This window comes from Anolis sagrei, chromosome 4 (genome assembly GCF_037176765.1).
Source record: "Anolis sagrei isolate rAnoSag1 chromosome 4, rAnoSag1.mat, whole genome shotgun sequence".
NCBI classification, from domain to species: domain Eukaryota; kingdom Metazoa; phylum Chordata; class Lepidosauria; order Squamata; family Dactyloidae; genus Anolis; species Anolis sagrei.
In genome coordinates, this window is record NC_090024.1 from 22108910 (window position 1) to 22179763 (window position 70854).

Consider the following 70854-nt stretch of genomic DNA (forward strand, 5'->3'; position numbering starts at 1 on the left):
CGATCCCCACTTTCTAGATACTTGGTTTTCTGGGGGAAAGAACAAAATGGCACCACTCCTGTTATGTGTACAAAAGTTGAATGACGAGTCCAGATTCAAGGATTCTCCAACAGCATTGACAATGGCACACAGCATATTCCACCACATCTGAAGGCACTAGGTTGGCATGGGGGGGATGGGGACGATGGCACACAAGTCTGTCCTCCAACATACTGATGCTGCTGACCACCATTTGATACCTAAGGCGATTACCTTTTGTTACTTAAATGTTGTAGCAGACTTTGTATCTTGTTGCTGTTCCATCCCAACACCTACCTTCAGTATCATCCTCATGTCCCCATCTATGACTTGTATGTTGCCAACCACACAAAGAAGAGGGGCCATAGACTAGATGAGCAGCTGTGGAGGTCCACAGGTTGTTTGACAGTCCCATTATTTTCTGCTATTGGCTATTCTGGTTAGAGCCTATGGATAGTTTTGCACTACAACAACACTGAAGAACCACACTTTGCCTGATGGGACCAGTAAGAAAGCATTGAAGGATCAGATGCATTTGTTTTTAGTGTTTTATCCAATTAGCCAGTCCCCTCCATCATGTTGCCCATTTTCTATCAATGTCTCAACATAGCCATTATGGTGCAGTGGCCTGAGCATTGAACTATGACTCTGAAAACCAAAATCTGAATATCCTGCTCAGCTATGAAAGCCACTGGATGCCCTTGGGCAAGTCATACTTTCCAGCCTCAGAGAACTACAAAGGAAAACCTCTTCTGAATAAATCTTGCCTAGACAACCCTATGATAGATTTTCCTTAGGGTTACCATAGACCAGAAATAACTTGAAGGCACTCAACATTAACAACAGCATTAATCTTTTCCACAACTATCAGTATTCTCTAACCACAACCTCCTTGTCACAGGAACAAGATCTCTTATACTCTATAAAGGACTGTTACTGTTGCTATACCAAGTGAAAAAGAGGTGGTGATGTTGGTGGTGATATTAAGGATGTTGTAACTTATGAAACTGTTTTGCACCAGTAGCAGAAACTATATCTTTACACAATGAAGGTACAATTGATTTATTTAGCACTGCTTAGTAAAATCAGGTTATGGATATGTGGTTGTATTCTGCTATTGGTAAGTGGAGTAATTGCTGGGCATACCTGTCCTGCTTTGTTATTTATTGTGATAAGTGTTTTTTTCTGGGACAACCCACCACCAAACAGTCCATATAATACTGTGAAGATCATTAAATGCATTTCCCCAATCAGATTGCTCCTTCTTTTGTTGACAAGGTTCCCTTCCCTTTGGTTCTACTGACGGAAATAATTTACTACTTTCAGCTATTGTACTCCTAAATATTTGGGATTCTATGTCAATAAATGAAAGCACATCAGGTTCTCCAGGGAAAACACCCTTTGGCCACATTACAAAACTGCCGCGATAACTAGAAACTATTTTAAACAAACGGTGCTCCAATCTAAGCACTTAGAGGCCATTTTCATTTGGAAGAGGATGTAATTTGAGGAGACATAATCTGGTGGTTGAAGAAAAGGAAAAGAAATGTGGGTTTCTTTTGATTGTTGGCAGCTCATGAAGAATAACATCAGCTATGCGACTTCTACGCAGGCCTGCTCCAGATCCACCTCACATATTGACTCTATTTCCCTTTTCAAGGAAAGAGTGATGGCAAATTTAAGGACACACAAGCTGGAATGTTAAATAGCCTCTGTGCGTCTATCTATATGTGTTGTGAGTCTATGGCATTGCTGATGGTCCTGTTGCCACCATCAGCACATTGGTTGCACATTGGTTGCACGTTTCTAAACATTTTGCAGCCCTAGTCAAAGAACAAGATAATATCCTTCCCATTCCATGTACAAGGGCTGGCTGAACTGACTTATTTCAACACTGATGATGAGACAGAACCTTCTAATCCCACTTATGGCAACATGGCAAATCATAGTTGTGTTGAGTAGGTACAGGGCAAATTATATGATATACCTTTATCTCTTTCATCACCTCAGTTTCACTTCCCAATTTCTGCTGCCTGTGATAATTATCCCACTTTACCTAATGACAGGACTGTTTCTGGTGGGAACAGACTATAACCATGTACCAACACTGATGTATAGAAATTTTCCATGAAAGGAAAAATTTTGGTCCAACAATGCCTACTTTTTCATGGAATGTCTAGCTAGAATCCTGTTGGTAACATAAATGAGCATATGTAATCTTTATGGTGGGCCCTTGATGTCTGCTAGAGTTTGGTCCAAGACCAAATTGTGTAACTTGCTGTTGACCTTTGCAGCCCAAAAGACAATTGCATCTGTCAAGTAGGAAATTTAGGTACCGCTTATGTGGGGAGGCTAATTTACGATGCCATAAAAATTTCCAGCAAGCATGCAAAGAATGAGGAAGTACCTGGTGATGACTGAAAATTCAGTAAACTGTCATTTGAAGTGCCACTCTGTTTAATAGTCTGCATCCAGAAGAGGCACTTGGAAAAGGAATGTGATGTGGCAATATGCAAAAGAGTTCATGATGGGCTTAATGGGTTAGTTCTGGTGGGCACAATAGGGTGAGTCCAGTGTACACAATGGGTCTTGCAGTGCCACCGTTATCATTTCACATAATTTTGTATTATTCATAATTTTTAGGTCTGATTTCCTGATAACAAAGTAGTTCATAACAGTTATAAAAGCAGTTGCATTTTCAAAGATTTGTGTTAGTAGATTCCTGGCCAAACTTTGATAGTAAGCTTATTGACACTGTGCAGTGATGTGGATTTGGCAGGAATAAATGTGTGGTCAGTTATGGCAATCTCAACATGATATGTATGCTGTGCATTGTATTAACAGGGTCACTGCAGCTTGAATACCAACTGGGAAAATGTGGGGGCAAACAGAATTAGTTCCCCATGGTTTAGTCAAAATCAGTAGTAAAAGGGAAACAAAACCATCTGTCCAAAACAGTATTGGTTTAAGAGTCATTTATCAAGGACTTTGCTAAACTCATGCTGCCCCTGACTGAACTGTTGAAAACGAAGGGGAAAGACAAAATGGCCAGGGTAAGGTTCCCAGGGGCCAAGCTGACATGGATGCCAGAGTGCCAAAAGGCTTTCAAAGTTTTAAAAGAGAGGTTCACGGAGGAACCCTACAACATCCTGATACGTCAAAGCCCTTTGTAGTACATTGTGATGCATTGGACTGTGCATATGGGGTGGTATTGTTGTAGAAAGACCAAGAAGGGGACCTTAAGCCATGTGGGTATTTATCAAGGAAATTTAGTGAGGTAGAGAGGCGTTGGCCAATTTGAGAGAGAGAAGCTCTAGCGATTTTGAAAGCTCTAGAATGCTGGAGACACTTCTTGGAGGGAAGTGAGGTTCCTTTTGAGGTGTAGACAGACCATAAGAACTTACAATACCCCAAGTCCCCATGCAAACTGTTTGCGAAGCAAGTGAGATGGGCACAATACTTCAGCCGCTTTAACTTCAAACTAATTTTTTTCCCAAGGGAAACATAATGTGCTGGCTGATGTCTTATCCCGCATGCCTTAGCATGGGGGAAGTCCCCAGGAATCCAATGGGAACATTTTCACAGAACAACAGTGGGGCCTAGCGGTGCAAACCAGAGCCCAGGCAGAGAGAGACAGCAAGCGTATCGCGATAGTAACTGGGGGGGGGGGGAAGTTTGGGAAAATGACCTGAAGCAAGCATACGAGAAAGAAGCTTGGTTGCAATCCAATAAAGAAAGAGGGGAATGGCAAGGGGGATTGATATTTCTAAATTAGAAGTTGTGCATTCCAAAAAATTGAGATTGGAAATGCTGAAAAGGTGCCATGATAGTAGGGGTGCGGGCCATTTGGGGATGGCCAAAACAATGAAACTGTTGTCAAGACAATGCGGGTGGCCCGGGATGAGGGGGTATGCCAAATCATATATCACCCAGTGTGAGCTTTGTGCTGAGAATAAGACACCCCCAGGAAAACCACAAGGGCTTTTGCAAAGTGTAGTTGAACCAACAAAACCCTGGAAGTGCGTAGCAATGGACTTTGTAGGTGAGCTGCCTCCCAGCAAAGAATATAGATACATTTGGACAATCTTAGATCTGTTCTCCAAACAAGCCCACTTTGTAGCGCTACAAAAGCTCCCTTTGGCAGAGAAGCTAGCAGAGTTATATATCAAACATGTCTACCGTTTGCACGGATGTCCTGTTAAGGTTATTAGCGATCATGGGGCACCTCATTACATAGGCCCATTTAGAGTTTCAAAAAGGATAAATGAAGTCACATATCAAATAAAACTGCCCAAGGATTTGGGGAAAGTGCACCCCGTTTTCCAATGTAGCCTACTAAAGAAGTACAAGGGGACTCTAGACAATGGAGGACAATAGCTGTACTTAATCTTTTCCTTCCAGGAAGAAGAGGAGGAGGACGTCATGTCAGGACCCAGTTTTCAGGGCCTGGATTCTGGTGCCCGAAATCAGGGCCACTGACAATAACACTGATAAGACACCTGCAATGTCTGACCCTGAGAGGAAACAGCTGATGAATTTGATGGGTGGATTTGGCGGGGTTTCATACTTGGTGGGAATTGTTCCTTTGAATGTGGGGGAGGGTATAAAAGGGAGTGCGAGCTGCCGCCTGGCACTCTCAGCTTTTTGTACGTCAATTATTCCTGTAGTAAAGTTTCCAGTGATACCAGAAAGCGTCCTGTGTCTTCATTTGGGAGCAGCTGCAGTGAGCTGACAAGTATCAACCAACCAAAGTTTCCATGGTGAAGTGTTCCACAAACTAGGAGCATATGGGCTTTTTTTTTACCTAAAGGCAAATCATAGCCAGCAAATCTATGGTAACAGATGAGGGGAACAGTGAAACTACTGTTAAAAGTTTAGTCAAGTTTCAGCTAACCTGAAATTAGTTGAAGTCAGCAACCTGTTGGCTAAATATACAGCTGTACCGGATATATTTACATCTTGATAAACCTCTGCAGCCATGTTAGTTTAGCCCTGTAGAACTGCACCTGAAAAATGTGAAGTCACACATTGGCCTTTGGCCAACCAGCCAACGTGCATTTCCAGGAGCAATGGGCATTTCCTCCTGGCTGAGCTGGCATATAGCAAAACCACATGAAATAGGTGTAAAACTGACACAGGTGTTAATTCAAAGAATTACTCTTTCCTCAAGGCACAAAAGTAATAACTTCTTGCCAACCCCTCTGAGGAGAATTGTGTTATATCTCTTTCTTACAATTGCTAATCAAATCATATTTAAATTAATTTTTCATTCTCCTAGCTACTAATTATTTGAGGATGCGGGAAACTTTCCCTGGGAAATTGCATTCACTCATCAATCTTTTCTCAGAATTACTCATGTTTAAGGAGAAACTTTGAGATTGACCTCAAAAGCTCATTTAAGTTGAAATTCCTAAGTTAAGTCTGGTTCCAGTTTTCCCCAAGGGATAGAGAACTTCCTTCCTGCAAATATTACTTTGTTTCCGCATAGGATCAAAGACTTTGAGTACCTTGTAAGCCACCCTGAGTCCCATTTGGGAGATGGTGGTGGGATATAAAGAAATATGATGATTATGATTATGATTATTTTTTTTTTACTTGGAAGGGGTCTCATAGGCCATCAGGCCCAAGCCTCTGCTCCATGCAGATCTCCAGCAACAGCATCCCCAGCAGGTAGCTGTTCAGTCACTTTTTGAAGAGACCAAGAAAAGGTGACCTTATCACCTCTTGGGACAGTTGGTTCCATTGCTGATCTTCTCTTACAATCAAGATGTTCCTATAGTTCATGGTGGAACCTGTAGCTGCAATGTGTTGACCTTTCCCCCCCAAGACAGCCATCACTTTGCACTTGCTGGAAGTGCAGCCAGTTAAGTTTTCTGGTAAGAAGACAAACATCAGATGCAGATTTTAACAGTGTGTCCACCCCCAGAATTAGTTTTTTAACTCTTTTAAACTGATAATCTGGCCCTCAGAGAGTGAGCTTCAAAAACTGAGGCAGGAGTCAATGACTCAGTGGAAGCCCCACGTTTTAGAATGCATGCTTATAGAGAATACTTGGTTACAACTGAATAAAACCCCTAAAAGAACATAAAGAATCAAATTTGAACCCCCCCCCCCCCAAGACACAGGTCACATTCTGCATTCTCCTCAGAGACTCAAAAGATTGTGATGTGGAGGTGATCCTTGTTCTACAGTGTAATTGATTACACCCTAAGTCTATCTTTTCAAATTGTAATTCCATTCAACTTGTTCGTAGCTTTCAAAGAGACCAGCTGTTTGGAGTTTTTGTATGTTTTTTTCTCTTCCTTCCATCTCTTTGCCAAAGTTTATTACACTACAGGCAACTCATCAAAGGAAAGAGTTGGAGAGATGCTGTGGAGAAAACCACAAGGGTCACACTATAACATTTAAGCCTTTGGAACAGTCAATATTTTTTCAGATCTTAGCAATGGGAAATATTTTAATTCTTGCTTTTTGACTTCCCTGGATTTGTTTCTTCATAACACCCCGCCCTTCTCTCATTTGCTAATGGTTGCCAGCTAGCTACGGCAGCAATTATAATTAAGTCCGACTCATAAGAAGAAACTATTCATCTGCACTCAAAGCTATGGTGACTGGGAGAAGCTGGCTGGACAGTTGCATCTATCTGAAGCATTGATATCATTGAGAGAGCATTATTTGTCTACCTGCAGCCTGTGAGCATCGCAGTGGCTAGCTGATGAGTGCAATGGTGTATAATGGCAAAAGTCAAAATGTTGCAACAAGATAACCCCTAATTCCTGACCAAGACAAGGCAATACCTATGTTTGGTGCTGTAAAGGACAGCACAACACTCGTATCCATGGCGGATACTCAAACAATGATGGATTTGGACCAAACTTGGCACAAATACTCAACACGTTTAGATGTGAACACTGGTGGAGTTTGGGGAAAATAGACCTTGACATTTGGGAGTTGTAGTTGCTGGGATTTATAGTTCACCTACAATCAAAGAGCATTCTGAACCCCACAAACAATAAAATTGTGCCAAAGTTCCCACACAGAATCCCCATGACCAACAGAAGATACTGTTTTCTGATGGTCTTTGGTGACCCCTCTGACACCCCCTCATGATGTCCCCTGCAGGGGTCCCGATCCCCATGTTGAGAAATGCTGGTCTATAGTTATCTGCTATCTGTGCTCTAGTCATCATTTTTCTCATTTCATTTCCCTGAGGGTCTCTGTATACCAATTGGGATAGAGCCATGAAGTCCCAAGCTGCACCTGACAAAATGGCCTCCAGTGGTATGTTGAAGTCACCCAGAAGCAAAAATCTAGGTAACATCAACAACACATCCAAGGCCAGTTCTATGAACTTGGCGAGGGAGGAAGAAGCGTGGACAGTACACTAACAGAATCTTCCGTCTATCCCTGGTTTCAGAGTCAGGCACACACACTCAATGTGATTCAGCTCCCTAATAGGTAATCTGGTCAGGTAAAGATGGTCTTTATAGATCACAGCTACCTCATCCACCCACCCACCCTGCCCATTTCCCCTTAAATGTGCCTTTCATGTGGGGCAAGAAACTTCCTTATGAGAGACTGCTTTAGAATCCCTCAAATAGTAGTAGCCACTGGCTTCCATGTAGTATGATGAATTCACTTTAGATGGTGGTGTCACTAGAGGTGTGTGAGAGGTGTGAACCACACTGGATGACACCATCAGACAAAGAGACACCAAAAAGATTGTTTAATTTTTAATGCAGTATTTCAGTAGAACTTTAGCATTTTATACAAAAAATATCCCAGTAGACACAACCACAAAAACGTTTTTCATAAGCCCAGCTTACATCTTTGTTGTTGTTGTTGTTGTTGTTGTTGTTGTCGTTGTCTACCTTGAGTTTTTCTGGGGCTAATTTCACCTGGGGATTATAATGTATCAATATATAAGCATAAAACTCTCTACTAATTTACTTCTTAACTTTATAAAGTATATATACTCTGGTAAGATCTGTCATGATTACCGAATTACGACACTTTGAATCTTACGGTTTAGTGTGCATGCACTGCAAGCACAGACTATTTGTTTTGTTTCTGATGGTTTTATAGTGATTATTATGATGTCATCAATGTACATGGTATTTACAACAAAAACAGTGGGTCTTGCAAAAGATATGTAATTTCAAATGTATGTGTACATATATACACAGATAAAAAAGGAATAATAAGCATAACACTATGCTATATGTTTGTAAAACTAAATATTGAGATAAAATAAAAAGAATGCATGCTGTAATCTGAATACTAGTGTTAGTGCAAAGCAAGAGTAAACCCATTAGGTTAATGGAGTTAGTCTTGAATGATCAAATTATCATTGATTCAATGGGTGTTCCCAAGGTGGGGCAAGGTGGGAAGTGTGCAGTCTACCAGATATTATTGATGCAGTTCCCAGTATTCCTCATCATGGGCTGTAGAATAATAGAAACATCGTGTTGGAGGAGACCATAAGGAGTCCAGTCTAACTCATGCAGGAATGTGCAATCAAAGCCCTCCTGACAGATAACCATCTAGCCTATGTTTAACACATCCAAAGAAGGGGATTCCAGTTTGAACATCTCTGACTGTGAGGAAGCTCTTCTTAATGTTTTTCTTGTAGTTTTAATCCATTGTTCCATGTCCTAATATCTGGAAAAACAGAAATAGAGCTTGCTCTATCTTCCATATGACCAGGGGCGGCTCAACTCATTAAGCATTTGCAGTATAGTTGATTTTGCCCAGGGGCGCTCTTGAGGCGCTCTTGGGGGAAAATAGACCTTGACATATGCGAGTTGTAGTTACTGGGATGTATAGTTCACCTACAATCAAAGAGCATTCTGAACTCCACCAATGATGGAATTGAACCAAATATGGCACACAGAACTCCCACGACGAACAGAAAATATATATCAGTGATTGGTTGGGGAGGGGGGTGGATACTGTTTGCTTACCGTTGAAAATTACCTAGGGCCGCCTCTGCATATGACATATGTTTGAATATTTAAACATTCAAACATATGTCATATGCAGAGGCGGCCCTATCATGTCACCTCTTAACCTACTATACGTAGGTATCTCCCTAGGCCTCTCCTCATAGGCAAGAGCTTCTAGATCTTTGACTATTTTGGTCTCCCTTCTCTGGACATATTCCAGCTTGTAAATATGTTTCTTCAATTATGATGCTCTGAACTGGACAACCAAAGCAGTATCGTATGAGATTTGTTGTTCAGCAACATCTGAAGGGTTGCTAATTTCCATCTCTAGTGAGATTTAGAGTTGTAAGAAATATTTCCATATTGCTAGGGTTGAATGAGCATTCTTGAACACCTTCCAAAAAGATTTTGGATCTGTTCTAAGTGTTCTAAGAACATGTTTGGAAACAATATATAAAAGATAAAAGATACATAAGATACAAAACATATGAAAGATATAAAAACAAGTCTGTGTGAGTATGCCCTGTATGTGTGCTTGAGAAATGCTTGCCAATAGGGCTGGGCGGTTTCGTTCGTTAATTTCGTAATTCGTTAATAATTCGTTATTTTTTGGGTAAACGAACCGATAACAAACCATTCAGGAGCAGCTAAATAACGAAACGAATTTTTAAAGCTATTTCGTAATTGTTTTGTTATTGTTTTGTTATTATTTCCGTATGTGTCTGGTGCAAGTTTTATAGTTGTTTCCCTCCCCTCTCCCTGGTTGCAAGCGGTCGGCATTTACCCCACTTCCGGGTCCCTGGCCTCGGCTTAAGTGGATCAAATTCTCCTCTCCTCCTGTCGTCACCTCACCTCGTTCCTCGCTCTGGCCTGCGTGCATTGGGCAAAGAGACACAGCAGTGCAGCACTCAGAGACCTGCCTGTTGCCTGCCTAACCTCTTTCCTTCTCCAGGTTAAAACGATTATATTAATTATATTTATTATTATTATTATTATTATTATTATTGAGAAGAAGCATTGTCAAACCAGAGTACAGATCTCACCCACCCTCCTCTCTCTCTCCTTCCCCCCCCCTTTCCTTCTCCAGGTTAAAACTATTATATTAATTATATTTTTTATTATTATTATTATTATTATTATTATTATTATTATTATTAAGAATGGATGGCCATCTTTCAGTACTGCTTTCACTGTCCCTTACATTCACGAAGGCAGAAAGTGGTTTGTTATTATTATTATTATTATTATTATTATTATTATTGAGAAGAAGCATTGTCAAACCAGAATAGAGATCTCACCCACCCTCCTCTCTCTCTCCTTCCCCCCCTTTCCTTCTCCAGGTTAAAACTATTATATTAATTATATTTATTATTATTATTATTATTATTATTATTATTATTATTATTACGAATGGATGGCCATCTTTCAGTACTGCTTTCACTGTCCCTTACATTCACGAAGGCAGAAAGTGGTTTGTTTCACCCCTCCTCTCTCTCTCTTTCCCCCCTCTTTCCTTCTCCGAGGTTAAAACTATTATTTAAAACTATTATTTTCACGTTGCGCAACCGCGTCCGCTATTTTAACGAATTGATTCGTTAATATTAATGAAATTTCGTAAATACCGAACTTTTTTAAGGGAAAATTTTGTAATTATTTTAAATATCGAAACAAAAAAACCCCCCAAATACAAATCGATTTTAGAAACACATTTTTCCGTTGTTACCCAGGCCTACTTGCCAACCACTACATTTTCTTCTACTATTTCCCCAAATCCTATCTAAGACAGGTGAGGAAGAGATGAGGATGGAGTTTTGATCTGCCAATGTGTCTTTTCTGAACAAAGAGTGACCAGACTGAGACCACAGGTGTCAACATCTCTGGTGAGAACATCATGCTATTGTGGTGGAGGCTCCTTCTTTGGAGGCTTTTAACCAGAGGTTGGATGGTCATCTGTTAGGGGTTTTTTTGAATGCAATTTTCCTGCTTCTTGGCAGGGGGTTGGGCTGGATGGCCCACGAAGTCTCTTCCAATTCTAGGATTCTCTGATTCTATTAGCATCTATGACTACTGGAAAATGTGACCTCCAACTACATGGCCACTTAATTCACAGCCTTTTAAAGCTAAATCCTTGCTTTAAAGAATGCGAAACGAAGATTTATTCAAGACCGGTTTCTGCATGAGTGTCTTGGGATAAAGAAACAGAAGAATACTATATAGAAAATGTTGTTTAGAGTTACAAGGTGGCAGCCATGGCTTTCCTTTGTGAAACACTTGCAAGAATGAAAACTCCAGGTTGACTTTGGGAGAGAGACAAATATCACAGGAGTCCCCCATCAGCAACCTGCTCAATGATCTTTCTAGAAACAGCCACTGTGCATTGCACGCAGTTTTCTATGTTTAATATCTCCATGGAAAACTTCCATATACTCCCAGGGCACATAAAAAGAAGTTATATCACAAGGAACTCTAATTGTGTAGGCAGATATTGGTCGTGATCCAATTCTCATTCTGCTTTGAGCTATGAAACTACCCCTGGTTGCACAGATGGGGATTTACCCACTGACTTCCCAGAAGTTTCAAGGAATTTAGTGGTGACTATATTAGAATCACAAATGAGAAATATGGTGTTTCCCTATATGGGGTTTTGGAATCTTCTGGGGCAAGTTTTGTCTTGTTCCTACGACTATATCAGGTCTACTTGGTATGGTAGGAGAGAAGATCCTTCTCTTTGCACCCACAACACCTTCCACAGATCCAGATTTTGGTTCTTAGGGTGGGCTGAAATGGCATTTACATAGTTTTACCATAAGGCTACTTCATCCATAGCTGCAATATCAAAATTGTATAAAACTTTGAATGCAGCCCAAGTTTTTATATGAATGAACAGACCTTGGCCTGATGCAATGAGTACAGGGAGAAAATAAAATAATTTGGAAGATTCAAAGGGCCCAACTAAAGTTGCTGTGAGCTTTCAAATAATTTCCAATGTATTTTGACACTATAGTGAACCTATTTTATTGACTTTATTCCCTGCTTTTCTCTCAAAGCTCGATGCAAGGCTGCTTGCCAAGAAAACCCATCTCTGGGGTTTCTTGACAAGATTTATTTAGAGGGGGTTTGCCTTTGTGTCTCTGAAACTGAGAATGTGTGACGTATCTGCGGTCATCCAGTGGTTCTGAACGTTGGTCTCCAGGATTGTAATCCAATCCCAAACTACTTCATCACACTGGAGTGCACTAGTGGAAGTAAAAGTTGAAGGCTATTTTGAAAACTCTAGTTTTCAGTGTGTACACATGCACGCTATTATTCCATACATGCAACCTTAGGACAATTTAATAAAATTTAATTTAGAAAAAGAAGGAAAAACTCATCTGTTTTATGCTCTCTCTTACAAATGCACACATGCATGAAGAGAATGCTACTCTAACAGAGCAAAGGGTTTTGGCTGAAGAATTTTGCTTTCAGAATTCATTAGGAAGTTCTGCTCTATTGCCATAGCTCTGAATCATGAAAGAGAACTGTTTGTGTATCTCATGATGCTCATTACAAGTTTTACTTTGTATCCAGAATGTTTGCATTATATCAGCAGTTTGGGGAATGGCCAGTGTAAATAGCACAATGGTCATTATTGATACTTTCGCCTCTGAACTCAAAACAAACGGTGGGCCAAAAAAGACACGATTCCACCCATGTGGTTACCAGTTGTGTTGAGTAGCCATTAAAAATTATTTGAAATACTTTATTCCCCCACATGACCCTGCCCTTTCTGTCTTTTGAGATCCTTAGTAAAGGGCCATCTCCTTGTCCCACCATCTCAGAGATACATCTGTTGGGACAATGGGAGACTGCCTTTTTGGTAGCTGCTCCCAGGCTGTGTAATTCCCTTCCGAGAGAGGTTAAACTGGCATAATAATAATAATAATAATAATAATAATAATAATACTTTATTTATACCCTGCCACCATCTCCCCAAGGGACTCGGAGCAGCTTACATGAGGCCAAGCCCAACAACACATCAATAAAACAGAAAAGCAATAAACAAAACAATACAATGCAATACAAATTGTGTTTAAGTGCAGGCCAAGGCCTTTAGGCACTGCACCCAGTGTGCCGATCACCACTGGGACCACCTTTACTGGCTTGTACCAGAGTCTTTGCAGTTTGATCTTTAAATCCTCATATCATGTCAGCTTTTCCAGTTGTTTCTCTTCAAATCTGTTTTTGCCTAGGATTGCAGCATTGACGATCCATACTTTGTTTTTTAACACAATCGTGAGATCAGGAGTATTGTGCTCCAGAACTCTGTCTGTCTGAATCCAGAAGTCCCGGCGGAGGAGTTTGACGTGTTCATTCTCTAACTTTTTCTGGCTTGCGATCCCAACAGTTCTTTGTCGCAGGCAGATGGTATTTGTGGCACAAGTTCCAATTAATCATCTGAGCAATGGTGTTATGCCTCTGCTTGTAGTCTGTTTGCACGATCTTCTTGCAGCAGCTGAGGATGTGATCTATTGTTTCATCTGATTATTATTATTATTAAATATATTCAGTAATGAGTCTTTAATAGATGAAATCATTAGGTGAACATTGTGCATATGAAGAAGGCATTGCAAGCACACTAGAGGTAGAAGATTCACAACACAATAGCACAGCTCCTCAAACAATGCTCTCCGGGTGATGATGATGATAATGTCAAGAAGTAAGTTTCTGAAAATGCAGATCATATTTTAAAGAATGCCTGCTTTATGTCTCTTTCTATCTGTTTAATATTCTCTTTCAACTCTTTGTTGCATCTACCCTCCTCCTCCTCCTCCTCCTCCAGGATAGGGCTCCAATAAACTACAGAGATTATGTATTGTGAAATGTCAGTTAGGGTTAGGGCGCCATCTACTGTTGCTAAATGGGAAGAACACACACATATTTTAATACTATTCAGGTTTCATCCCAATGCCTGGCAAGGTACTTTCAAATGGGACTTTATTATATTCCCAGCTCCTAGAGGAATCAATTATAGTTGTTACAATTCTAAAAGTATTTCTTTGCTTTCTTGCTCTTCAAAATGATGTCCAGAATCTTGTATCAATTATTTAGTTAAGTATAGTGTATTGTCAAAGGCGTTCACGGCTGGAATCACTGGGTTGTTGTATATTTTTCGGGTTGTATGGTCATGTTCTAGAAGCACTTTCTCCTAACATTTTGCCTGGATCTATGGCAGGCATCCCATTGTGCCACCGGAGGCTCCTAACACAACGAGGTGATACATGACAAGAAACCAGATCCATTTATATGTGCTTGAATGGACTTGTACCGGAAAAATGAACAAATGTAACACCAGATTAATAAGCACTTGATTCAAGAACCTGGAGCCTCAAATATAAAATAGTGCAATTTTTTATGATTACAGGAAGCAAATCCGCACAACAGTCAGCCATAAATGCACATTTCCATACTCAAAACACAAGTGCATCAGATGTGTTTTGTATTATAAATATATTTGCTATAATGAAATAGGATAACATAAAAAGCAATAGGATTTTAAATATCTAAAGCTGTTTTGGAGAAAAGCAGTTGTCTGTATTATAAACTGGAAATCACAAGTTAAGATTAAAAGGCATTGGCACAGATTGAAAAAAACGCACCTGCAAAACTTTACCTACAAAACTTGGGGTGGGACTTCAGATTGTTGCAGCAAGACGTGCACAGCACACATCAAAGTAAGACATATATGTTAATTCAGCACATGGGTTCATTTTGTGGACTGATAACCATATGGTATCTTAGCAGTATGGAAATAAGAACAGATATTAGATACATCAAGCAGGCAAACCATTTAAAATGGGGGTTTAAATATGTTGGCTCAGTCTATAAGTGTAAAAAATAAAAAAGGTCTAACAACATTTTGAACCCAGAGCACATTTTTTTCAGGTTAGTGCCTCAATAAAAACCAAACTGTTAAAACTTGTGCTTTGAGAGAGTTTTGAGACTTGTGAACTAGGTAGTTCCCATATTCAAATGGTTTCACTTTGAATAGAGATACTCCTATTCGTTTCCAAGCAAGAAATCAAAAATAATTTAGAAAGGGACACTTCTGTTCTCTGCCAGTAATACACACTTTTTATAATCATTCACCAAATTCATTATGATCTCTTCCTTAAAGTGCTGCGAGCTTTACAGGTGAAACACCACACTCTACTAACTCCAAGTAGACCCCTGTATGTAGTGGATGATTATTAAGTACTCTGGTCTCTTCCCAGAAATGGCCATTTAAAAAAGGAAAGCTAGTTTCCTAAGATATTACATTTTAATTACTAATACAAAACCCCATGAACCTAGCAATATAGACATCAAGCACAAAAGTGTTAGGAAATGGAGAAATCTACCAACTGATACTTTTTGTGTGTGTCAGGAGCAACTTGAGAAGCTACAAGTCGCTTCTGATGTGAGAGAACTGGCCGTCTGCAAGGACGTTGCCCAGGAGAGGCCCAGATGTTTTGATGTTTTGCCATCCCTTGTGGGAGGCTTCTCTCATGTCCCCGCATTGGGAGCTGGAGCTGACAGAGGGAGCTCATCTGCACTCTCCCCAGATTCGGACCTCCAACCTGTCAGTCCAGTACTGCCAGCACAAGGGTTTAACCCATGGCATCACTGGGGGCTCCTACACCAATTGATACTGAGTAATTGCTAGTCATTTCAACAAGTTCACTTGGTTGGGCTGTCAGGATTTTAGATTTCCAAAGCCTCAGGCTCATAGCAATATCAATCAAACAGAAAAGAAATATTATATCTAAACAGGATTTGGAAACGTAAAATGTTTGTAAATGTGTGACAAGAATTGTGACCACAGACCTAGCAAACCATGACCATAGACCTAGCCATACTCTCTCCCTGAAATAAGTTTGCAGTTGAGCATTTTATAGCTGCCTCCCTGTGTTTGCATGTGTGCAATGCACAGCACATCTATATGGATTTCTTAAAATGTCCTGCAAGCATTAGTTTAGCACCAAAAATTTTCTATTACTGATTATTCCCACTCAGCTTTATTATAATACTATCCATTAGCAGAGGATAATGCTCCTAGTAGGTTCAATCAAAATAAGGAGCTGAAAACCAGAGAAATAAATAAACCAAAGCTGAGCAGAAATATCCTGCACGGCACTTTTTTCTTCACTTTCAAATTATTTGGATTTTGTTTAAAATGGAGAGAGTATAGGGAGAAAGGGAAGAAGGGAGAGGGAAAATGCTGAAAACAGTAATGTTTCATATATGTGTTTCCTCTTTAACAAATTGTTCTGCTTATTCATCAGGTAACAAAACTGGGGTCATGATGAGTTGCCACCATGTTCCCCATATGGAATGAGGCTTTGGATGTAACATTATGTGGGTTGGGATGGGAGAGGATGGCAGCTGCAAATGGCAATGAGCAAGTTGGCATTTTTTAAAAGAAAAACTTGCACACAAAGGTCCTTGCTGCTCCCACCATGTTTGTCCACAGTCCAAAAATGCCAAGGATTTCTCCTGATTTTTTTTTAAAATGGCCCCGAAATGCTGTTCCTCCACTTTTGCAACCTGCAAATGAGGCCATTAAAGTAGAATGGCACATCTGAAACAATTTTACAATAAACATGTTTTTCCCCTGTCAAAAAAAGGTATTAATTATGCATGGAGTTTATTTCTTTGCATATCAACATTTTTAGAAAAATATAAATGGACTCCTAATATCCTTTGGAATGTCACTCTTATTTGATAAGTGGGCCGAATCCTGTTTGATCATCCGAACAAACACACAAAGCAGATGGGATGCTTTCCAGCTGTCTTTTTCTCTTGTGGTGCTATAGCTTCCATCTTCTTAAAGCAAGGGCTGTGCTGCATCCATAACAAACTGTTGTTGCAAAAGCAAAAATCTGCAAGAGGGAGGAGAAAGCAAAGTGAATTTCACATCCAATTGAGCTGCCTACATGCTTTTCCTATCCTATGGTTCTCATAGAATTCTCATCATCTGCATAAATAAGAGGATAGTGTGTAGATCCAGGGAAGTCATGCTACCCCTCTATTCTGCCTTGGTTAGACCACACCTGGAATATTGTGTCCTATTCTGGGCACCACAATTGAAGAGAGATATTGACAAGCTGGAATGTATCCAGAGGAGGGCAATAAAAATGATCAAGGGTCTGGAGAACAAGACCTATGAGGACAGGCTTAAAGAGCTGGGCATGTTTAGACTTCATGTTTAGAGGAAGGTGCGTCAAGCCAACCCTGGTGGAAGGGACCGCCTTCTACCTGGAAAGCAATGCCCTCACTGCAGGAGAAGATGCAGATCAAGAATTGGGCTCCACAGTCACCTACAGACCCACTGATAGAACACCGACCTCGGAGGACCATCATCCTCAGACTATGAGGGATTGCCTAAGTAAGTAAGAGTTCAGAAAAGAAGACTGAGAGAAGACATGATAGCCATGTATAAATATGTGAGGGGAAGTCATAGGGAGGAGGGAGCAAGCTTGTTTCCTGCTGCCCTGAAAACTAGGATGCGGAACAATGGCTTTAAACTACAGGAAAGGAGATTCAACAGTCTCAAGCCTTTGGTCAGATTTAGAACCCTTAGAGTGAGCATCTCTTAAGAGACTACCCCCACTCTTTACACAGGGCTCTCACATTTTCTGGTGTTTCGTCACCCATTCAAACAACACATAACTTTTCTTTGCTTTTTTACAAAGGAGAAGTAAATTGGAAGAAGGAATCTGGCACTAGAGTGGGAGAAGTCATGGATACCAGACTTTAGAATCACAGGCCCATTCTATACTGCCATATAATCCAGATTATCAAAACAGATAATACACATTATCTGCTTTGAACTGGATGGTATGTGAGTCTATACTGCCATATAATCCAGTTCAAAGCAGATAATTTGGATGTTGTATGTTAGCCTGTTCATCCTGTGATTGTGAATGAGACTCATGATGATGTTCATGTTGGGAATGATGTTCATGTTGATATGCATTATGGGAATGGGGATGATGTTCCTGATGATGGGCCTGGAGATGCAGGTTTGCCTGGCCTGAAGTAAAGTTCAGAAGAGAGGCCTGAGCAAGGTCACATTCCTGGGAAAGGCCTTTCACTGCTTTTCTCAGAGCAATAGCCTGAAAATTATGCTGAGACTGCTTTGGCAGGTGCGGAGGGAGATGATAGTGAAACATTGGACAGGAAGCAAAGTTTTAGTAGGCAGAGAAAGAACTTTTGGAATCTTATGCATTCTTCTCATTTACAACAAAAGAAAGATAACGAACCATTATCTAGTGGGGAAAGTGAGAAAGACTGCTTTCCTGTCAGTTTTGGCCTTTGGAAAGGGTTTATAATCATTCATGGGAGGCTAGTGTCTCAGTTGAGTCAACATCTTTAACTCATGCCAGTTTCATTTTCAAGTGCTCCATGTTTCATGTATCAAGTTGTTGCCAAGTTTGAGTTTTTGCTTAAGAGTTCCTGCTGTTTTGGTTTCATGTTTTCAAGTGCCTTGCTTCATGGATTTCCATGTACTAATGGACCTTGAAGGAGCTGGGGGTGGTGACGGCCGACAGGGAGCTCTGGCGTGGGCTGGTCCATGAGGTCACGAAGTCGGAGATGACTGAACAAATGAACAACAACGACCCTGGTCTCCTTTTAAAATGTATGGATTATCTTGGATTTTGGACTTTTACGGTTTTACTGTTTTTACTGCTTTGCCTACATATATTCTACAATAAACTGCTTGCTGATTTTACCAAGCTGGTATGGTGTTTCCAGTCAGAGGCATTCCTGCTCTGGAGTACGACACTGGATTATCTGCCTTGATAAACTGTATTATATGGCAGTGTAGAAAGGACCTCAGAGACAACATATTCCACTGCCGAATGGCTCTTACCATCAGGAAGTTCTTCCTAATGTTTAGGAAGAGAGTGATCTCCTTGGAGCTAAGTTCTTACAGTTCTAGCCTAACCCAACTTACCTCTACTCCCAACTAGAGAAAAACAGGAAAATGTGACCCATAGAGATTCTTATCTCATCATTTGGCTCCCTGATTTATTTATTTATTTTATTAGGAAGTTAGACCAAGTTCAGAATGAAGCGGAGTGATACTTACAGAAGCCGATATGCTTAAATTGTATTCATGCTCATTAAGAATTGGGGTATATTTGGTGCTGTTGGTGGCTTGATGGAATTTAAATGGATAAGAATGCAAAGAGGTGGTGGCTGCTTGCAGAAGAAATGTTCCAAAATAAAAGACAAAGACACCTGCATGATAAAGAAAATCCTGAAAAGAAAAGAAGATACGTAATTAGTTTGAGCTGAAGGCAAAAACCAGACTTCCACATGCTTTGTTCCACAGGGCAAAATAAACTGGTTTTAAATATGGATAAAGATGTCAAGATTAAATGTGGCTTAAACTATAAATTAGGAATAGAAAATAAATTTGCATTAAATGTTGAGCATCCATTATCCAGAATTTCAAGATCCAAAATAGTACAAAAGCTAAAACTGTCCACATAGATGGCTGAGATTAGCTACGCCTCTGCTTTACGTTTGTTCAATGTACACAAATCTATTTCTTACCCTAAATTATAAACAAACATTGAATGCTTATGTGTATAAGGAGTACATGAAACATAAATATACACTACTGAATGTACTCCATTAAATGTATAGTTTAAAATTACATAAACACATTTTTTTAAATGTGCAAAAATGCCGGTATTAAGAACAAAATGCATATGAAAATTCACATACGTTTTGCATAAGAAAATATGTTTTGCAACCACATACAGAACTTGGGCAGGATATGAAGGCTAGTAGTAACCGGTCCAGAATTAAACATACTTTTTTTTTACAATTATATTCCATGCACTAGTATCACAAACTTTAGGACCACAGATATAAGGTTTTGGGAACCCAAGTGAATTGGAGACATCAAGCAATAAAGGGTGAACGGCATGCAAATAAGGGAAAAATTCAAAACTATTAACTCTGGATCTGAGTAGTAGATGTCTCATGGTCCTTCAACACAGCCCATATAACCCAGAATATCAGAGCAGAGTATCCCGCAATATCTGCTTTGAACTGGAATATCTGAGTCCACACTGTCATAAATCCCAGTTCAATTCAGATAATCTGGGATTTTATTCAGCTGTGTGGAAGGGGCTTCAAAGAACGATGGTGCTGAGTCATGGCCTCCTAGGATTTTATTTGAAAGATCATGTAATGTGATGTAGAGATACTACATCCACTCCAAAACAGACTGGTACTGGTACAGGAAATTTTTAGATTCAATGACAGCCCATCCTTTGTTTCCAGCATTAGAAATTAGTGGTGATGTTTTTGTTGTGTACTTTCAGGTTAACTCTGACTTAGGAGCTGTGGTGGTGCAATGGGTTAAACTCTTGTGCTGGCTGAACTGCTGTCCTGAAGGAGGGCAGTTTGAATCTGTGAAATGGGGTGACCTCTCATCTGTCAGTTCAAGCTTTCCATGTGGGGGCATGAGAGAAACCGCTCACAGAATGGTAACACATATGGGTGTCAAATGGACAATATCCCTGCAGACAGCCAATTCTCTCACACCAAAAACCACTTGCAGTTTCTCAAGTTGCTTCTGACATGATAAAAAAACCCACCTATAGTGACACTAAAGTGGACTTGGCTAGTTGTATCCCACAACAGTTACTTTTAATAATAGAAGTGCAGTGCATTGCACTTGCAACTCACCAGTCACATGAAATTCTTCCCTGCCATAATACAAAAGGGCATTTAGCTAGACTATCATAAAAATCAGTGAAGAGAAGCCAATTAGTTTGTTGTACAACTATTTTTAAAGTCTTTTCTCACCAATACACTTACGTAGCAGAGCTGGGGTCCTTTTAAGGAAGATCAACTAAAACACAGAGCATAATAAACATATTGTAAGAAATATGGATGAAGAGAACCACCATTCCTATTCTATGCTGCTGGGCTCTCTACTGTAGTCCACTGTTGTCCAAATATCTACCACCTTCACGGATGAAGGAAGTACACACATCCTTATGAGTAGTACAGTGTGTGCTGGATTTAAGAAGCAGATTATCTCATTTCCTCTGCCCAGTTAGTTGCCCTGACTTGGAACTTCCTCCCTCTCTTGGCAACTCTTACAATGAACTTCTCTGTTACCAGTAGAAGCAAAATCCCAAGATTTGGGATTTTGCCACTCTGCCACTCTGCCATCATCCTGCCACTCTGAAAATCCCAAGACTTTTGTAGCCAGGAGAGAAATCTCTGGTAGAAGGACATAAGCCCCTGGTTTATTACCTCTTCGTAACATGTCATTTCAAAGCACAAAACTATTGGAAAAGAACTGACCAAACAACTGTCCACATATTGTAAAAGGCCAATGCAGTATGAAGAAATCTTGGAATATCAGGAGCTGGGAAAACCAACTTCAATATGTACTATCTGTTGGCTGAATAGAAGTATTGAGACGGACAATGCTGAGAAAAATTGCTGGTCTTTGTCTAATCCATTAAAACAGTTCTTCAGTTTTAAAGACAAGGCTTTAGGGACAAGTCACACCACAAGCAGGTCTGGGCTTGTCCTAATCCATACGCATTCAGCGTCCAGTGTTAGACAAAGATCAGTAAACGCCAACTCTGTGTTGTCCAACTAAGGATAGCTTAGGAGTTGGCATCAATTTGCTTTTGAACTGGGGAAAGAAAATGCTTCCATTCATTTCAGCCCACCAATGCCTTCATACCTGAGCTGGAAAGAACTGTAGGCTTATTTTGAAAAAGAATCCAACCCTGAATGTAATATCTACATTTCAACAACATTTCAAGTACAGGATTATTATAAGGTTCTGTGCTCCCCAGAATTATTGTATTACATTAATTCTGTACTGTAGAATCAGTGCAGTTTGACACCACTTTAATTGCCATGGCTCAATGGTATGGAATCACAAGAGTTATACAGTAGAGTCTCGCTCATCCAATCTTCACTCATCCAATATTCTGTATTATCCAATGTAGTCTGCCTCCTACCCAGATCAATAGCTGTATCAATACATTGCAATGTTTTGGTGCTAAATTGGTAAATACAGTAATTACTACATAATGTTACCATGTATTGAACTGCTTTTTCTGTAAATTTGTTGTAAAACATGATGTTTTGGTGCTTAATTTGTGAAATCATAATGTAATTTGATGTTTAATTGGCATTTCCTTAATCCTTCCTTATTATCCAACATTTTCGCTTATCCAATGTTCTGCCAGCCTGTTTATGTTGGATAAGCAACACCTACTGTAGTTACAAGGACTCTCACCTTTTCTGAAAATTGTGCTAGTGCCTCACCAAACTACAAATTCCAGGATTTCACAGCTTTGAGCCTTGGCGGGTAAAGTGGTGTCAAATTGCATGAATTTTGCATGGACCCCAATTCTCCTCTTATAATGCTTTCACCCTGAAAAAAGGGCATGCAGGCAAGAACCAATGCTATATAGATGGTATGTATAAGAAGTTGACAAGCTCATCCACAGGGGAAAAACAATTACTACGGCATTCCCCATCTATTGGTGTTGTAACATTGTTAACTCTTTTAGATGTGGGCCTCTCCTCTCCAAAATCGCTCACAAGACTTCTGGAATATATATCATAGATCAGGAATGCTGTTGGACTGCAACTCCCATCAAGCCTTGCCAGAAGAGGCAGCAATGAGGAATATGTTGCCCACGCCTATTCTGTATGCTTGCCCAGACCTGCCTGCTATAGAGCTTCTTGCCAAGACCTCACCTTAAAAACAGAAGACTTTTTTGATTGATTAGATCAGGTCTTGATAAGCTATTTTATGTGTGGGACTGAACAGATGTTTCTCCCAGTGTATCAGAGATTGGCACCATTGTTGGTGAAATATCTATACCAGTGGTTCTCCACCTTCCTAATGCCATGACCTCTTAATACCGTTTCTCATGTTGTGGTAACCCCCAAACATAAAATTATTTTCGTTGCTGCTTCATAACTGTAATTTTGCTACTGTTAAAAAGCGTAATGAAAATATCTGATATGCAGGATGTGTTTTCATTCACAGGACCTAATTTGGCACAAATACCTGATAAATATGCCAAATTTGAATATTGAGGGGGTTGGGGGGGGGGATTGAGTTTGTCATTTGGGAGTTGTAGTTGCTGGGATTTATAGTTCACCTACAATCAAAGAGCATTGTGAACCTCACCAACAATAGAACTGGAGCAAACTTCCCACACAGAACCCCCATTACTAACAGAAAATACTGTGTTTTCTGATGGTCTTTGGCGACCCCTTTGACACCCCCTCGTAACTCCCCTCCCAGGGTCCCGATGTCCAGGTTGTGAAATGCTGATCTATGCAAACAATTAATAAGAAATGCTCAATTAAAAAGCAAAATCTGCTCCTTATCTTACCAATACCAACTCCTGACAATAATAAATAATAAAATGTTATTTATACCCCGCCCCATCTCCCCGAGGGGACTTGGAGCGGCTGATGCAAATTGCTACACAACAGGTTTGCTCACAGTCAAAGCCTGTTAAGACCAACAGATCTACTTCTAGACATAGTAGGTAGAACTTGGAAATGTTACTTTTTTAAAAAAAGTCTAGACCCCTCAGAATTCACAAGATGGCATAATATTGGCCAAAACATTGATAAGCTCCAAGCCAAGTGTATAGTCGATGATTGAAGTATCTTCTTACAACTTGCATAAGCAAGAATGAGAAATCTCAAAATCAACATTCACAAACCAAATATGCATGCTACCAGTCTCGATGCAAAAACAACACTTTTTTCCAAGAAAAAAATGGCACATATACAGCGGATTTGTCATTAAGAGAGAAATACAAACACACAAACATTTTTTCTTTTAATAAAAGTGGAAATTTACAAAAGCCTAATATTAAATTGTGGGTATGTATTTGCCTCCCTGAACTATTCAAAGAAATCATTACCGCATGATGATCTAAACGTCAATTAATTATTTGATTAAGTCATAGAGCAAAATAGCATTGGTAAAAGGGGGTGGGATGATTGACAAACTTGTTAGAACAGCAACTGATTTGTAGGTGGAATTCTCTCTCTTCTTTCACAAAATGCTAGAGTTTAAAATGGTAGTGAATTCATTGCACCAAACCTATGTGATTCCAAATGAAACACATGAAACCACTTCTGTAAATACCTGTCCCTCTCATTGGTCTAGACTTGTAAAAAGGATCATAAACAAAGGCCTTATTTGCTTATCCCTCCACTGGTATGTGATATAAATCAGAAAGGAGGAAAAGACAGGACTGTGCAAATCTCAGAGGAGGAAGTTACTGCAACACAGAGCCGTAGTAAACCTACTGTACAGCTGACCACAGAAACAAAACCAGAATAGCGTACTTGACCTGATACTTTTTGTAATATAGAACTCAATAAATGCAGCTTTTCACAACATGGGAGATGCATCTGCACAGTTACACCAGTTTTGTTTCTGTTGCCATTGCTTCATTTATGAAATCTGTTTTTTTGGAGAGTTAAGACATCTCTGTCAAAAATACTAGAACTCACTTCCAGAGAATTATCAGAACCTCATTCAATTACAGATCCCATGATATTGACAATGGACTCAAGATAACTGAAATAATATAATAGTTGACAAAACTCGTGTAGCGCAGATTCACTTTGAGATTAGCACTATCTCTGGACCATCATGTATGTGGTTATTAAAGGTACAGAGTGGAGTAAAACCATGGCAACATGTATCTTGTTGAATCAATTTTAAGTCTAGTTCGTTTAAAGCGCAGAGCATCAAGCATCACAAAACCAATAATCTAACAAGAGATTTAAAATATTGCCATATTGCACTGCAATATATGTATCCCCATTTCTTCAAAACCCAGTTTTAAGTGTCTTTGAAATGCTTACCACACGGTTCCAATCAATAGAAATTCTTTCTCTGTAGCTGAAGAGAAACACACTGAGGAAGGAGATGGAGGAGAAACATGCCGTCACCGACACAAACATCACCCATCCCTGTAGTAGTGGCAAAGGGACTTTGGTGGCAGCGACTAAAATCCAGACTATCGCTCCAAAAAGCTGTAAAAGAACATAAAAAGAAAGGGGAAGGGAGAGAGGAGGAAATAATTTTGTTTAAAGTTGAAAATGAATCAGGTCTCTATGCATGTGAATATAAAATGCAGTAAAATCCATAAAGAATGCTGCCAAAAGAGGAGAGATCTTCTGGAATGTATTAGGAATGTTAGTATGTGGAACACTGACTCGGTTCTTTACACTTGACGAAAGCAAAGCTGGCATGTATACTATCTGTAATATGGTTCTTTTCATAAAATGATACTAATATTGTTAATGTTTAAACAAAAAGCAAAACATAAACAGTAACTTTTCTGGGGTGAGACACATGATGTTTACTAGTCTGAGTAGTTTTGATGATTAATTAGCCATGTTCAATGACACTTTTGCTTTTTAAGTGAATTTTAAAATGTTCTTGTCGAACAAGAAGTGCAATGATTGGTAATTGACTAGGAATGGAACAACGGAAAATGATACTGGATTGTGGTTTTGACGATGAGATGACGCGGAATGGCTTTTGTAGTAATGATGATGTTTTTTGATGATGTTTTTTGTTAATGATGGACTGTGGATTATTTTATATTGTGTCTTGCATTTTGAACCTTGTTCTTTCTATGTTGTACACCGCTGTGAATTGCCCCTGGGCTGAGAACAGCGGTATATAAGCAAAGTAAATAAAATAAATAAATAAATAAATTCTTGTCTCCATTTCAGCAACTGGACCAACACTTTCATCAGGTTGGGTGTGGATTTTTTTTGTTATGACAGAAAAGGGGCCATGTCCCTTTAATAGACAGGTGGCAGCAAATTATCCAGTAACTGAAGCCTTCCCTATCAGTTTCTCTGCACAAGAGGAAGCAAAATCATGTTATGCACTTCTGTTTGTCACACAGCTGAGGAAAACATAAAGGTCATGCTAAGAAAAATAAATTTTAAATAATTACAAACCTATTTTTTACTTTTACTAGCTCTTCTCGACTGCCTTTAGAATGCTATAAAGAAGGTAGGCGTGCTTCCTCTTTCATTTTAACTTCACAGCAGAAAAGCTTTGTATCTATATCTCTAGAGTAAACCCCTTAAAAGGGGGGGGGCATCATTATTATGCAGTAATTCATGTTGAATTATGACTGTGGAGTTGTTTTTTATTCGTTCAGTTGCTTCCAACTCTTTGTGACTTCATGGACCAGCCCACACCAGAGCTCCCTATCGGCTGTCAACACCCCCAGTTCCTTCAGAGTCAAGCCAGTCACTTCAAGGATACCGTCCATCCATCTTGCCCCTCTTCCTTTTTCCTTCCATTTTTCCCAGCATCATTGTCTTCTCCAAGCTTTCCCGTCTTCTCATGATGTGGCCAAAGTACTTCATCTCTGCCTCTAATATCCTTCCCTCCAATGAGCAGTCAGGCTTTATTTCCTGAAATATGGACTGGTTGGATCTGTAGACTAGGGTTTAAAGGTCATGAAAACCCACTGGGTGAACCTGGACTAGTCATACATCCTTTTCCACAAAAACCCCTGTGACAGATTTGACTTTACACAATAACATGGATATATAGGATTCCACTATCACTCCACGCATTTTGTTGCTTTAATAGAAATGTAAATAATGCAGGTCCCAAATAATTCCTCACCTTTAGCTACTACTAGGGACACTGGGAGAAGCAGTTCACTAATTACCATCCCTGCTAGAGAAAAAGCTGTTAGCTTTTCAGTAGAACATGTCTGAAGGGCTCTGGTCTTCCAGATATTTTGGCTATGTTATTACATAAATAATCCAATTCTTTTGGCCATGCTGCCTGAGTCTTCTAAGAATTGGGAGACTATGGGCCTTATTACTGTAGATAGATTGATAACTTAAGTTGCCTAAAGGCAGCAAACAACTTCCTTCTTGCAGCAGTGCACCACTCAATTTTCTGTTACAATTCAAAGTGCAGGTTATGACCTACCAAGACCTATGGGCTCAGGTCCAAGTTATTTGAAGACTTAATTCTCCCATGTGAACCTGTCTGTGTTTTGAGATCTTTTGAGAAGCACCTTCCCTCTGCCCCACCTTCAACAATTAGAGATCTTATTTGAGGAGCAAACACGCCACTGGCTTGGAGAAAGAAACTAAGCTTTATTGTAGGATCTCTATTCTAAGGTACTCCACTCTCAATATTCCATTATGGAATCAAGGTTCTCAGGTTGCTGATCTAACCTAGCTATATGAACTCATGGGAAAAATTAAGAGGTTGAAAAAACATCCCTAAGAATATCAGTTTACATCACAGAGATTCAGGATAGAAGGAGGGCATTTTAGGTCACCCAAATTGTCTAACTATTACCACTACCCACTGTGAGGTATCCTTCCTTCATTAGTGGTAAGTGTTGTTGCATTTCTATCACCACCACCTCCACAGATATATCTGGTGGGCATACCATATTTCCTCATATAATAGGCACACATCCATTTTTTGGGGTCCCAAAATGGTATTTTTTCCTCGCATAAAATCACAGGTTTTTATAAAACTGAGAAATTCCATTCCCTCCCAAAGACAGTTTGAACAAACACTGAGGTTGCTCTCCCTCCTCTTCATCCCAGAAGTACAATAGTTTTTTAAAAACCAAACCAGAATCCAGGAAACAAAGGCACATTTATTTTCACCACATAATAGTCACACCCCCTTTTTTCAATAAAAGGGGGGGTGCAACTATTATGAGCTGAAATATGGTGGGCTTTTGGTGGTTATTCCTCGGTTATTGAACCACTTTCATAGTAAAATTAAATCGGCATCCTTCTTTCTATCTTTCTGTTTTGGCATACTTTTGGAGACTGATTGTTCAAAAGGAACAGGGCTTACATAATGTACTGTTTATTTTTGCGTTTTTTATTATGTTTTGATCTGGTTTGATTTTTTCTGATTTAATTTCCTTTTTAATGTCTGTAAGAGAAGGGCTTTTGGATGTTTTAATGGCTGCACATTACTTTGAGTCCCAAACTGGGGGAAAGTTAGGATATAAGTACATATAAAAAAAATCACCAGATCAGTTGCTCTCAACCTGGAATTCTCCGGGTGTTTCAAGTCCCAACACAGCTGGCATAGCTAATTGTCAGGAATTCTGGGAGGTGAAGTCCAAAGCAACTGTAGGATCAAAGCCTGAGGACCACTGATCTAGATGACTAAATGTTCTTGAGACTTGCATTAGAGCTGGGATGGTCAAAGCACAGGCCTCCAAATTTTGCTGGGCTTCAAATCCTGTAATTCCATTGGTGATGCTGGTGAGGCTTCATGGGACCTACAGTCCAAGAAGCATGGAGAACTGCATCTTGTCTTAAACGCACACATCACAAATAGGACATGGAAAGCCATGGAGTGAAGGTGACATAACAAGCTGCATTGGTTTTCTTTACAAGAAGGTCTTTAATGCCTTTCTTCCGCCTTTGGAGGTGTGAGATCAAAAAACAAAACATGAAGTAGTTCAACTGTTTAAACAAAAACCAGAAAGAGCACATTGGCAAATATGGGACAAATATGTTTGTATTATAAATTACACACAACTGTTTCCAGCATGGGCAAATGGTGAATACACCTGTTAGCATCATGAAGTAAAGGGTTTGGAAACAGAAAGAAATAACACACCCTTTGGCAGAGAAAGAAGCTGCAAGATTCTCAACTTATTTAGGAGGAAGTCCCAGTGAATTTTATAGCACTTATTCATGAATAGGATTATGCTAGAACTTTAATCAGAATTTACACTTTACTGAAATTGGCATAAACTCTAAATTCAAAATTTTAGTAAAACTGACAAGAATTCATGGGGGAAACAGTTGCAATAATAGATTTATTAATTCCACTGATTTCTAAGTAGATCAACTATCTCAGCTCCTCTGAACAAATCTTACTAAGAAAACCCTGAGATGGGTTCTTTTTTGTCTATTTGAAGTTCATGAGGAGCTGGCATGATACAGATGAGCATAGAGACTAAGGTTCGAATTCCCATAGAAACCCAGAGTAATCTTGGCCAGGTCAGACTCTTTCAGCCTCAAAGGAAATTGAAACAAAGGCAAATCTTGCCAAGAAAACGGTGTGATAAGTTCTCCTTGGGGTCAGCATATATGGGAAGCAACTTGAAGGCACACACACACATAACAACAACAACAAAGTCAACCTGTGAAGTCATAATGAATGTTGAACTGCTCATCACAGTCTGGCCCACTTTTCCTTGTTGCTGGAGTCAACTGAGGCTAAAGCAGTGCTGGACCAGTGCATGAATATTGTAATGGGTCAGATGGAGGCTCATAAAATTAAGCTCAACCTGCATAAGACAGTGGTGCTCAGGTCTAGAAACTGGGTTATGAGCCCATCCTGGATGGGTTTGCACACAGTAGGGATTATTGAGCAGGTACCCTGGGACCAAAAACAAGATAATTGAATGGCACTCAGTTGTATCTGTGGTTTTCGGATAACTGTAATCTAGCCAGGAACATATTCCTTGCAGCCACAATAATCTTACTGTATTAATATGGATCATAGTCCTTGCAGTACCATGTTTGCATTTTAACTATCATGTATTGTCGAAGGCTTTCATGGCCAGAATCATTGGGTTGTTGTAGGTTTTTCAGGTCACAAACTCTGAGGACACCTGCCATAGATGCAGGTGAAACGTCAGGAGAGAATGCTTCTAGAACATGACCATATAGCCCGAAAAACCATGTTTGTATCCTATGGCATCCTGGGATTTACAGTTTAGGAAGAGATGCATAGAATTATCAGTCATAGATTTCTAATGCTCCAACAGACAACAAATCCCAGAATTGCATAGAACGGAGCCTATTAAAGTGCAATCCTAACTTTATAACTATGTAATGAGAAAGGGTAATAATCAGTTTCAGGTGCTTTAGTAAATTACATACAAGGAATACTAGAAAAAGGAAATGGGGCAAACTTTGCAGTGGTAATTTTTGCTCACTTTTCTAGTTGTTTTTCATAGCCACTGCACATCTTTTTTCATGTTTTTTTCTAATGAAGGCTTGGAAGGCTATATGCAAACAAGACATGTCCCTGTTGCTAAGGAAACAGGACCAATGAGATCCCATTCACAATGTGACAGATATCACGGCAGCAAGGCAGGGAACATTAGCTTGGTTGACTCAGCAACGGAGAATTGCCCTCACCCTCCCACGCCAACAAGGGCAATGCCACTTTGTTATCCCTCAGTCATCATGGTGTGCTGCCAAATCACATTGGTGTCACAGAGCTGGAAAGTCAAAATGCTTACTATGAGTTCCCCGATTGGTTAGGTTTATGTGGCAATTGAGAAAAGGAAAGTATTGAACTACAACGGAGAAGTGAAAGCCAATAGCGAGATATTTAAATTGGAAGGTGGGGGCTGTGTGCATTTTAACTGCGAGCATTTCTGTAAACACAACTGAAGTGAGCCTTATAGTTGTCCATTGGTTATTTTGACCTTCAGAAGTGTCAAGCCATTAATTACTCTTATGGCTATGCTGACTGGAAGATTCATTGATTTTGTAGCCCTCCAAGGTATTCCTTTCAAGTTCTGTTTTAATGGTCCCAACGCACAAAGACACACAACATTTAAGAATCTTGGGCAGAGAACAAATAGTAAGACACCCATCTCCACAAGATCCAGTTGGATCATGGTTTTGTGAAACTATGGATATGAATGAATGTACTGACCGTACCTCACTTCTATCCCCAGCTTACCATCAAGTTATATTGGAAAGACCTAGAGATTTCTACAGAGGAATCCTCAATTTAGCAGGTCCTCCAATACAACACCATGGTAATTTCTGGGGGGAGCATTGCCCGGAGGACCTAGCTAATTCCTATAAAGACCAATTCCCTCTTGGACATGGGTAAGCGAAATCAGGGATAAGTGGTCTTAAGGGTGTCTTTGGCAGCTGTCTTCAGGTTGAATAGAAGTGCACATTCCATTCGTCAGACTCAATATTGTATTTAGGAAACAGGTTAAATAAACAGGGGCACGAGGAGTGTAGTGGTTAGACTTAGGGATACAGATTCTAGTTACCATTGAGCCATGCAATCATTGATTGATTTTAGGTCAGTCATCTTGTCTTAGTCTGAGTTACCTCACAGATTTGTGGGAAGGAATAGGCTATACAAGCCTCCTTGAGCTTGCTGGGGGAAAGCTGGTATACATGTAACTAATGAACAAATAGTAAGATTTAAGAGGAGCTTAAACAGTTGTGTAGAATAAGGATTTTTAAGAGGCGCAGCTTCCTTGACGAGCCTTGTTGCTGTTATTTGCCATCAAGTTGGCTTCAGCATACAGGAAACCAATGAACGTGAGACATCCACGTTTCCCAGCTACTGATCACATTGCTCATGTAGTGCAAACTTAAAACCATGGCTTCCTTCTTGAATCAATCCATTTGTGTTGTGATCTTCCTCCTTTCCTACTATCTTCCACTTTACTAAGCATTATGATGTTCAAAGCACCATCACTTCAGTTTCATCATTCCACTTCTAAGATGAGTTCAGGCTTGACATTAGGATTTTGGATTCGGGATAAACCTTGACCCATTTCATGTCCCGGCTTTTGGTGGGGGCCCCGATCCATTTTTTGGGAGCCTTTGAAAATCGGGAAGGCTGTTATCTGTTTTCATTCTTCTGTGCTATCGGCTCATTATTTGGGGGGGGGGGGGTTCCATCCAGACTCCTCTTCCCAGTGTGCTCTTTAAGGAGGCTTTTTCTTACCAGCTGTTTCTGTTCTAGAGGAGGCACTCAGCTGCAGCACAAGTAGGTGTGGGTGCTCCTGCACGTCACACATGCACTCTCCTTGGGAAGAAAGTGTGTACGCACCATGCAGGCCCAGAGCACCTGAGCCACCAGTGCCTGCAGCTGAGCACCTCTTACTCTACAGTAAGAGGTCCTTGGCTGCAGGCACTGGCAGGTGACGGTGCTCCTGCATGCCACACATGCACTCTCCTTGGAAAGTGTGTGTGTGTGTGTGGTGTGTGCAGGCTCAGAAAGCTCCCACACCTGCCAGTGCCTGCATTCAAGCGCCTCTTACTCAGTAATGCCGAAAAGCAGACCAGGAGCCAGGACCCACTCCTGTCTACTTTCGTGTTGACCAGATTTTCGTACCAGGAGGGGTGTTCCTGTTCAGTGTTCTCCAAGAAACGAAGGAAACAAGAGAAACAAATTATGTGCACAACTCTATTTGACGTGCCCTAAGACCCATTTATTTGTCTTTTTGACCCTGAAGGAATATGCTTAACACTTCCTGTCAGTTGTATTGTCCCGCTTTCACAACTGCTCATAGAAACAGGAATTATTTGGTATGGATGACTCTGACTTTCATATTTAGTAATATATATTCATACTTGAGGGCTTTGTTTAGTTTCTTCACAGCTGCACTTCCAAGTTTCATCTTTATGACTAGGCCTATTTCGGTTTGCAATCATCCACTTAAAAATTATGTAAACCCAACAGGCTATAGCTGCTGAAATTCCCAGTTAATTCAGGTGTAGCAATGCTGTCTTCACATCTCCCTGCCCTAATTTGGATCCTAGTATCTTTCTCAACTGCCTCCACTCACTTGCCTAAAAGGGTGTGTATATTTTGCGCCCTCAAAGTACCTGAACTTTGTTGAGTATTTGCAATCCTACTAACCAAACAAGAACAAAAATTATTTTCCACCTCATGGAAGAGATGCTGTCCTAATCTTTATGGCCAGAAGCTCACTTTCTTCCCTCTAAATGTTCTGATTCACTCTTCTGCTATCCTTCATTTTCAGTCACTGCCATATAATGCAAATTGAAACTGCATTATATGGTCAATTAAACTGTATTATATGAATCTACACTGGCCATATAATGCAGTTTGAAATTTACATAGTGCCCGAGTGGAAAGAGAGGAAAAAACGGAATCTTGTCCCCCCCCCCCCCCGACAGGCTAAGGCAAAAGCAAACTGCTGTAGTTGTTTAAAGATGTTATATTCTTCCTCACTGATAACATCTGTCATCTGAACCTACTTTGATGTTGCTTGGCCACATGTCCTGGTTTTCATCTGTGAAATGTTGGAAGTTATGTCATAAATTCTATGTACACCATATTTTTTGTGTTCTAAATCCAATTATATTCATTGAAGCTTATTCCCAGAAATTTGCCTTGGGTCTGCCAATTTAAATTATTAAGCAGATGATCTCATTCAGAATTTCTCACTTACATAGAGAAACAGCCAAACAGAAATCACATATGTGCATAATTACTTCCTCATCTCTTACTCGGTCCCAACTCAGTATCATTCTCCAAGGCAAAAGAGTATATAGGTAGATGACTCCAATACATCATAAACACTTTAATTGTATACAAACTAGTATATTACTTTTTAAGAAAACCACTCTATATCAGGGCTTCTTGACCTGTGGGTCCCCAGGTGTTTTGGCCTACATTTCCCAGAAATCCCAGTCAGTTTACCAGCTGTTGGATTTCTGGGAATGCAAGGCCAAAACATCTGGGGACCCACAAGTTGAGAACCACTGCTCTATATGCACACATGTTCGAGAAACATATTTATTGTAAAAAGGGAACCTTGTTATAGTTTTTGCTGTCCTTACATTTTTAAAATATGGTACTATTTAAGGATCTTAGGAATAGGGACTGGAGGGATGCATCCTGCTACTATCACTACTGAATAACAGGAAGATAATGAACTTTAAAGAAAAGAGTGGATGATTCAGAAGAAGAATCCAGGCAGGGAGGAGCAGATCGAGTTATAATCAAAACAGGTGTCTCAGTGATGTAGGTGTGTTTAGGAAAAGTGTAGGAGGTGATGGTAACTATAAAAATCCTAACATCCCATGTCTGCATACTAGCCAATGTGAGGAATGCTGGGGGGTGTAGTCCAAAAACAATGGGTCGGCTTACTGTTTTCATCCCCTCAAGCAAGAAATGAGACTTGGACACAAAAACTAAGACATAAAATTACCAACTTTAACAGTTCTATAACTAGAAGTGATGATTTTCCAATAGCTGCCACCTCCTTGGTGAGGAGAACGGTCTCTGCAGGCCACAAAGGAGGGACCTTGTTGGACAGAAGAAGGTGTCAACTCAGGTGCTCCACCTACATGAGATGAATCTTTGATGGCATACAAGATTGTGATCTGTACAACTGCCATTATAGGCTGTAAACAAAATTGGCTAAGGTTAAGATGAAGGGGATAGAGGATGATGTGGTGCAGAAAAGAGTTAGAGATTAAATGTGAGAAAGGCACACACTTTATATGCATGCTGTGGTGCAACTGATCCTCAGTTATAAAGGAGCAAGATTAGGACAAAAGATCCAAATTCATACATGATGGACTGAGTGCCAATCACTTATTTATTTGATTTCTTTCATTTATGTCCCAGCATTCTCCCAATCAAAGACTCAAGACAGCTCATAATATAATATGAGTTAAAAATATTATTCAAATGATGGAAAATATATTTTTTTTAAAAACTAAGCAATCATATCACTGGGCTTCATGGTTGAATAATGAAATTGATACAAAGCAGCTTAGTCTGATTATTTTAGTGAGAAGAGGGAGTCCATGAGCCACTTCCCCAACCTGGCACCCTCCAAATAGGCTAATCACAGAAACCATCAACCTCAGCTAGCATTGCCCTAGCAAAGAATAAAACTATAATCCAGTGGTTCTCAACCTGTGTGTCCCCAGATGCTTTGGCCTTCAACTCCCAGAAATCCTAACAGCTGGTAAACTCGCTGGGATTTCTGGGAGTTGTAGGCCAAAACACCTAGGGACCCACAGGACTAGAACCACTGCTGTAACCAAAACTGTTTGGAGGTCACCATGTTGGGGAAGCCTGACAGATGCAAAGGAGTCCAATGGGAAGGGTTAAAAGGATGGGAACTGGGTGGCCCTCTAAATGTTACTGAACTCTACATATCAGCATCCTTTACTAGCCAGTAAGCTCCAATGAAAACCTGAACCCAGATCATCCTCCAGTCTAAGAGTGAGGACTAAATCACTCTGGTTCTCTGTTAGCATTCCTCTGTCAAGAGTGTTTTTAAAAAATCCACAACCTATGCTTTCAGGAAAATAAAATTAATTTGCAAAATAGAAAGACATCAAAGTGTGTGAGTCAGAAAAATACCATTAAAAATGCAACAAAGAAGATATGTCGGAGCTCGGAGAGATTTTGCAGGAAAATGAGATTGGCCATCAAGAATTTTAGTCTAATGGGGCTGTAATATCTTTTTCCCCTTTGCATAACAGACAGAAATATTTTTGTTCAGCAGTGAATTTTTTTTTTTTAGAAAGTAAAGCAACCCAGTCTTCTGCTCCCAACTCAGTACTTCATCGCATTAGAGAGAAAAAGATCTACTGGGGTTTGTAGTTTAGTGAGTCTGTTAAAGACTCCTCCCTAAACTACAAACCCTAGAATTCTGGAAGAGGCAGAAACTAGATTTTAAGTGGATTTTTTTCTCTAGTGTGATGAGGCCATCAGTGTGTGTGTGGGTCCCCCACCTAAACTTTTGTCATAAATGCTGTATCCTGTGACAATGATGAGTGGGAGGAGAATATCACCAGTGATTTTCTCACAAGGGGGAAAGGGAGGTAGAAAAAAATATACCTAGCTACTGGAAGAAGAATAGAATATGGGTATTGCATCTACACCACAGAAGTAATATAGTTTGGTTCAATGCTATGGATTCCTGGGAGATGCAGTTCAGTGAGGAATTATCACTCTTTGGCAGAGAAGGCTAAAGATCCTGTAAAGCCATGATTCCATAGCATTGGGCCATGGTAGTTAAAGTGCTATCAAACTGTGTTAATGCTAGAGCAATGGTTCCCAAACTTTTTTTTTACCAGGACCACTTGACCAGGGACCACACTCCAACATTAGTACCAAAAGGGTTACGAATCAGTTTTTGGTCAACTTTAAATTCGGTTTGGTAATTTGGGGTGCTGATTCAGAAAATTGCATTTGATAGATTACATCAGCTCTAGTTTCCAATACAGAACATATGCCATCCAGTAGTCACCATCTGCTCACCCACAGAAAACCATATTTAATAAGGTTTTTGTAGGTTTTTTTCGGGCTGTATGGCCACGGTCTAGAGGCATTCTCTCCTGACGTTTCACCTACATCTATGGCAAGCATCCTCAGAGGTAGTGAGGTCTGCTGGAACTAGGAAAAGGGGTTTATATATCTGTGGAATGACCAGGGTGAGACAAAGGACTCTTGTCTGTTGGAGCTAGGTGTGAATGTTTCAACTGACCACCTTGATTAGCATACAATGGGCTGACTGTACCTGGAGCAAACTTTTGTTGACATATTTAATAAGTTTTGGTACTATAAGAGGGTTTCGCAAGACCACTCGCTCTCACTGCAACTGTGTAGTAATGGTGAGGTGGCGGACCATATTTTAGTTCTTGTGGACCACTGGTGGTCCACGGCACTCAGGTTGGGAACCACTGTTCTAGAGCGTGGATGCACGCATACAAATATAGCACCTACCTTGTTTTGTTTTGAAAGCAGGCATCCAAGTATCCTATCCCTTGTGAACAAAGATGACAATTTGTGCACTATTTTCCCTGGGTGAACTCAACGAGGCTTGGTATGGAAAAGAACACAGGATACATCTACACTGTTGAAACAAAGCAGCTTGACACCACTATGACTGCCATTAATTTATTTCCGACATTTCTATCTTGTTCCTCCTCAACCCCTGAAGGGAGACTCAGGACGGCTTACATTTGGCAGTAATTCAATGCCACTACATATAACAGAGACATATAATAACTATTAAAACAATTAATAAAACATTCATTAAATCAGTAATGGCTCAATACTACAGAATGCTGAGACTCATAGTTTGGTGAGGCACCAGTCCTCTTTGGTAAAGAACCCGAAAGGTCATATAAAATGACAAGTCCAGTGATATCATCACATTGAAGAGGATAGTTTAAGTGGCATCAAAATTGCATTGTAGATGCCCTCTTAGGGCCCTTCTAGATCCTGGCCTTAATATGCCAGGTTCTGATCCCAGGTTTTCTGCTTTAAACTGGATTATATGAGTCCCCACTGCCAGATAATCTGGGATAAACAGAAAACCTGGAATCAGATTCTGGGATATGAAGCCTGTCTGGAAGGGCCCTTAGGCAGAAAAGGCTAAAAGCCAGATAAAGTTACAACTCCCATAGCATTAGGTCTAACCCAACTGTTCACCCCTTATAAGCTCCTCCCTCAGAAATACACTTTCCCACTATTATCTCATCCAGGGTTTTATCCTTTTTTTTATCCTGTGCATTTGGTTCGCCCACTGTGTTCTATCTCCTCATTATGCTATTTTGTAAATGTTTATTTTATTTTGTTACTTCATGTATCTTATTTTAATGTAATTTTTGTCTCTTTGTATTGTATTTTTGGGTTTGGCCTCATGTTAGCCACCCCAAGTCCCCTTTGGGGAGATGGTGGTGGGGTATAAATAAAGAAGAAGAAGAAGATGATGATTATTATTATTCTGACACAAAACCACAGTTTGTCACAGCAAACGAGATATATGTGCTGGATTTCATAACACAGCTCCAGCTAGAGGTCAGCTGTGACCAGCAGTGCTGCAGAATTTGAAGAGGCACGAATGGAGGGTGAAAGAGAGAAACGTGCCAAAAGGAAGGCGTGTCAAGCTAACCCCGACCAAGACCGCCTTCCACCTGGAAACCAATGCCCTCACAGTGGAAGAAGATGCAGATCAAGAATAGGGCTCCACAGTCACCTACAGACCCACTGCCAGGACACTGAACTTGGAGGACCATCATCCTTGGACTACGAGGGATCGCCTAAGTAAAGTTCATATCACAAAATCACAAGTCGAACACTTCCCAAGCATCTAGGACTGTGTGATGTATTTTTGAATGATGTGTGCAGATCCAAGTAAGGTGGCTTTTTGCAGTTGACAGACTGTGATCTAGTCAATGTTTATTGTTTCCAAATGCCGGCTAAGATCTTTTGGCACAGCACCCAGTGTGCCCATGACCACTGGTACCACCTGTACTGATTTATGCCAGAGCCTTTGCAGTTCGATTTTGAGGTCCTGATAACAGCTGAGTTTTTCCTGCTGTTTTTCCTCAATGTGACTGTCACGTGGTATGAACAATCACAGAAGCGGCAGAAATATACAATGCCAGAAAACCGTACAATAATAATAAAAAAAGGTAAAGGTTGTCCCCAGACATTAAGTGCAGTCATGTCTGACTCTGGGGTCTGGTGCTCATCTCCATTTCTAAGCCGAAGAGCCAGCGTTGTCCATAGACACCTCCAAGGTCATGTGGCCAGCATGACTGCATGGAGCGCTGTTACCTTCCCGCCGGAGTGGTACCTATTGATCGACTCACATTTGCATGTTTTCGAACTGCTAGGTTGGCAGAAGCTAGGGCTGACAGCAGAAGCTCACGCCACTCCCTGGAATTGATCCTGCGACCTTTTGGTCAAGAAGCTCAGCAGCTCAGTGCTTTAACCCACTGCGTCACCGGGGGCCCAAATACAATAATAATAATAATGATAATTATTATTATTATAGCATTGAGCCAGGGCTGTCCAACTTGTGTCAAACTGCATTAATTTGACACCCATAGAAATAGAAGAACCCGTGGGTTGGTTGGTTGGTTGGTTTGACATCCAACCTGCCAACAACAGATGCAAATAAGACCAGAGAGTCGATCAAGAGCTCAAAAAATCTACACCAAGCATGGACAAACTGGGCCCTCCAGGTGTTTTGGGCTCCAACTCCCACCATTCCTAACAGCCTACTGGCTGTTAGGAATGGTGGGAGTTGAAGTCCAAAACACCTGGAGGGCCCAAGTTTGCCCATTCCTGATCTACACTGTTGAAATAATACTGTCTGACTCCATGTCTTGAAGGCCATGGCTGAAGACCACGTCAAGCTACAATTCTCTTGACTCCACGCTTTTGAGCCAGGGCAATTCGAGCGGTTCCAACAAGTGGACGCATGGCTTAATGTACAGAGTGGATACATCCAAAGCGTGCTCTCTCTCTCTATCTCCCACTTGTTGAGCGTTTATCCCGATGGAGACCCCTCCTCCCCTCCCCTCCCCATCTACACCAAGTTTGCCCATTCCTGATCTACACTGTTGAAATAATCCTGTCTGAATCCATGTCTTGAAGGCCATGGCTGAAGACCATGTCAAGCTACAATTCTCTGGACTCCACGCCACTGAGCCAGGGCAATTCGAGCGGTGCCAACAAGTGGGCACATGGCTTAATGTACAGAGTGGGTGCATCCAAAGCGTGCTCTCTCTCTTTATCTCCCACTTGTTGAGTGTTTATCCCGATGGAGACCCCTCCTCCCCTCCCCTCCCCATCTACACCAAGCATGGGCAAACGTGGGCCCTCCAGGTGTTTTGGACTCCAACTCCCACCATTCCTAACAGCCTACCGGCTGTTAGGAATGGTGGGAGTTGAAGTCCAAAACACCTGGAGGGCCCAAGTTTGCCCATTCCTGATCTACACTGTTGAAATAATACTGTCTGAATCCATGTCTTGAAGGCCATGGCTGAAGACCACGTCAAGCTACAATTCTCTTCAGCCTTTGAGCCAGGGCAATTCGAGCGGTGCCAACAAGTGGGTGCATGACTTAATGTACAGAGTGGGTGCAGCCAAAGCGTGCTCTCTCTCTCTCTCCCACTTGTTGAGCGTTTATCCCGAGGGAGACCCCCCTCCCCTCCCCTCCTCTCCCCTCCTTGGTGGACTTACGATCTCCAGGCAGATGAAGGCCCCCGAGTAGGTGCGCAGGATCTCCAGCCCCGAAGGGAGGGTGATGCGAGGTGGCGGGTAGTGGGCGGTAGCGGTGGGAGGCGGCGGCATGGAGCCCCCTCCGCCGCGGGCAGGGAGCATGGCGGCAGGGAAGGAAGGAGGGAGGGAGGGGAGCAAGGCCCGGACGTGGCCTCCGACGAGGGAGGCAAGCAGGGAAGGTGAGAAGGGAGAGAAAGAGGGAGGAGAAGCGCAGGTGGAGGAGGGCGCCTTTTGTCGGGCGCCGCCCTCTCCTCCGCCACCGCCTCCTTTTCTCCTCCTCCTCCTCCCGACGCTACTTTTGCTCCCACCTTCTAATTTTTTCTCACCTGCTCTCCCTCCCTCCTTGGCCTTCTCCACACCTGGATCTCAGGAAGGCTCCCCACAAGGGTTATTGATTTCTGTGCTTACTCTATTTGTATACCGCCCTTCTCAGCCCTCAGGCAACTCAGGGCGACTGACAGAGCAACGGTTCCATGCCCAAGAACATCATAAAACATTTAACACATTGGGTTGTTGTAGGTTTCTCCGGGCTATATGGCCATGTTCTGGAGGCAATTTTTCTCCTGACGTTTCGCCTGCATCTATGGCAAGCATCCTCAGAGGTAGTGAGGTCTGTTGGAAGTAGGAAAAATGGGTTTATATATCTGTGGAATGACCTGGGTGAGACAAAGGACTCTTGTCTGCTGGGGCTAGGTGTGAATGTTTCAGCTGATCACCTTGATTAGCATTCAATGGCTTGGAAGTGCCTGGGGGGACTCTTTTGTTGAGAGTGATTTTATGTGCCTGTTTGTTTCCTCTCTGTTGTTTTGCTGTTGTAATTTTAGAGTTTTTTCTAATACTGGTAGCCAGATTTTGTTCATTTTCATGGTTTCTTCCTTTCTGTTGAAATTGTCCACATGCTTGTGGATTTCAATGGCTTCTCTGTGTAGCCTGACACAATAATCTATATAAATAATAAAAGTAATGTTCGTTTGTGGGATTAACATAACTCAAAAACCACTAGACGAATTGACACGAAATTTGGGCACTATACCCCTAACAGACCAATGAGTGACCATCATTCATACCCCCCCCCCCAAAAAAAGTGGAAAGGACTTAAAAACCCCAAAAAGCTAAGTGACGAAAAGCTAAATGATGATACAGGGTCATTTAGGGAAGGAAGAGGGAGGAAAGGAGAGAAAGAAAGAAAGGAGAGAAAGAGGGAGGTAAAGAAAGATGGAAAGAGAGGAAGCATGGAAGTAAAGAGTGAAGGAAGGAAGGAAAGAGGTAGAGAAGGAAGAAAGGAGAAAAAGAGGGATAAAAGAAAAAGGGGGAAGGAAAGAAAGAGGTAGAGAAGGAAGAGAAAGTAAGAAAAAAGGAAAGGAAGGAAAGAAGTAGAGAAGGAAGAAAGGAGAGAAAGAGGGAGGGAAGGATAGAAGGAAAGACAGAAGTCTGGATAGAAGCAAAAAGCGAAGGAAGGAAGGAAAGAGGTAGAGAAGGAAGAAAGGAGAAAAAGAGGGATAAAAGAAAAAGGGGGAAGGAAAGAAAGAGGTAGAGAAGGAAGAAAGGAGAGAGAGGGAGGGAAGGAAAGAAGGAAAGGCAGAAGTATGTATAGAAGCAAAAAGCGAAGGAAGGAAGGAAAAAGGTAGAGAAGGAAGAAAGCAGAAAAAGAGGGATGAAAAGAAAAAAGGGGGAAGGAAAGAGGTAGAGAAGGAAGGAAGGAAGGAAGGAGAGAAGGAAAGAAAAAAGGGAGGAAGGACAGAAAGAGGGAGCGAAGGAAGGAGGGAAAGAAGAAGAGAAATAGGGAGGGAAGGTTGGCCACAGCAGCGCGTGGTGGGTAAAGCTAGTACATAGTATAAAACCAAACAAAAGTAATAAAAACATAAAACATTTGCACCTCCTAGTTTAAAACATTATCCATCTCGTTGTCCAGTGGTTCAAAGTTCCTATATCTTTTACACTGCATTTTCCGGAATGTTAAGAGGGAGGGCCCCCCGATCTAATGTCTGTAAGATGGGCGTTCCATAGCCGAGGGGCCACCATTGGGAAGGCCCTGTCTCTCATCCCCGCCAAACATATTTGTGACTCAGGTGGGATCGAGAGCAGGGCCTCCTCCAGACGATCTTAAAGTCCTAGCAGATTCATAAGAGAAGATGCATTCAGACAGGTAAGTTGAACCAGAACCGCTGAGGGCTTTATAGGCTAAAGCCAGCACTTTGAATTATGCCCGGTAGCAGACTTGCAGCCAGTGGAGCTGGCGCAACAGAGGAGTTGTATGCGCAATCTGGCTGCCGTCCATTGGACCAATTGAAACTTCCGGACAGTCTTCAAAGGCAATCCCGTGTAGAGCGCATTGCAGTAGTCTATATGGGATGTAACCAGAGCATGGACTACCGTGGCCAAGTCAGGCTTCCCAAGGTATGGGCGCAGCTGGTGCACAAGCTTTAACTGTGCAAAAGCTCCCCTGGTCACCGCTGAAACCTGAGGTTCCAGGCTCAGCGATGAATCCAGAATCACACCCATGCTGTGAACCTGTGTCTTCAGGGGGAGTGTAACCCCATCCAACACAGGCTGTAACCCTATGCCCTGTTTGGCCTTGCAACTGACCAGGAGGACCTCTGTCTTGTCTGGATTCAATTTCAATTTGTTCACCCTCATCCAGACCATCACAGCGGCCAAGCAGCGGTTCAGGACCTGAATAGCCTTCTTAGTAGCAGGTGGAAAGGAGTGACAGAGTTGGACGTCATCTGCGTACAGGTGACACTGCACCCCTTACGATGCTTGCAAAGAAGCTGCTCTAATGTGAGACAGACAATGCTGCAGTTGGAGGAGTAATTTATTGGTAATTATAATAAATTAATTATTATAAATTCATAGAATCATAGAGTTGGAAGAGACCTTGTGGGCCATCCTGTCCAACCCCCTGCCAAGAAGCAGGGAAATCGCTATCAAGCCTTTGTTTAAAAGTCCCCAAAGAAGGAGCCTCCACCACACTCCAGGGCAGAGACTTCCACTACTGAACAGCTCTCACAGTTGTTGTTGTTCATTCGTTCAGTCGTCTCCGACTCTTCGTGACCTCATGGACCAGCCCACGCCAGAGCTCCCTGTCGGCCGTTACCACCCCCAGCTCCCTCAAGGTCAGTCCAGTCACTTCAAGGATGCCATCCATCCATCTTGCCCTTGGTCGGCCCCTCTTCCTTTTGCCTTCCACTTTCCCCAGCATAATTGTCTTCTCTAGGCTTTGCTGTCTCCTCATGATGTGGCCAAAGTACTTCAACTTTGTCTCTAGTATCTTTCCCTCCAGATCTTCTTGCAGTCCAAGGCACTCTCAGCACTTTCCTCCAACACCACAGCTCAAAAGCATCGATCTTCCTTCGCTCAGCCTTCCCTAAGGTCCAGCTCTCACATCCGTAGGTGACTACAGGGAATACCATGGCTTTGACTAGGCGGATCTTTGTTGCCAGTCTGATGTCTCTACTCTTCACTATTTTATCGAGACTGGACATTGCTCTCCTCCCCAGAAGGAACCGTCTTCTGATTTCCTGGCCACAGTCTGCATCTGTAGTAATCTTTGCACCTAGAAATACAAAGTCTGTCACGGCCTCCACGGTTTCTCCCTCTATTTTCCAGTTGTCAATCATTCTTGTTGCCATAATCTTGGTTTTTTTGACGTTTAGCTGCAACCCAGCTTTTGCACTTTCTTCTTTCGCCTTGATTAGAAGGCTCCTCAGCTCCTCCTCGCTTTTGGCCATCAGAGTGGTGTCATCTGCATATCTGAGGTTGTTAATGTTTCTTCCAGCAATTTTCACCCCAGCTTTGCATTCATCAAGCCCTGCACATCGCATGATGTGTTCTGCATACAAGTTAAAAAGGTTGGGTGAGAGGATGCAGCCTTGCCGTACGCCTTTCCCAATCTTGAACCAGTCTGTTGTTCCGTGGTCAGTTCTGACTGTTGCTACTTGGTCCTTGTACAGATTCCTCAGGAGAGAGACAAGGTGGCTTGGGATGCCCATCCCACCAAGAACTTGCCACAATTTATTATGATCCACACAGTCAAAGGCTTTAAAATAGTCAATGAAGCAGAAGTAGATGTTTTTCTGAAACTCCCTGCCTTTCTCCATTATCCAGCGGATATTGGCAATCTGGTCTCTCGTTCCTCTGCCTTTTCTAAACCCAGCTTGAACATCTGGCAACTCTCGCTCCATGTATTGCTGGAGTCTTCCTTGCAGGATCTTGAGCATTACCTTACTGGCATGAGAAATAAGGGCCAAGACTGCTCCAACTTCCATACAGTGGCTCTCACAGTTAGGATCTATTAATAATAATCCTAAATAATATTAATATTAATTCTGATAGTGCCTTGGACCACGAGAAGATCCAACCGGTCCATACTTCAGGAAATAAAGCCCAAGTGCTCATTGGAGTGAAGGATATCAGAGGCAAAGATGAAGTAAGACAGGGAAGCTTAGAGAAGACAGTGATGCTGGGGAAAATGGAAGGAAAAAGGAAGAGAGGCCAACCAAGGTCAAGATGGATAGATGGCATCCTTGAAGTGACTGGCTTGATTCTGAAGGAGCTGGGGGTGGTGACGGCCAACAGGGAGCTCTGGTGTGGGCTGGTCCAAGAGGTCACAAAGAGTAGGAAATGACTGAATGAATAAACAACAACAATAAATATTAATACTATAATAATATTTATTTAATTATAATAAATGAATTAATATTTATTTATTTATTTATTTATTTATTTATTTATTTATTAATAATTGGAGCCCCTGGTGGTGCATTGGGTTAAACCACTGAGCTGCTGAACTTGATGGCCAAAAGGTCACTGGTTTAAATCCGGATGGCGGGGTGAGCTCCTGCTCTTAGCCTCAACTTCTGCCAACCTAGCAGTTTGAAAACATGTAAATCTGAGTAGATCAATAGGTACTACTGGGCAACGTCCTTGCAGACGGCCAATTCTCTCACACCAGAAGTGACTTGCAGTTTCTCAAGTCACTCCTGACACGACAAAAAAAAAAAGGTACTACTCCAGCAGGAAAGTAACAGCACTCCATGCAGTCATGCTAGCCACATGGCCTTGCAGGTGTCTATGGACAATGCTGGCTCTTCGGCTTAGAAATGGAGATGAGCACGACCCCCCAGAGTCGAACATGACTAGACTTTATGTCAAGGGAAAGCTTTACCTTACTTTAATATTATAATAGTATAACAATATTAATAATAACTAATTAATTATATAATACATAAATTTATGATTATAATGTACTATTATTAATAATAATTCTAAATAATAAATTTAATTAGTATTAAAGTAAGAGATAAAAACACTATAAAAAGAGATGCCTTTGCCTTTTTTTAAAAAAAAAAGTTACAATATTATATTTTTTTTAAATGGTAACCAGAAAAGTGTTACACTGTAATAATAGAGTAACAAAGCAAACAAGGATACAGTAACAAAAGAATCAAAGAGTTGGAAGAGACCTCATGGGCCATCCAGTTCAACCCCCCTGCCAAGAAGCAGGAATATTGCATTCAAATCACCCCTGACAAATGGCCATCCAGCCTCTGTTTAAAAGCTTCCAAAGAAGGAGCCTCCACCACACTCCGGGACAGAGAGTTCCACTGCTGAACAGCTCTCACAGTCAGGAAGTTCTTCCTCATGTTCAGATGGAATCTCCTCTCTTGTAGTTTGTTCCGCGTCCTAGTCTCCAAGGAGACAAGCTTGCTCCCTCCTCCCTGTGGCTTCCTCTCACATATTTATACATGGCTGTCATATCTCCTCTCAGCCTTCTCTTCTTCAGGCTAAACATGCCCAGCTCCTTAAGCCGCTCTTCATAGGGCTTGTTCTCCAGACCCTTGATCATTTTAGTCACCCTCCTCTGGACACATTCCAGCTTGTCAATATCTCTCTTGAATTGTGGTGCCCAGAATTGGACACAATATTCCAGGTGTGGTCTAACCAAAGCGGAATAGAGGGGTAGCATTACTTCCCTAGATCTAGACACTATGCTCCTATTGATGCAGGCCAAAATCCCATTGTCTTTTTTTTGCCGTCACATCACATTGTTGGCTCACGTTTAACTTGTTGTCCACAAGGACTCCAAGATCTTTTTCACATGTACTGCTCTCGAGCCAGGCATCCCCCATTCTGTATCTTTGCATTTTGTTTTTCCTGCCTAAGTGGAGTATCTTGCATTTGTCCCCGCTGAACTTCATTTTGTTAATTTTGGCCCATCTCTCTAATCTGTCAAGAACGTTTTGAATCCTGCTCCTGTCTTCTGGAGTAATGGCTATCCCTCCCAATTTGGTGTCGTCTGCAAACGTAATGATCCTGCCTTCTAACCCTTCATCTAAGTCATTAATAAAGATGTTGAACAGGACCGAGCCCAGGACGGAACCCTGCGGCACTCCACTCGTCACTTCTTTCCAGGATGAAGAGGAAGCATTGGTGAGCACCCTCTTGGTTTGTCCATTTAAAGGTCAGGAGAGAATCCTTCTAGAACATGGCCATACAGTCTGAAAAACCTACAACAACCCAATGATTCTGGCCATGAAAACCTTCGACAATACATTATACAGAGTTAATCTGCACATGGATGCCTGGCAGCAATTCATCTCTGGACTACCTCAGGGAACTGAAAAACTATTTTACATGATGGTCTTAACTTCACATACTGGCATTGTCCCTTCCTGATAGCCTCAGTCTCACATTAGATGGGAAACCGGAAAAACTCCTCAGTAAACACATAGGCACATCGCATTATTTTAGTTTCCCGGGAGATAAGCACTGGACTGCATGAGTACAGATATGGTTACCCGGCACATCCAATTATCTTTGTTAATAAACATATATGAGATTACACGGGACTGTGTAAGTCTTATAAGTGATTCTAAAGGATGATAAGTATGTAGCATTTAAACTGTGGGCAAGCTCATTTTGTTAAAGGGCTTTTAGTACAGATATAGGAAAGGTTTCAGCTTGGGGTTAGTGGGTGCACATTTCCTGTCAAACTCCCCGGAGGTGATCTGTTTATGAAATATGACTTAATCTCTTTTGGAATGTATAGTCTTCCTGTTCCTCCTGCCAAGGGTACTGGAAACGAGGCAGAACACGGGGAGGAGGAAGGCCACTTTTTCAGATTTCCTCGACTCTACAAAAATAAATTTAATATTTGATTTTGGAATTCATGTCAAGTCCATTTTTTTGAGGGGAGTCCGATTTTTTGATAACACCTCTCCCTGAAAAACATTTGGCACAGATGTCTGAGATTACCAGTGTGCACTTTAGGACACACTGGCTATAAGACAGGACTTCTTAAACGTATTCACTTGGATACCTTTCTGCCCAAGAAATCTTTATGTGACCCTGGTTATACAGGCATATAAAATAGGTATACAAATCAAATGTGTATTGATAATACATCAATATTTGCAAAGCTTGCCAAACATATCAATTTTTCTTTTTATGAAGTGTACCTGAAGTATCTTCTGTAGAATCCACTGTAAATACTCCACAAGCAGATTAATGTAAATGTCTACAACACTCCCCGGACAATGTACAGAATATCTGTACTGTTACCAAACTTTTCAGGGCCCCAGTATTGAGCTAATGGCGATCCCATTTGGGGTCAGGACCCACAGTTTAAGAAGTAGTACACTAGGAAGTGGCACACCTGACATATCAGTCAAAGTTGAGAAGCACTCCTGGCTGTGACATTTACATATGCTGTCAAATTCAGTAACAGATCCAGAAACACCATCAAGCTATGAATGCACTCTTTCAGGGGAAGTGTAACCCCATCCGAATCCAAGTTAGGACCCTTGACATTAGGCATCCCCACCTTGCCTGGATTAAGTTTTATTCATTCCATCGCTTCCTCCAGGCATTCATTGAGATATACACTATTCTTAGATGGTGATATTTTTGGAGGAACAAAACAGCACAGAAGGAGGAAAGGGGGGATTGGAGAGGGAAAACAAAAGAAAGGAAAGGAAAACTCAGGTGTAGGTTTATGAGCAATGTTACAAGGTTATTCAGATTGGTGGAGTGTTGGCTGGAGGACACTTGGGGAGCGGTGAAACCTGAAGAAGCTGGCTTCTCATCAAGATAAGTGTTTTCTTGGTATGTAAATACAACATATGCACGTGCATGATCAGTCCGTAAAATTTACTGGTTTGATTGCTTTGCTTGCTTGTATGCTTCTGCACTCGCTCTGCATTTAAGTAGAGTGATGAAATATCTAGAGATGTAGGCAGAACTGAAGTAGGATGGCAAAATTTGTTAGACTGGCATGGAAATGGGTATGCATTACTGGCTTCTCCCAAGGTGTGCTTAAAAAGATGTGTTGTTTGTCATTTTTTGTCACAAAGAATCTCCTCATTTAATAAAACATCTTGAGTTGCCTTCAGGCTGAGAGAGGCGGTATACAAATGCCATAAATAAATAAATAAATAAATAAATAAATAAATACGTGTACGAACCCACGCGTTCACTTCGTTCATTTGGAGAGGCCCTGCTCGTGATCCCGCCTGCGTCGCAAGCACGTTTGGTGGGGACACGAGACAGGGCCTTTTCTGTGGTGGCCCCCCGATTCTGGAACACCCTCCCCAAAGATCTTAGACAGGCCCCTACATTGGCAGTCTTTAGAAAGAACTTGAAGACCTGGCTGTTCCGATGTGCCTTGCCAGAATAGGAAATCTCCAATAACAAGTCCCAGAAGCACTTTATTAGAACTAAGATTGCCGCACACTGCACACTGCACTTGCCCTATAATCCTTATATACCACCTGTCACATCAGCACTTTTAATTTCTGTACCCATTACTCTAGCCCGGCCCAGTTTTTATTGTGTTTTGGTGTATTGTTTGTTGTTTTGTTGTTTAATATTGCTTTAATTGTTTTTAATTTGCTTTTGGTTTGTATTGTTATGTTGTGTATTGAGGCCTTGGCCTTTGTAAGCCGCATCGAGTCCTTTGGAAGATGCTAGCGGGGTACAAATAAAGATAATAATAATAATAATAATAATAATAATAATAATAATATAAATAAAAGGATAGCCATCGTATATTATGGAAACATAAGGTTAAGATCTGTCAAGGATGAGGGACAGGGCCTTCTCGGGGGTGGCCTCCTGCCTGTGGAATTCACTCTCCGGTGAAATTAGATTATCAATGTCCCTCCTTTCCTTTAGAAAGACGTTAAAAATGTGGATAATCTTGCTGACAGTGACACTGATAATGATGACAAACGCTATGGAAATGGACTATGGACATGCTTGATAGAGTCTCTAACTACAGAATTCGGCTTAGATAAGGCCACCAGGCTGTTATTGAAACAGAAACAAATTTTAATTAATTAATGTGATTTAATGTTTTAAATGTATGTAATTATTGGATTTTACTATGTATTTTATTATGTGTACATTGGAGGAATCAAATTGTTGCCGGCTGGAAGCCCCGCCAGGGGGTTGAGAAGGGTGGGGTACAAGTATCTGAAATAAATAAATAAATATCTGCATACATGAGGATAGAAAAAAACCCAGAATGACCATGGCCAGAAATAATGTGAATTACAGCACAGATAATCATTGTGGGACTGTCCCTCAGCACTGAAGTGAGCTTGCATAGGGGAAACATGTGACTCATGACGCCACTCCCATTTTGATTTAATAAGGATATGTATGGCATTATCTGTGGACTAGATCACTAGGAGAATAAGTTGAATCAGGTTTTTTTTGTCTGTGTACACAGCTACTGAGTTGCTGTATGCCTTGCCTGATGTAGGAAGATACACAGCACTTGAGTAGAATCTCACTCTTTCCCAGCTCAAGTTTATTGCATTTTACTGTAAACCTTTACCTTTACCTAGGAGATACTTTCTAAGTCACCTATGGAGCAAGCCAAGCAAAGTTTATTGATTAGTCCACTGACCGTATCAACATTAAAAACAGGAACAGAAACGTACACAAATAGACAATAATCACTATCCTAAGACTCCCATAATAGTGAACTAACATACATTCAAACTTGATTAAGTTAAAAGATAATTTAAAATATCATCATTAAAATGCCAATGTAAAATTTCAAACCACAAAAATTAAAAATGAAGGTTAAAACGAGCCACTAGGAGAGGCAAGGAGGAAATAAAATACAATACAAATAACAATAATTGTTATTATTACAGTATAACAATTGAAGGGTCCCTGGTGGTGCAGCGGGTTAAATCTGCTGCTGAACTTGCTGACCAAAAGGTTGGCAGTTTGAATACGGGGAATAGGGTGAGCTCCCACTGTTAGGCCCTGCTTCTGCCAACCTAACAATTCAAAAACATGCAAATGTGAGTAGATCAATAGGTACCGCTCCGGCAGGAAGATAACGGCACACCATGCAGTCATGCCAGCCACATGCCTTTGGAAGTGTCACCAGCTCTTCAAACACCAGCTCTTCAACTTAGAAATGGAGATGAGCACCACTTCCCAGAGTCATATACAACTGGACTTCATGTCCAAGGAAAACCTTTACCTTTACTTAGGAGGTACTTTCTAAGTCACCTTATGGATACTTGAAACTTAATTTTAATTGTCTTAATTTGCTTTTAATTACTTTATTTCAATATTAATATCAAGTCAATGCTGTGTTTATGGTATGGTATAGCATGGGATAGGCCTATTTTTTTAAATAATAACTCTCAAGCAAAACAGAAACTACATCATCCAACACCTACCAATTGCCATGGGTGCTGATTAATTGAGAGTCTATTGTAGTTTGACTATACTTGGGCTGAAAGCACCCCACAGAGAACCTGGAGAAGCCCAGAGTGGGATATCTTTTGGAGCATGGATAAGTGAAAACTTTGATATCAAATCCTTGGATAAGGGACATGTACTGTATTTATATTTCAGTATTAAGAGGGAGAGGCTGTCAATGATATATCTGGAGATTTGAAGGTGTTTAAAAAGAAAACAATGTAGTGAATCAAATGCCTGTTCTCCTGCTTTGTTTGAAGGCTTCAAGTGCCTCCCACAGACCTTACGCTCTCTCTCTTAAAATGGGTGCTCACACACCCTCATAGGTGTGGCTGTAATGAGCATCTATGACTATATCAGGTTTCATGGGCCTTTTAAAAAAGTGTTCAACCTACTCCCCACTGTGCCAAACCAGGACAGTACATTCTTGTTTGACTGCATAGCAGTATCTGGCCTACAGTGGAATGCAGGCAAGACTGATACTGCAAGATCTATGCCTGAAGGAAACACATGATAATACAACAACAATAATACACTATAGAACACAGCTTTCATTCTAGACTAGGATGTGAACTTAGAATCATAGAATCAAAGAGTTGGAAGAGACCTCATGGGCCATCCAGTCCAACCCCATTCTGCCAAGAAGCAGGAATATTGCATTCAAATCACCCCTGACAGATGGCCACCCAGCCTCTGCTTAAAAGCTTCCAAAGAAGGAGCCTCCACCACACTCCGGGGCAGAGAGTTCCACTGCTGAACGGCTCTCACAGTCAGGAAGTTCTTCCTAATGTTCAGATGGAATCTCCTCTCTTGTAGTTTGAAGCCATTGTTCCGCGTCCTAGTCTCCAAGGAAGCAGAAAACAAGCTTGCTCCCTCCTCCCTGTGGCTTCCTTAAACAGAAGCTCTGGTTTTTACTGCAAGAGAGAAATTTAGGTTATATTAAGGCACCCTCTAACGACCTTATGCATTTTGAAGGGCTTTTTAAAGGCAAGGAACACTCAAAAACGGTTTCCCCATTTTCTTCCTTTGAAATATAGCTTACAGCACCTGAGATCTGTGGACAATCTCACATCCTAGTATAAGCCAAATTTGATACTGCTTAGCTTTCAGTATCAGATTGGATTTGGTGCCTTATTTATATCCATAATAAAAGTGAAAATGTATATGTATGTGTGTGGCTGGGGTGCCCACTTCCACAGACAGGCTCCCACTTCCACAAACAGCTTTAACCCACAGTGCTGAGGAGCCACCAAAAGCCCTCCCTCCAATGACATTTCACATTATAACAAGCATCATGAACATGTAGCCCAACCCCTGCCAATGTCCTCCCCAAACACCATACTGCCTGCCACCCAAGGAATGCTTTCATCCGGGAACCATTTCATCCTAGATTTAACGTGTTTCCTCCACCACAGAGACATCCCAGTGGGTTCAGTTTGTCATGAGGGGACTGACCCACCATGGTGGGAGCTGTAGTTCATCCTGCAGCCAGAGATCACACTGAACCCCACCAATGATGCATCTAAGGCAAACTTGCCCAACATGACAATCTTTAACTTCTGATGGAGTTACATGGGGTTAACCTGGCGTGATGTGAGTTGTAGTTCACCCACAACTGGGTGCATTTTGTAAAAAAAAAAAAAAAATGACTTCTTCTAATAACCCGGGCAATGCCAGGTACCCAAGCTAGCTAGTAAAGAAATCATGTTACCATTTAGAGACAATATTTTGTTTTGGTCTCTAGTGGATACAAGATGACAGTGTATTAATAGTTAGGGTACAGTATACATTTCTCAGATGAAAGAGTTTGATGTGGAATAATGGAGGCTTTTTGTCTATTCTGAATTTGTGAAATAGAAAAAACATTTATTATTCATTAAAATACTTCTATCCCACCTGATATCATAGGATTTCAAATAAAAGCAGTTTCATCTGTTTAAATAAACTCATTCTTCCAGGAATAATATGCAAACTGGAAACACAAGTTATCCATTGCATTTTTACTTGCTTGTGATGAGACTTTTGGCTTTCAAGTGCACATATTATGTAAAGAAAAATACGAACTTTATTGAGAAATAGGTTTGCGTATTTGTACTTCTAATGCCATTAGAGGTGGAAATCAGATAGAGCAGGTTCACGATTAAATGCTCATGATACTAAGATTGGCTTTACATTGCAGAATTAATGCAATTTGACACCAGTTTAATTGCCCTAGCTCATTGCTATGGAATCTTGGAATTTGGAACTTGGTGAGGAACCAGCGCTCTTTAGTAAAGAAGGCTTGTAAAATTACAACTCCCACGATCCCATAGCATTGACCCATGACAGTTTAAATGAGGTCAAGCTGCATTAATTCTAACACTTTAAGGTACACTCTAAGCCAATGGTTCTCAACCTTCTTAATGCCATGATCTCTTAATACAGTTCCTCATGTTGTGATGCCCCCCAACCATCAAATTATTTTTGTTGCTACTTCATAACTGTAATTTTTCTACTTTTATGAATTGTAATGCAAATATCTGATATGCAGGATGTATTTTTATTCACTGGGCCAAATTTGGCAAATACCCGATACACCCAGATTTGAATACTGGTGGGGTTGGGTGGGGGATTGATTTTGTCATTTGGAATTGTAGTTACTGGGATTTATAGTTAACCTACAATCAGAGAACATTGTGAACTTCACCAACAATTGAATTGGGCCAAACTTCCCACACAGAATCCCCGTGAAGCAATGGAATATACTGGAGAGATTTGGGAGGAATTCGCAGCAATTTAGGAGAGATGTTGTTCACCTACCACTGGAGAACACTGAGAACAACTATGGATCTGGACCAAATTTGGCACAAATATCTGATATGCCCAAATTTGAATACTGGTGGGGTTGGGGGGGGGGGGAGATTGATTCTGTCATTTGGGAGTTGTAGTTGTTGGAATTTATAGTTCACCTACAATCAAAGAGCATTTTGAACTCCACCAATGATGGAATTGAACCAGTCTTGGCATCAGAACTCCCATAATCAACAGTAAATACTGGAAGGTTTTGGAGGGCATTCACCTTTAATTTTGGAGTTGTAGTTCACTTACATCCAGAGAGCACTTTGGACTCAAACAATGAAGGATCTGGATCAAACTTGCCACAAATACTCAATATGTCCAAATGCGAACACTGAAAAAAAGCTGAAAAAAACATTTACCTTTGTGATTTATGTACTACGACTTGTAGTGGATGAGGGTGAACAAATTGAAATTAAATCCAGACAAGACAGAGGTCCTCCTGGTCAGTTGCAAGGCCGAGTAGGGTATAGGGTTACAGCCTGGGAATTCTCCTGGACTCATCACTGGGCCTGGAGCCCCAGGTTTCAGCGGTGACCAGGGGAGCCTTCGCACAATAAAAACTTGTGCGCCAGTTGTGCCCATACCTTGGGAAGTCAGACTTGGCCACAGTGGTCCACGCACTGGTTACATCTTGCATAGATTACTGAAACACACTCTATGTAGGGTTGCCTCTGAAGACTGTTTGGAAGCTTCAAGTAGTCCAACGGGTGACAGCCAGATTGCTAACCAAATCGGCGTATAGGGAACGTACAACACCCCTGTTACATCAGCTCCACTGGCTGCCAATTTGCTTCCGAGCACAATTCAAAGTGCTAGCTTTAGCCTATAAATCCCTAAATGGTTCTGGTTCAGCTTACCTGTCAGAATGTATCTTCCTTTATGATCTGATGCAACTGTTAAGATTTTCTGGGGAGGCCCGGCTCCCGGTCTCGCCCTCATAGCAGGTGTGGTTGGTGGGGATGAGAGACAGGGCCTTCTCGGTTGTGGCCCCATGGCTGTGGAACTCCCTCCCTAGTGACATCAGGACAGCCTCCTCGCTCTTAGGTTTCAGGAATAATCTTAAGACCTGGCTATTTAAGCAAGCCTTTGGGGATTAATATGACCTATAAGAATGACAGAAGAAAGGCAAGGCAATTGGTTCAATGTTTACAAAGCTCAGTTGGTGCCAAACTTTTGATATGTTTTAATATGACACATATTTTAATTGATATGTATATGTTTTTTATAGTTTTATAATATTGTGTTTTACTGATAATTGTTATTGTCTGAATCTGGCATTGAATTATTGCCATCGTTTGTAAGACATCCTTAGTCCCCTTTCGGGAGTGAGAAGGGCAAGGTATAAGTACAGTAAATAAATAAATGAATGAATAAGAAACAGTAGTTATCCACCTTCAAGTCAGCTTTGACGTATTGTAATCCTATCATATGGTTTTCATGGTCAGATTTCTTCAGAGGGGGGTTGCCACAACTTTCCCTTTATCGGTTTCCATGGTTAATGAAAATTTAAACCCAGAATCCTAACCTAATACTCATAATGATGAAAGACAAGCAGGTGGATTTTTTCCACAGTAATTTTCTGTTGTTTAATCCATCGATCCATTTTGGGTTTGTTCATTTGCTTACCAGGAGTGAAGACTTTGTTTTGTTTTTGCAAGATGAGAATCTAATGGAATGCAAATCCATGTACCCACATTATTATCAGCCATAATGATTGTTGCATCAAGTTCAAAGTTCTTTGGTTTTTAAAAAAACCCACAAAGAGAAGTGAGGAATGTCATCAGACAAGTTCCTTTCATAGGTGGCAGGCAGCTGTTTTGTGGTGTTCTGGTAGCACACAGCAGCTGTGAGTCTGTCCCAACTGGGCAATTAATCTGGGCACGCACATGCTTTGGGCATTAAGACAGGAGTCTTGTGCAGCTGGCAAATCCCAGAGAATCTGGTTTGTAATGTTTCTGTACTTTGATTCTCTGTCGTCAAATTTCACTTAAAAATTGCCCACTGGTATTTAACAGAATTTGAGACACAGAACTGACATCTACCTAGAACAGCAAAAGAAAATGGGTTCCTTTAGACCAAAAAGACAGGTATCCACTATTACAATGATACAATCTACAATGATCTACCTAGAACAGACCAGCAAAATCAATGGAATATGATGGTCCTGTAAAACCTCATTTTTTCTGGGTTTTTTGTTATGTAATCCTGGATTTGTTTGGGAAAAGTATTAATAAGTTGAGTTATGTCCCTAGCAGGGTGACTGTCGCAACTCAGGATAGATTCACCTTGCTCAAGACACCACCACACACCAAGGCTGTAGGTTTTGTAGTTTATTGAAGAAAAAGTAAAATCAAAAACATAGAAATATCGTTGCAAAAGTCCAACAGCCAAAACAGAGTCTTAAATGCAGAGGAAAAGTTTCCAAGATCCAAAGGCAAATAACACGAAGTATAATCCTTTAGCATTGGTTAAACAAGAGTCCATGGCAGCATGACAAGGTTCCCAAAAACCAAGATCAAAACCAAAGTCCCAAAGAGTTAAAACCTTTCCCCAAAAGCCGAGGTGATTCCAAAGAAGTTAACAGGGTGTAAGCAACACTGACAAAGGATTGACTTCAATCATATTGTTAAATATGTTTCTCTAGCATGAAAGCATTACGTTGACCTCGAACGTCCCGTTTATTGGCAAGGTGAACACTTTGGCGTACCCTTAATTGCAAACGGTCCTCCCTAATCAAATCTCCACCATCTTCAAGGCCGGATAACTCATTATGTGGGGACTGGTCACCCTGGGAACCGAGAGGCACTGAATTCCCAGATGGAGCTGACTCCTTCACCTGCAGCTGTGAAGTTTCACTATCTTCATCTAAAACAACATTCCTTGCTCTGGGAAACAGAAATGCTGTCTCTTCTTCAGAATCAACACTGTCTGCCTCAATAACAGGGACATGTTCAGAAATCTGTAACCCATCATCCTCCTTGTCCTGAGGAAACTCAGGCTCAGAAAGCTCAGACTCCAAGTGAGCCACAACAGTGACCAAATCAAAGATCTGGAAACAGCCTTATGAGGATTGGCTTACTAAGGTCCTTTCCACACAGCTAAATAAAATCCTACATTATCTGCTTTGAACTGTTGGAGTGTGGACTCACATAACCCATTTCAAAGCAGATATAGTGGGATTTTCTGCCTTGATATTCTGGGTTATATGGTGCTGTGGAAGGGCTCAGAGATGGATATATTTAGCCTGGAGAAGAGAAAACTAAAAGATGACATGATGGCCATGTTTGAATGCTTGAAAGCATGACGTATTGAAGATAGGGTCAGCTTGTTTTCTTCTGCTCTAAAGACTAAGACATAGAGTAGTGAATTCAAACTGCAAGATATGAGATTCCACTAGACATTTGAAAGCACTTCCTGTTAATAAGAACTGTTGAGTTTTAACATTGAAATATGCTGTCTGGAAATGTGGTAGGGTCTCCTTCTCTGGAGGCTTTTCAACAGAGGTTAGATCACCATCTGCCCAAAGTGTTTTCATAGTGTGTTTTTGCAAGGCAGAAGGTTGGACTAGATGGCCCTTAAGGTATCTTCCAACTCTTATGACACCATTGTTCTATATAAATCTGTATGTTGCAATCTACTGTCAGTGACTTCCTTAGCTCTGTAAAAAGTGATACAATGGTAACCAGAAAAACACCCTCTTTGCCATATGAAACACATTGTTCTGATCCGTTTGTCACGAGACTGGTCATGTGAAATTATGTGGCTTATTCCTTTGTCACAATCTAATGTACATCATTTTCATATGTGCCAGTTACTGCACAAGCCCTGACAACACATACATCCATGCTTCAAAGATTTTATGTATTCTTTGGTCCACGTTTGGGGATTTATTAATTGGTTGTCAACTTTGAATTTCACACATGGATGTAGACACCTTTATCAAAACCCACTTTGGGGGTAAACATGGCCAATATATCATTTCAAGGATAAGTCTGATTTTCTAAAACTTTTAAAGAGTCTGCATTGGATAGATTCAATATTAATTTTCAATAAATGCCATGCCTTAGTCACATTCAGGTTATTTGCTTTATGCCTTTGCAGTTTCTATAGTAACACTATCAATGTAGGTCAACAATTACTTTCCTTGCTCTTCTTTAAAGCCAAAGAATTTTTGCCGTTGGCAAACATTTCTAACACACTGGAATTCTATTCATTCTTTATCATAACACTCCAATTGTGTACAGAAGCACAGATACAGGTTTTCATGAAGAACAATCAGTAGCTGTCCTGAGGTGGGGTTGTCAGCATTGCCACGTGCCCTCGTTCTTGTAAAGCCTAGCATGTCTATAGATGGCACAAGGAGTGGTTGGAAAAGTTGCTTTTTTGGACTCAGCTAGCATTGTTACTTTTCAAGCCCAGATCATGAACTAATGTTTCAGACTGCCATGACCTTATACAGAGCCTCATAGACTGAACTTATTAATTCCTAATAATGCTATTCTCTGCAAATATAGTATTCTGCCTCACAATGTCTCAGATGTCATAGATTTGAAAAGTTTTGATGTGGTCTGAAATCCTGTTGATTTGTTTATAATATTTCCAAGAATTCACATCAGTGGCAATGAAAGGCATGCAAATCTGCTAGTTCCAAGCAGTCTGTTTCTTCAGTACTTTACAGAAAAACTTCCATAGCTGTATGGGATAGATTTCTAGCTAGACTGTGGTTACTTGAAACTGTGGATTTGACCAAATATCATTCATTTATCTGGCTTCTAGTCACAGCATACCATTGAGTTTCTTGGAGATATCATCTTGAGGAATTGGCTTGAGGGTGGAAGTTATCCCGGAGGACCTAACAATTCCTAGAGAAACAATTTTCCCCTAGTGTGGGTAAGTTAATCTTCCTTACCACACTTCTAATACACCTTCAGTGATATAGAACAATATACTGTTGTCAAAGGCTTTCATGGCTGGAATCTCTGGGTTGTTGTGAGTTTTCTGTGCTGTATGACCATGTTCCAGATGCATTATCTCCTGACATTTTTCCCACATCTATGGCAGGCATCCTCAGAGGTTGAGGTGTCAGTTCAAAACTAGCAAGTGAAGTTTTTATATCTGTGGAAAGTCCAGGGTGGGAGAAAGAACTCTTGTATGCTTGAGGCAAGTATGAATGTTGCATTTGGCCACCTTGATTAGCATTAAATGCTTTGCAGCTTCAACACATGGCTGATTTGAACCTCTGAGGATACCCGCCATAGATGTGGGGGAAACGCCAGAGAATGCTTCTGGAACATGACCATACAGCCCAGAAAACTCACATCTCTGTATACTGTCCTATCCTTTAAGAGAAAGGAAGGATTCAGTAACCTTGCTGCTTCAAATGATAGTCCTGGGAGTGAGAGGACTATATTTACTTGTGGGGGAAAATGGGACAACTTGATTTAGGGTATCCTGGGTTGCCTGAGAGGTTAATGGGAAGCAAAAGTGATGATCCTGATCTTCCTCCTCCTCCTCCTCTACCTATCATTTTCAATTATAGATAGTTTTACATCATTCTATACCAAGCTGTGTATAGAGTAAAATATAAATAAAAACAGTGAAATGAAGAAGACGAGAAAAATGTTAGTCCAACCCCAGGAGTTAAAAAAAACCCAACACTGCCATAATGATCTATGTGTTTATTCACATTTTATTTGTTTCCCACACAAATTGTGACTATTGTATATTTTCAATGTAATCCCTTTTTATGTGCTCTCAAAAATGAGAGCTGTTGTGTTCAATGGCATGTGTTTTTGGATTCAGCAGTCTCACGAAATGTAAAATCTCACATCTTTTGAGATTTGTGACAAAGCTTGTGCACCTCATGTGAAGAGTTTGCCTTTATGCAAGATGTATAATTTTGTTCTCAGAAGTGTGGCCCAAACAACGTGAATTGCTACAATGAGTGACAGAAAGACACTTCAGTCAATAGCAGAAAACTGTACAAATCCAGTTTACTGTGTAGATGTATGGTGTGTACAGATTGAAATGAAGGAAAACAGCACAAAGGTTGGTAATGTGGTAGAAAATAAAGGCAATGGGGAAATGAGAATAGGATTCGGAGAAGAAAATTGGAAGAAGAATTTTCATATCCCTGTACTTTAGTAAATATCTTGTGGATTGTAGCTGCTGAGAAGTTAAAAATAAAGCAGGAAAATCATATTCAAAGCTGCTGCCCCCCGCCCCGACAAATGGCCATCCAGCCTCTATTTAAAACCCTCCAAAGAATGCGTCTCCACCACACTCCAGCGCAGAGAGTTCCACTATTGAACAGTTCTCACAGTCAGGAAGTTATTCCTCATGTTTAGGTGGAATCTGCTTTCCTGGAGTTTGAAGCCGTGGTTCCACGTCCTAGTCTCCAGGGCAGCAGAAAACAAGCTTGCTCCGTCCTCCCTATGATTTCCTCTCACATATTTAAACATGGCTATCTTATCTCCTCTCAGCCTTCTCTTCTGCAGGCTAAACATGCCCAGCTCTTTAAGTCACTCCTCGTAGGGCTTGTTCTCCAGACCCTTGATCATTTTAGTTGCCCTTTTCTGGACACATTCCAACCTGTTAACTCCCTTCAGTTGTGGTGCCCAGAATTGGACACAGACCACAGTGTGGTCTGATTAAGGCAGAATAGAGGGGTAGCATGACTTCCCTGGATCTAGACACTACACTACTATTTATGAAGCCCAAAATCCCTTTGACTTTTTTGCTGCTGCATGACATTGTTGGCTCATGTCAGGACTCCAAGATCTTTTTCCCATGTACTGCTGCTGAGCCAAGTGTCCCCCATTCTATCGGGTTTATGCAATGTGTTCTCTTGATTTTTCTCTGCTGTCAGTAGGAGTGGTAAGTGAAAACATTTGATCAAGACTACTTTAATCCAAAAGAAAACAAACAGGATTAATGTTTGCTGGTCCTTTGTTGGAGGGTAATCCAGTTCATCCACATTCTTCTTAATAGTGTGTCTCATTTCCCAGAGGAGTACAAATTATGCACCACATGGAAGAAGTTGTATCTTATAAAGTTATAATAGCTTCTTTAAAAAAAAACCACTGCGGGATGCGTACTTTTCTTAATGCATAGTGATTCCATGCAAGAGTAAAAATACTGGAATGCGTTCCCTAAGAAAACAAGGTATAATACAGGCTCTTAACCTAACTCTTTTGAGGCTGGGTGGAATTTTGCATAGAAAGTACTATGATGGGATTTCATTGAATGAGAATACTGTTCTGAAAATATGCCCTGTCTCCTGAAGTGTGTACTGATTTTATCAAAATCTCTTGAAAGATTATCAGAGACACCTGGGGGTGCATCTACACTGTAAAATTGATACAGTTTGATACCACTTTAAGTACCATGGCTCAGTGTTGTAGGATTATGGGAGTTGTGGTTTGGTGAGGCACCAGCACTCTTTGGAAGAAAAGACAAAAGAACTTGTAAAACCACAAATCCCATGAGTCTGTAACATTGAGTTATGGCAGTTAAAGAGGTCTCAAACTGCATTAATTCTACAGTGTAAATGCAACAAGGCCCTTTTACAATAATAATAATAAGTGCCTAAAGATTGTTGTAGGTTTTTTCGGGCTATATGGCCATGGTCTAGAGGCATTCTCTCCTGACGTTTCACCTGCATCTATGGCAAGCCATGAAACCCTTCGACAATACAGTGCCTAAAGACCTTGGTCTGCACTTAAACACAATTGGTGCTGACAAAATTACCATCTGTCAGCTGCAAAAGGCCACCTTACTGGGGTCTGCACACATTATTTGCCGATATCACACAGTCCTAGAGACTTGGGAAGTGACTGAAATGTGATCCAATACAACAGCTAGCAGAGTGTCTACTGTGGACTCATCTTGTTGTCTTTCAAATAATAATAATAATAATAATAATAATAATAATAATAATAGTGATTATTTAATCTACTAATTACAATGTTCAGCTGTGTGCCTCACAAGTTACTGGTCACTGGTAAAGACAAAATACTCAGCTCGATAAACGACTGATCTGACTTAGGAAGCTTCCTTCCTTTGCCATTGAGAAACAAATGCTGCAAGAGTGTTTTCAGTGTGCATTCAACTCCAGTTTTAATCACACGCATCAATCTGATGCCTTGCCACTCTGTTTTCTCTACCACGCAATCGACACTCAAGTGCAAATAAACGAACAGAGGATCAAAGGCAATTTCAGCCTTTTGTATAAAAACATCATTAGACATCATTTCTGGCCACAACTGTGTTTCTTGGAAGCAGGGCAGCAGAAAAACATGCACTGCTTCTCCTTGGAGTAGATAATTAGTATAGTAAAGAGCAGACTGGCCTAATAGTTCCTGTCTGAGCTTGTTGGCTTCCCCTTTCGAAATTGTTTACATAAAGAAATGGTTCTAAATGGTAATCCCTGTCAGTGTTATGTTTTCTAAAGTGGTATGATCTGTGCTTCCACTTGAATATTCTACCTCCTTGTCATATGGCATAATTAAGGAAGAGATATGCAGAGTGTGTCCCCTGTATCCATAGGAATGATAACTATGATTTCACTTATCTGCATCCAAAAAAGAGAGTTTTTTTCTAGGTACTTTCAAGGTCTTCCACTGCAAATCTATGGAATGCTTCTACCATAAGTTGACCATAGAATTACCTTGAAGGATCTAGACATGCTTAAAGGTATGTTCTTTAGGCCTTTTTTAGGTTCTTCGTATAACAACATGGGCAATGTCTGCTGAAAGCCATTACTTTCAATAGGATTCATTATTATCTACGGCAGTGGTTTCCAACCTTCCTAATTCCACAACCCCTTAATACAGTTCTTCATGTTGTGATGAACCCCAACCATAACATCATTTTCATTGCTACTTCATAACTGTAATTTTGCTACTGTTGTAAATCGTAATGTAAATATCTGATATGCAGGATGTATTTTCATTCACTGGATGAAATTGGGTACAAATACCTGATATACCCACGCTTGAATACTGGTGAGGTTGGGGGGTTGATTTTGTCATTTGGGAGCTGTAGTTCTTGGAATTTATAGTTATCCTACAATTAAAGAGCATTCTGAACTCCACCAATGATGGAATTGAACCAAACTTGGTACACATAATTCCCATGACCAACAGAAAATACTGGAAAGGTTTAGTGGGCATTGACCTTGAGTTTTGGAGTTGTAGTTCACCTACATCCAGAGAGTACTGTGGACTCAAACAATTATAGATTTGGACCAAACTTAGTAGAAATACTCAATATGCCCAAATGTGAAAACCGGTGGAATTTGGGAGGGAAAGAACTTGACATTTGGAAGTTCTAGTTCCTGGGAATTTTAGTTCACCTACAATCAAAGAGCATTCTAAACTCTACCAATTCGGCCAAACTTCCCACACAGAAGCCCCATGACCAACAGAAAATACTGGAAGGATTTGGGAGGAATCCACAGCAATTTAGTGGAGATGTAGTTCACCTTTCTGGTGGTCTTTGGTGACCCCTCTTACACCCCCTTGTGACCCCTAGGTTGAGAAACACTGAATAGACACTCTCCATGGACTAATATATGCCTAGTGTGTATGTAAAAGGAAGATAAGTCCTGAAACAAATAAGATAAGTGGGAGATGCTTCACACTTCCATCAGCAAATAAATGTATGACATAACTCTCCTTCAGTCTCCAAATTTCATTGGGGAGGGAAGAATTTTTATTTGAGGGTCAAAGCTTCATGCACATCCATAACTGCACTCCTTGGCGGATTATGGCTATATATGCATTTATTTATTTTTCTCTCAATCATAATGTCTATAGAATTGGGCCAAACTTCCCACACAGAACCCCTAGGACCAACAGAAAATACTGTGTTTTCTGATGGTTTTTGGTGACCCCTCTGATGCCCCCCTCATGACCCCCCAGGGGTCCTGCCCCCCCACCCCCCAGGCTGAGAACTACTGATCTAAGGATTCATGCTTGAGATCATACTGTACATACAAAGTTCTGTAGGAATGTGTTCTATACAATGGACAGGACCCTACACATTTAACTAGTGTGTTAATTTCAAGTTTCTTCTATGTTCTTTCATCAAAATTAATGTGGCTTTAAATGGCTGGATTGTTTCTAGTGCATATTGCATGGGGGCACCAAACACATATTTAAAATTAAACATAGGCCCCAAAGCTGAATCATTGCCTAAGATGGACATCCCATTCTTCATACCTGTACAGCTTCTGGTGCAATATTTATTGAAGCTTCCTCTCTGGTTGCTTTTATGATTCCTTCCTGGTGCATGATTCTCTGTTAAACAAGATTGTACATGTTATTACGAACCCCACCCTTATAATGAAAATCAAGAGAGTTGGCTCTAGAATTACATGTTGAAATATCAACATGGGGAAATATTCGGAGGATGGCAAAAGGGTGGAGGAGGAAGAGTATCAAGCAATACCAGGAGTGAAAACCAAAGAAGAAAAAACACCACTTTAAACATAGGCTGCAGTTCTCCCATCCCACAACAAAGATCAATATCTCTTCCTGTGAACTATCACTTGGGTTATAGGAAAGTAAGTATTAATGTGTTTTTAAAATTTGAATTAGAGATTAGAATTAACACTTAATAAATATAATTGGCCCTTGGTATCTGCTAGGGCTTCTTTCCAGGACCCCGGTAGATATCAAAATTTGTGGATAAATAATAATAATAATAATAATAATAATAATAATAATAATAATTTTTATTTATTCCCCGCCACTATCTCTCCAAAGGGGACTCGAAGTGGCATATGTGAGGCTAAGCCCAGCAATAGATTACAGCAAAATAAAATATAAACAACAAAATAATATCACAATATAATAAATAAAACAATCAGGTAAAATAAACAGTGTAAAATAACATAATGGAAAATCAAACATAGTGGGTGGGCCAAATGCACGACATAAAATGATAAAACTCTGGATGAGATAGCAATGAAAAAGGTATATTTGTGGGAGGGAGGGGAGCTCATAGGGGACTGAACAGAGGAATTAAATGTTCAATAAGGTGAGGTGGGGGGAAGTGCAATATGAGGAAAACAGTGTAGGTGAAACAACAGGACTGGAATATATGGTCACTCTCCAAAGGCACATCGGAAAAGCCAAGTTTTTAGATCTTTCTTGATGGCTGCTAGGGTGGGGCTTGCCTAATCTTACCAGGTAGTGAGTTCCATAGCTGGGGGGCCAAAAGTCATGCCTATGATAGAGGAAGGGGCAAAATGAGGGCCTCCCCAGAGGATCAAAGGGAACATACAGGCTTGTGGTAGGAGATGCGGTCACGAAGGTAGGCGGGTCCCAAACCATTTAGGGCTTTATAGGTGATAACCTACACCTTAAATTGGGACTGGAAAATGAACAGCAGCCAATGGAGTTCCTTAAACAGGGGGGTTGACCTCTCCCTGTAATTCGCCTCAGTTAGTAGTCTGGCTACCAAATGTTGGACCAATTGGAGTTTCTGGGCCTTCTTCAAGGGAAGCCCCACGTAGAGTGCATTGCAGTAGTCCAGTTTAGAGGTAACCAAAGCATGGACCACCATGGATACTCAAGTCCTACTATATATAGGTATGCTTTTAGGATTTTTCCCCTTCTTTCAAAGACTTTTCAAGCCATGGATTCAAGATTTGTGAATTCTTCATAGATACAAAGGTTTGGCCATAGCAACATTTGCTACAATGTAGGTCCAGATGTGTCAATCCATATCATTCCTACTTTAACAGTGAGCAGTTGCATGTGCATTATGTCGGTGATTGTGGAGCAGCAGGATGATATTCCCAGTCCTCTCATCAATGATCTAGGGCAGGGGTCCTCAAACTAAGGCCCAGGGGCCGGATGCGGCCCTCCAAGGTCATTTACCCGGCCCTCGCTCTGGGTCAACCTAAGTATGGAACTACTTGAAAGCACACAATAACAACAACAATCCTATCTCATCAGCCAAAAGCAGGGCCACACTTTCCATTGAAATACTAGTAAGTTTATATGTGTTAAAATTGTATTGTTTTAAAATGTTTTTTGCACTACAGATAAGATATTTGCAGTGTGCATGATTTTTTCGAATTATAATCCGGCCCACCAACAGTCTGAGGGATTGTGACCTGGCCCTCTGTTTAAAAAGTTTGTGGACCCCTGATCTAGGGTGTAATGAGTTGTAAACAGTATCTTACTTCTTATTGTTACATTGGTTGGAAGGGGATGGAAACAATATCCTGCAATGCCCCAATTGCTCACAGAACAGACCTTCATCACTCAGTGTGGCTGCTAGCTGCTAAGGTAGGTTTGGAGTGATATTTGCTATGATGACAATTGCAAAATATTTATAAACAAGAGTGCTCAACAGTTGCCCAATATTTAACTTTAAATTATGCATTCCTAACTGCTCAATAAGCTGCCAGACATGATCTGTAAAACATGGGGCAAAATCCAATTCATACATATCTTAACACAGGCAGAGGTTTGTTTGTGGAAGCATTTGGACATTTTTATCTGATTTATTTATTTATCGTATCAGAAGCAAACCAAGGGTTCAGTTGTAATGTACTTAAAAAGCACAAAGTTTGAAAACTTGGCTTTATATGAACTGTCCTTTGACCAGTAGCTGGACACTTGAAGTGCCTCTGGTGTTGCTATAAAGGTTCTCCATTGTGCATGTGGCAGGGCTCAGACTGCATTGTAATAGACAGAGTGGCCAAATTAAGATTCAACCATTATGCTTGCATTCCCCAATGGTTCACATGGATTTGGACAGCACATTTGGCTGTGTATCCAATGCACATTTGATATGCTGGTTTAATTCTACAATATTACCATCTAATACAGAGGTGTTGCATGCGGACATCTTTATTACAGAATTTAGTCTGTTGGGAACACACACGCACATATAAACTATAGGATAATTTTCTACTTTTTTCAAAACAAGTTCAGCTTCCTTTTTTGCTTTTTGGAGCTATAACACTTTCCTGGGGCATTTTGGTTTTTACTTCTCAAATTTTAGACCAGATGCTAACTTTTATAGATTTTTAAAAAATTAAAGGAGCAATCGGAAGTAGGGCTTTTATGTTAACCTGGTGGTGAATGCATTCTGCATTTTAGTCTGAACTTTGATGGGACTATCCAATATGTTTGATCCTTGCATTAGGGATTTCTGCATATTCTGTATTTCTATGCCGCCTTTCTCAGCCCGAAGGGATGCATCTTCATTGTAGAATTAATGCAGTTTGACACCAGTTTAGCTGTCATTGAGTTGTGAGTTTTCTGGTCTGTATGGCCATGTTCCAGAAGCATTGTCTCCTGACATTTTGCCTGCATCTATGGCAGGCATCCTCAGAGGTTGTGGGGTTATGTGAAGTGGCTCTTTCAGTGAAGTGATTTCTATTATATCTCCCCCACCCACCCAGCCTCCCAAAAAACTTGAAACTCAAGGCTGCTTTCCGAACTTAAAACATTGATAGAAGCACATATAAATAGTAAGTAATTTTTTTACAAAAAAAAGTAGAATGCTATGGACTATTGAGAGGTGTAGTTTTGCAAAGTCTTCAGACTTCTCTGCCAAAGAGGGCTGGTTACTCACCAGGTTATAACTACCAGGATTCTATAGATTTGAGCCATGGCAGTTGAAGAGGCGTCAAGCTGTATGTTTTTTCTACAGAATAAAGCAAATCTAATAAGTTTCTGCCCTATTGATATGGCAGCTTCAGCTGCTCTGAATGAATAATATAATGAGTAACGCTATGAGTCAGTTATGGGATGTAGCATTGACAGTGGCAATTTACCTTTTGCTTTGCAACAAGTTATATAATACTTTAAAAATAACTTTTCAAACTCTATACAGGCAGTCCTCAAGTTACAAACATTTGATTTACAAACACCTCATAGTTACAAATGGGTGAGACAACAGGAAATGAGAGATGTCTACCCCTCGGAAGGGAAATCCATGGGGAAAGAGGGTCTCTGCTGAAGCGTTATCACCAATCCTTGTTTCCATGACAAGCCATATTTTAAAATCCAATTATCACAAGGACAGTGAGTGAAGTGGAATCTTCTGAACAGGAGCACAGACAGCAAAATAAACATCACAAGGGTGTTAACCCTTCCCTATGCTAGCCAATGTACATGTTTCGACTTATAAACAAATTCTACTTAAGAACAAACCTAAAAATATCTTGTTTGTGACTTGGGGACTTGTCTGAGTACCAAATAGACTTCACCAATCATGTATTTATTAGTTGCCTTCCCACTCATTGTTTTGGAATTTTTATTTTTGGTACACTGTAATGTATTGAAGATAGATTGTATATGACATGTGCACATATCTTTGTGTGTTACCCCTAATTTTGCTCCACTGTAAAATAGTAAACGAGACTGAATAGTTTGCATGCACACTGTTTGTTTTGCCGCTGGAAAAGCTGCTGAAATTCATTGGCCTTGACAGGGGTCCTGTAAACACAAATTGAATGTATTTCATCACCATTGCCACAGAAAGAGGAGCTGTATGGTTAACTGGGACCAAAGATCTGTGAGAAACCAAGAGGCTTGTCTGTTTGCACTAGATTATCACAGCAGTGTTTGAAAAAAGAGGAAACCCAAACAGTATTCTGAGCAAACTGCACAGCATGACCCCCACTTTGCTGAACAGCTCTAAAGACAGCTGAGACAAAGGATAGAGTAATGTCACAGGCTTAATATCAAGAGATATTCCCACTTTCCATGATAATGTAGAGATTATTGGTATGTATGTGTGTGTGTGTGCAAGTACAGGTACATTTATGCAAGATAAAGATCTATAACAGCGCTTCTCAACCTGGGGGTGGGGGCCCCTGGGGGATCGCGAGGGGGTGTCAATGGGGTTGCCAAAGACCATCAGAAAGCACAATATTTTCTGTTGGTCATGGGGCTTCTATGTGGGAAATTTAGCCCAATTCTATCATTGTGGGGTTCAGAATGCTCTTTGATTGTAGGTAAAGTATGAATCCCAGCAACTACAGCTCCCAAATGTCAAGGTCTATTTTTCCCTAATACCACCATTGTTCATATTTGGACATATTGAGTATCTGTGCCAACTTTGGTCCAGATCATCATTTAAGTCCACAGTGCTCTCTGGACGTAGGTGAACTACAACTCCAAAACTACAACTCCCTTCCAGTATTTTCTTTTGATCATGAGAGTTCTATATGCCAAGCTTGGTTCAATTCCATTGTTGGTGGAGTTCAGAATGCTCTTTGATTGTAGGTTAACTATAAATCCCAGCAACTACAACTCCCAAATGACAAAATCAACAGTTATGAAGTAGCAATGAAAATAATGTTATGGTTGGGGGTCACCACAACATGAGGAACTGTATTAAGGGGTTGCAGCATTGATCTATAGCAAAATCCCAACATTTCCAATTCTAATTTCCAGGAGTCTTTTTATGATAGAAACAGTTAAAGTCATTTTTAAAAGATACTGATTAGTGCAGATGGATGTTCCTTCTCTATGATTTTGAAAGGGGGTTTATACCAGAACATAGAAAAATCACTTTTGTGGACTGGAGTTTCCAGAATTTCACAGAGTCATGCTGACTTAAGGGATCCAGGAATTTATACTGCAAAGGTCAAACAAGACTTTAAAAGGAATTCACATTGCCTGGTATTTTCCAAATCACAATGGTTCTTCACAATTTTCCTATGCAAACACCTTTCAAAGGCACCTCTTCTAAATAATGTAATGTTTCTGTTTCACCCTTCCCAGAAGTCACAAATCCTTTTAGTAATATAACATTGAGACAAACATTTATTTTCATTACAAATGCTTCTCTTTCAAGTACTGATAATGATCGTCACTGAATAATTCTGCTAAATGGCTGTTAATAATAAATGGATGCAAATTTTCATCCTTGAGCACACTGGAATAAAACAATGACCTATTTCCCACATCAGAGAGTTTGAGAAGCATTGTATTACACTACAGTTATTCCTTATTCCTCTCAATCTTTATTTTTGTTTTGTGTATATGTGTGTGTCGAGGTAGAACATATACCACAATCTCCTTATCCCTTTGCACTCTGATTTTTGGACTAAAATTAATAAATGAAGCTATCCATCTATCTTCCATTATGAAAACAAAGAAGTTACAAATGGGGGAAAAACTCTAAAATCAAGAAACATGGGAAAGAACCCATGGATTACATTGGTTCAGCTCTCTTGAGGGGAGATGGGCTCTTCTTTGTGGCTGAAGAATATTTATTATCAGTCTCAGCATAGTGTAGAGCAGTGGTTCTCAACTTGTGGGTTGCGACCCCTTTGGGGGTTGAATGACCCTTTCACAGGGGTTGCCTAAGACTATTGGAAAATACATATTTCCAATGATATTAGGAACTGAGTCACCACTAACCTTTTCCCACCCACTTTGCTTTCCAGTGGCCTCTTCTTCTCTGGAGGGTGGTGGTGACATCGCTCTGCCCCCCCCCCCCCATCATTTTAGGAGGAAGAGAAGGGAGCGACATAGGTGAGGTTTGCTTTGGAGCCAAGTGGGAGGTGGAAGAAGGAAGAGGAGGAGGTGAGAAGGGAGAATGTGATGGAGAAGGGGCCTGGGGGGGGGGGGGGAGGACAGGGCTTAGAGAGGGGTAGAGTGGCCCCTCCATGGCCAAATCACAGGGAGAAAGAGAAGTAACAATGAAAATACATCCTGCATATCAGATATTTACATTATGATTCATAACAGTAGCAAAATTACAGTTATGAAGTAGCAACAAAAATAATTTTATGGTTGGGGGCCCACCACAACATGAGGAACTGTATGAAAGGGTTGTGGCATTAGGAAGATTGAGAAACACTAGTATAAAGGTTTGAGCATTACAACTTTGAAGACCAGGATTCAAATCCCTTCTTGGCCATAGAATTCCATTGGATGAGCCTAGGCAAGTCACACACATTCGGCCTCACAAAGCCCTGTGATAGCATCACAATAAGTGCCTTAGCATCACAATAAGTTGAAAACAATTTGAAGGCACACAGCAACAATATTAATCATATGAGCTATGAAGGTAGCTTAAGGCTGAAGTCTTAAACACAACTAACTTGAGGGTATGCTCTGTTCGAGCCAGTGAAATGTACTGCTGTGTAAACATTCAGCAGGTCCAGCTACAACAAAAGGCATGTTCAACTAACTCAGCATATTACAGATGATGGCTTCATTTGTCTCTTCCTTTTCTCTGCTTCTGGGTATTCCACACATTACTAATAAGAAAGCAAATAGACCTGGATGAAACATGGCTTTTAGGGCATGGCTTGTTGATGCAATTGCTGTAATCCACAGCATCACTCCCATCTTCATCACCTCTTCCTGTGGTGTCATTTGGATTGAACCAGGATGCCAGATACAAAGAACACATTCCAGGAAGCTGGTGACTCAAAGGTTATCTCCCAAACTCACCTGCAGTTCA

At 40.8% G+C, this 70854-nt stretch overlaps 1 protein-coding gene across 1 annotated transcript; it reads right to left on the reverse strand.

Moving 5' to 3' along the window:
• Window positions 1-14333: 14333 nt before the first annotated feature.
• MAL2 (mal, T cell differentiation protein 2) lies at window positions 14334-40057 on the reverse strand. Its single transcript, XM_060775818.2, has 4 exons — window positions 39799-40057; window positions 24885-25055; window positions 19075-19245; window positions 14334-16861 (listed from the first exon to the last, which is right to left on the reverse strand). The coding sequence occupies exons 1-4, from the start codon at window positions 39937-39939 to the stop codon at window positions 16790-16792; spliced, it is 555 nt and encodes a 184-aa protein (XP_060631801.1). The 5' UTR covers window positions 39940-40057; the 3' UTR covers window positions 14334-16789.
• Between the last annotated feature and the right edge of the window lie 30797 nt (window positions 40058-70854).

Excerpts from the sequence above, each read along its gene's own strand:
- MAL2 (XM_060775818.2), bottom strand. The coding sequence starts at position 39,939 with ATGCTCCCTGCCCGCGGCGGAGGGGGCTCCATGCCGCCGCCTCCCACC. Across the intron at positions 25,056-39,798 it reads CCTTCATCTGCCTGGAGATC|CTTTTTGGAGCGATAGTCTG; the intron begins GTAAGTCCACCA and ends GTTCTTTTACAG. Across the intron at positions 19,246-24,884 it reads CTATTGATTGGAACCGTGTG|GATTTTCTTTATCATGCAGG; the intron begins GTAAGCATTTCA and ends TTTTCTTTTCAG.